At 40.7% G+C, this 72089-nt stretch overlaps 1 protein-coding gene across 1 annotated transcript; it reads left to right on the top strand.

Annotated features, from left to right (window-relative positions):
- Positions 1-16537: 16537 nt before the first annotated feature.
- Positions 16538-53687, top strand: E2F7 (E2F transcription factor 7). The gene is made up of 13 exons (XM_090275658.1): positions 16538-16721; positions 17421-17513; positions 25410-25685; positions 29219-29387; positions 33762-34052; positions 35442-35597; positions 37049-37183; positions 41671-41856; positions 42346-42418; positions 44173-44653; positions 46283-46541; positions 47994-48415; positions 52477-53687. Exons 2-13 carry the CDS (start codon positions 17421-17423, stop codon positions 52645-52647), a joined length of 2712 nt encoding a protein of 903 aa, XP_090131784.1. The 5' UTR covers positions 16538-16721; the 3' UTR covers positions 52648-53687.
- The last annotated feature ends 18402 nt before the right edge of the window (positions 53688-72089 follow it).

Here is a 72089-nt window from a genome sequence, read left to right as displayed (position 1 = left end):
AGACATATGTCTTCAGAGAGAAGACACGTTAGTACCACACAAAACTAGGTCCATGGAGTACGTACTCACAAACAGGGCCAAGCTGTTCTCGGAACAACTGCACAGCTGAACACCACACAAGACAGAATGATAAGCAGCATTCTGTGAGAGCTGGGAGGAGCTGACATACAGCCATCAGAGGGTAGGGATACAGGAGCTAAAAAGAAAAAGGTCACGTAAGTTTTGTTGAGAAAGTGGTTGTGGATGTGGACTCCATCAGATGAGAGGTATTTCAATGGGCAGAAAGTCGGCAGAGGGGCAAGAGTGCGCCATGAGCATGTCTTGTGAAACATATCTCTTTAGAGTTGAGGGAATGCATGAAGGGATGAAACAAAGGTTGGATGAAAACATCAACCAAACTATTATCCAGATGCAGTGATGTCAGAAAGGCCAAGCTCAACACTGAGCGACATGGGACGTGGCCCTGAGAAACAAAAGCTCCACATGTGCCAGCTCCAGCTGCGCTCCCAGTTGAATGCAGCCACATACGTGACCCCAGATATAATCACAGAGGAAAAGTACAGCTGAGCCCTGCCAAATTCAAATGAACATTGAGAAATAATAAAGTGTTGTGGTTTTAAGCCACTAGCTTCGGGTGTGGCTAGTTCTCTTAGGTATATGGCCAGGTCTGCAACTGCTTGCCCAGGTTCCTACCATCCTTGTGACTAATGTGAGAATGTAATTGTCATAATTCTGAATCTAAACCATCCTTCATAAAGGACCCATGAGTTTTTTTCTTCTTTGGGAAGGAGCACAGAGTTATGGGTATTGCATTTAAAAAGCAATCCAATGTCACTGTTAATTTTACTGTCCTATTTACAGTCACCTAGGTGTGCACTTTCTTTTGTTTCCCCCAAGTTATAAAATGTTTCCCTTCACTGTGATTTCAGCAATGCTTTGAATTACTGTCTAGATGTTCTAAACCTAACATTTTACATTCTTCCCATTAAGAAGCACATGATGACTAGCACTTTCAGGAGAGGCACTCACACTCTGGGCTTGTCTCTGGGGCTCAGACAGCCCACTCCACTAGCTATATATAATCCTCTTGCCTCCCACCATTCATCAGTGCAGACCCTTTGGAGGTATTGACTTATGACTATTTGTGAAAATCTAGACTACAATTTGAAAATACCATGGAAAGTTTGTTGAAATAACCTGTGCCTTGATTCAACGTTCCCAGACAATGGGAGCAAAAGGAGCCTGCCTGGTTCTTTGCTTATGCCATTCTCTTCTCTGTAAACTGCCCTCCCCTCCCTTTCACCTTGAGACAACTCAACCTTGGATAGCCACTTTCTCTCTCCGAGGCTCTCTCAAAAGGCAGAATCAAGTGTTCTTTCATCTGGTTCTCACGGTCTTTTAAATGTACTTCTATGATGTGGGGCTGCATTTTATTAAATTACCTCTCTACATGTCTTTCTTGCTGTGAGAACAGGTCCAGTTATCATCCTGACTCTTCGAATTTCAGTACCAGTGCACAGCAAATAGCAGACATGTGTTAATTCTAGGCAGAATTAAAATTAAAAGTGAAAACTAAAAATATCACCTGTTTAAGAAAATGGAAACAAACTTAAATGAAAGAAAATATTCTCATGATTAATTTTGGCAAGACCTTTTTAGAAAGAAATTATTTGTGAACATTATAAATAATTATAAATTAATTATAAAAGCAATGGCAGAGGATAAAAGAAAACAAATAAAAATGTAATAATTGTGATTAATTGTAGAAAATCATTAATTAATGCGATGATAAATATATTGCTTTTTTTAGTTTTCTAATATCCTCTGTTCTTCCTAGAACTTGAAAACTGGTTTATATTTGACCCTGGAAATGATTACTATACACCAAGTCTGTGTATTATCTAAGACTATATGGAATCCTTCTTCATCATTAATCTCAAGGCAAAATCTTAAATAGCAGGATAAAGGGGAAGAAGGGGGAAAAAAACATGACCAGTTAGGGCTTTACTCCTTTTACTTATCCTTACAGGCACAGAGGAAATAGTGATAAATTAGACAATGGCGAGTATTTTTATAAAATTCCAATTTGTATCTTCAGACAATTTAGGAACTATTACATTCGCTGAAACAAAAACAGATGGCAAGAAAAAGAGCAATCAGAGAAATTTTGGGGAAGGGAGTAGCTTTACCAATCATTTCAAAGTCTCCCTGGCTGTACCATCCAAATTAGCAGCCCTATTTCCAGGAATACAGTCTCCACTGGTCGTGCAGAACAGCAGTGTTAACTTACCTGAGGAGATCTGACCTTTTTGTCATCCATCTTTTCAATCAACTTTATTAAAGCATAATTTATATACAGCAAACTACACTTATTTTAAGATAACCATTAGAAGAGTTTTGAGAATTTATAACCATCACAATTTGTAACTACCACCACCACAATCGAGATACAGAACATTGCCTCACCCAGAAATGTTCACTGTCGTTCTCTGAGGTCAATGTCATCTCACTCCTGGCCATAGGAAACCATGTATCTGCTTTCTGTCCTAGTAGATTAGCTTTTAGAATTTACTTTTTAGAATTCTAAGTAAATGGAATCACAGAATGTGCACTCGTCCTTGATTGGCTTCTTTGATGCATATAATAGTTTAGAGATTCTCCCAAGTTCTGTGTTCCTTTCTGGGCAATATTCCATTCTATGGCCATACCACAGTTTGTTTGCTCAGTTACTTACTGATGGACTTTTGAGTTGTTTCTAATTTGGTACTTTTATGAATAAAGGTGCTATGAATTTCATGAATAAGGCTGTGATGACATATTTTCATTTATCTTAGGTGACTACCTATGCATGGAATTACTAGATAATATGATAAATGTATGCTTAACTTAAACTACAAAACTGTTTTTCCAAAGTGTGTATATCATTTTACATCCCTCTCAGCAACATATGAGTCACAGATACTCCACATTTTTGCCAACACTTGATATTGTTAATATTTTTCATATCTTTAGGCATTCCAGAGGGTGAGTAATGATGTAGCATTGTAGTTTTAGTTTGCATTTTTCCTGATGACTAATAATGCTGAGCATTTTCTTACGTGTTTATTGGCTATTTGTATATTTTTATTACCAAATATCTGTCCAGATGTTTTGCTTATTTAATATTCTGTTGTTTGCCTTCTTATTTTTCAATTTTGAGAATTCTTTATGTATTCTGGATACACGTACCTTCTTCATATGTATGCATTGAGAATAATTTCTCCTAATCTCTTGGCATTTCCTCATTGTTTCTTTCCAGGTTTTAATTTTGATGCGGTCTAAGTTATCCCTTTAAAAAATTTTTATGGTTTGTAGTAAGAAATTATTGCATATTTCAAGGTCACATAGACTGTCTCCTATACTTTCTTCTAGAAATTTTATAGTTCTGGCCTTTACATTTAGGTCTATGATCCATTTAAAAATAATTTTTGTATATAGTGTAAACTACATGCTAAGATTCATTTTATTCCATGTAGATATTCAGTTATTCCAATACCCTTTGTTGAAAATATTTGACCCATTGAGTCACCTTGAAATCTTTACCAAAAATCAATTGTGTGTGCATGTGTATTTCTAATCTCTCTATTCTAGCCCATTGAGCTATAGATCTATTTTATGCTAATATTCACTATCTCAAGTTCTGTAACTATGGCATCTTGAAATTAGTGTAATTTTTCTACCTTGATTCTTACTTTTCAAAATTGTATTGGATAGTCTAGATATTCTGTATTTCCATACAAATTTTATAATAAGTGTGCCAATATCTACAAAAAGAGTTACAGGATTTTTGATTGAGATGTTAAATCAATAGAACAATGAGGGAATTTTGAAATTTTAATAGTTCTTATTCCTCCATTTCATGAACATGATATATATACATATTTGTTTAAATCTTCTTTAATTTTCCTAAGAAATATATGGCAATGTCCTATTAAATATATTTTGTTAAATTAAATTTAATGTTAGGTATTTTATTTTTATGCTATGTAAATATTTGTTTCTTTTAATTTGATTTTTGATTGTTTGTTACTAGTCTAAAAATTAAATAGAAAAAATTCAATAGTTTTGCATACTGAACTTGTATCCTGTCATCTGGCTAAGTTCACTTATTAGTTCTAGAAGCTTTTTTTTTTTGCAGATTCACTAGGAATTGTTATATATACTATCGTATCTTTTGCAAATACTAGAAAGCTTTACTTCTTTCTTTCCAATTTATATGCCCGTTATTTGTTTATTTGTTTAACAGCTAGGATCTCTAGGAAAATGTTGAAAAGAATAGTGGAAGCATATATCCTTATCTGTTTCCAGTCTTAGAAGGAAGACAGCCAGTCTTTCACTATTAAAGATACTGTTAGTTGCAGGTTCTTAAGGCTCCCTTTATCTGATATGGCTCCTCCAGCATCTCTTTCTCTTTCTGAGGCTTTAGAACAGTGCTGTCCAAGAGAAATATAATGTGAGTCATATAGATTATTTTAAATTTTCTGGTAGCCACATTATTATAATGATATTAAGAATAATATTATTAATATAAGTATTATATTACTATTAATATAAATGTGAATTCTTAATATAATTAAAAGGTAATGGGTGAACTTCATTAATACGTGCATTTTTGAACCTAATATTTCCAAAAGTTATTTCAAAGATATAAAATTAATTTGGACACTTTATACTCTTTTTGTCAAAATCCGGGATATGTTTTATACTTACAGTATATCTCAAGTGCTACATCCTACTTTTCAAGTACTCAGTTGCCACATGTGGCCCCAATTGGACAGCTCAGGTCTATACTGTGGTAGAGCCATGAAGTGGAAAGGGGGCATGATCTTCGTATGGAGAGCAGCCACCCATTAACCAGGCACACCCATATTTGATTATTATGTGAGAGAAAAATAAACTTTTAGTGTCAACCTTCCACAGTTGAGGCCCATTTGTTACAGAAATTGATTCCTTGAAGTGTTGTGTTAAAAACAAAAACTACAGTAGACAGCATTAGTTTTGGAATCAGATAGCAGGTAGCACAACAGAGACATTGGAAACTGCAAATAAGAGACCTATGACATATGGTGGTAACGCTGTCACTTGTGCATGTCCGAAAGAACATGTACCTAATCATCCTGTGGCATTAGAATAAGTAGGTCGAAAGATCCAGAATGTCTGTAGATGCTGTATTAGTTAACCAGGCTCACTTACACAACAGCAATTTATTTCTCACAGTTCTAGAAGCTAGAAGTCCACGATCAAGGAGCCAGCAGGCTTGGTTTCTGATGAGACCTCTTGCCTTGGCTTTCAGACACCAACCTTCTTGCTGTGTCCTCACATGGCCTTTTCTGTGTGCACATGTACTCCTGGAATCTCTTCCTTTTCTTATATGCACACCAGTCCTGTTGGATTAGGGTTCCACCATTATTACCCTAAATTAACTCCTTGAAGGAGTTACATCGAGGGTTAGAGCTCCCACATACGAATTTTGGGGGACACAATTCAGTTCATAAGAGATGCAGAATGCTCCTCTCTGCACGGAACAAAGATCATAAAGAAATGTGTTCAGAAAGGAATTGGCTGATTTGCAAGCAGAAATAAAAGACAATGAAGAGAATTTAGAAATCAAGTTGGGTTTCGGACATTGCAAGTTTGGAAAGCTGACTGCTTCTAGACAGCAAGCAGTAGGAGAAAATAGCTGAATGCGCTGGGCAAAAGCACGCAATAAGTTGTTTTGGTTAAGTAGAGATTTGCAAGGTTGAAACACATTGCAGTAACTTAGCCTCTTCCCGCCAAGCCTACTGCTTCAAATGCCCTCAAGTTAGTCCCACCAAATTAAGAGAGAGAAATGTAAGGGCAAGAAGGGAAAGAAATAGAGCCAACTTAAGAATCATTTCTAGGAAAGAACTTTGGATATGGTTACCGGCACATGAAACTGACTAGAAATCAAGGGAATAATGTTTCCAAAGAGTGGTGATGTGGGCCTTGAAAAGCCTGCAACTGTAAAAAGTCCTCCCAGAGACTTCAAATATCTACCAGCAGGAAGCAGGCTGTGAAAGCTGTGCAAACTCCAAGGGAGCCCTGTTCTTTACTGCTGATACCAGACATTTCCAGAAAGGATTAATGGCCAAAGTACATCCCAGAGGGCTGAGCCAAGGACCACAGAAACAGTGAACAAGCCCGTTCTGTCCACTGAGCAGGGCCACCGTCTAAGGAAGCAATCTGCTCCACCTGCAGGCAGAGCCTTCCTAATCCTACCCCACTGGATCCCTCACTGCTGTGGGCTAGTTACTGCAATGGATCTCCCAATCCGCCCTTTCCCAATTAAGAGTTTCCTCTGTTGGTTATCCTGTTCTTAGTCCATATTTTTTTATGTTTTTGTAGGAGGGAGGTGGGCAGACACCACCTTAGGTCTCCAAACCAAAGGAACCCATTACCCAGAGGGCATGGACTTTATCCTGGATGTGGCACCTGGCTGGAACCTTAGGTTGTCTCTTTTAGGGAGAAGGCCACACAGGTATTTGGTGGCCAGAGGGAGGTCTGTGGCAAAAATGACTACTTGACCCAGAGTTCTTACTCCCTGTTCAATGCTAGGTTCTTTCTGGGATGGATATGCTCCAGCCAGAGCCAGTGATTATGACCACAGCCCCTTCGTATCTGGTGTGGCTGTGCAACTAATTGTTCTCTCAAGAGAATGTGAGTAGAAGTGATGTACGCCATGGGTCCACTGTCTGCTTCTCCTTCCACTAGCTAGAAGCAGAGGACTCAGAGGCCTGTCTAAAGAGTTGGCAGAGCCACAAATGGAAGGAGCCCAGGCTCTGGAGTTGCCCACACAGGAAAGGCCCCTGCCATCCAGCAGCACCATTATCAGACTGTTACATGAGCAAGAGATAAACTTCTGTTTTGTTAAGGCACTGCAAGTTCAAGGTTTCTTTGCTACAGAAGTTAACATTACCCTAATTAATATGCTCCTGAAAAAAGTGCAGGAGAGAGTTATGCAGCTCTCCGGACAAAAAGCATTAAGGCAGAGGGAAGAGTAAATGCGTGGCCTTCAGGCAGGGGAATAAGTGTGTCCAAGGATTAGCGAGAAGCCTAGCATAGCTGAAGCAAAGCAAACAAGTGGGAAAGTTGAAGATGATAAATACGATCACAACTGTAAAAAGAGGCTGAATCCTGAAGACCTTGTAGGATATGGTAAGGACTTCGGCTTTTACTTTGAATGAACGGGGAACACATTGGAGTATGGCGAGAAGGAGCACATGGTCTGACATTGTATTGTGGATCACTGTAGCTACTACATAAGAACAAATTACAGAGGAACAAGAAAATGAGAGACCGGTTTTGACACTAACACAATCCATGGCCCTGCCAGGTGGTTTAGTTGGCTGGAGCATCATCCCATACACAAAAAGGTTGTGGGTTTGATTCCTGGTCAGGGCACATACCTAGGTTGTGGGATTTGATCCCCAGTGGGGGCTCATATGGGAAGCAGCCAATTGATGTTTCTCTCTCATTTGCTCACACTCTCTCTCCCCCGCCCCTTCCTCTCTCTCTCAAATCAATAAGCATATCCTTGGGTGAGGACTTAAAATAAAAATAATCCACAAAGGAGATGAAAGTATAGAACTGAGAGGCTGCACTAGAGGTGGTAAGCAGTCTTTAGAGTCTAGATATATCTTTAAGGCAGTCAAAGCTCCTTGTCTAAAACTCAGGCATATATAATATTCATGCTCTGGCTGGCTCAAGTCAGAGACCTACGCATGCATCAAGAGCAGAAATTGGCTCCCAAAGTGCTTGATGTCCACTATAGTGAAAAGGACTCTGTCGATGTATAATAGTATTATTGCTTCCTTACAGGTATTAATAATTAATGTGTAAAAAGTAAATAAAACTAACCTAAAGTCTTATGAATGCTTACTTAGCCCATTAAAAACTTTTTGTTGAGATTTAATGCTATTAAAATATATTCATCTTCAAGGCATCTTTAATATTAACCATGAGATTGCCATTGGCCTGAGAGACAAGACTGCTTTGTGTCCTTTCACACAGCCTCTGTGATTGCTCCAAAACAAAGAAACAAAATTAGGCTACCATTTTAAATAAGAAAACTACCAAGAAGTTACTTACACAGCTGTAATAATATTCAGTGAAGCTGGCCTCATAAACTGTAGGGTGTTTTTTTTCTCTTAATTTCTAATTGTATATTTAACAAGAGATCATTAGAAAGTGGTGAGAGCAAAATTATTTTCTTACTAGTGTGAAAATTTTAATTCATCTCTTGCAAAAGCAAGAGATTGATTTTAGCCCTATAGTTAAAACATGGGGTATCCCCCAGCAGCAATGCTATCTGCTTTCCTCTCTTGATCATATCTTTCTGGTTATGTTTCAGCTGAGTTTATAATTTTTCACTCCTTTCGAGGAGTCACTGTAAAAAAGGTAAATTCTTTACATAACAGTATTGTTTTTCAACTAGCAACTGTGCTTGGTTTATGTTGGCATGCACTAAGGTGGACTTTTTAAAAAATTTTTAATTATTACAAAAAAAATCACAAGATTACAAAAAGTTTAAGAAAAGAATAAACAAATTACCCTAAGTGGATTCTCTAGTATTATGCCACTGTAATTGTAAACATCAATAAAATATTTAACAATCATGAGATAAACAAAGAAATCAGTAAAACTGAAACACAAATTTCCAGAGTGCATTTCAGCAAGATTAAGAAAATAGTAGAAGTGGCTGCATGGGAACATAATTAAACAATAATAAGTCCAATAAAGCAGGAAGGAGTCAAAAGGATGAGGTAGAATTTAACTTCATCAACTAAAATAATATTGAATAACTGAAACAGAGGAATTCAACACACGCACACACATACACGCATACACACTATATTAGGCCAGTTTACTGAGTACTTGTAGGCCGGAGAGAAGATAAATAAATGTGATAAAATATTAGATATTTTGCAAAAAAAAACACAACACACAAGAAATACGAAGATATTGGTACTTTACTTCCTTAAATGACATAAAGTAAAAGATAAAATAAAGGAAGCTCTGCTTTCATGGATAAAGACCTACAACTTTTGAAAATAACATTAAACCAAAGAAACAATTTTTTGGCACTCCTTTGGCCAAAACACAATCACTTTTGATGGGACTTTTATAACAGACATCTAGAGAAAAAACAAAAAAACCTTAAATTATGTCAATAAAATGTAAACCAAAAGAATATGTCCTAATTTGTAGGGTCTTGTGGGTCCCTGTGCTACTAGGTATCATTCTTTATATATGTGTATATCTGAATATAAGAACAAAACAAGTCTATGTTCCCCCATCTTAGAAGTGGCAGTTTACTTGATAGGTATATTCTATCTAGAGATTTATCCACTATAGATTGTATTCATACCTACTTAATCTTTGATGAGAATAAAAGTCCAGGAATCCCAAGCAAATACTAAGTTGATCACATAGGCCTCCATTTTCCACACTCCTTTCTGAATCTTTATCCTTTTACCAGGAGACTCTCCCCCTTCCTACCCCATAAGAAATGTAGTGTGACCCCTCATTCAAGCCTTCCTCCTTGAGGAAGGAACAACTCCTGACTCCAATTTTACCCAGTTGTGCTCACATCTGCCCCACTCAGCTAAGCCTGCCCTGAGCTCTTTCTTCTAAGGCCTTGTGGCTTTGGTATCCTCTTCTCTACAGCCACACTGATAAACTCATCTGAGTATACTGAGGCCATTAGTGAATGTCCAAGAAGTGGCCATCTTAAGGAGCAGAGAGACAACTAAAGGAGTAGAGTAGCATCTCGGGAAATAATTCATCTAAAGAGACTAAAAATTGACCCAATTACAGTCTCAGCCACTGGAGAGGTGAAGAATTATGAGTATAACATAGTGTCTGCTACACAGACTTGGCTCCCAGCCCAGGCCCCATGATAGAATAAGAAGTGAATACCACCAACAGAATGAGAGTGTTCTCTGACTTCCTATTTCAGCACAGAGAGGCACTGGCCTGATATGACCTTGCTGGTGGGGGGGGGGGAGTGGGAGGAGCATAAGAGGGGTCCCAAGGCCATCTCCCATACTCTGTGGCAGCAGCAACTTGCAGAACCAATAGCAGCAGAAACACCAGTCCCAGGGGCAGCCAAGATCAGGTCTGGCTTTACTTAATGGCAGACACAGTAGCTGGCACTCTTGAGGGAGGGCACAAAGGCATCCCAGAGCATTGTTGTCTTTCTGAGTGCCAACAGCTTTGTTGACAGGAGGTAGCCATGCTACATGGAGATACCTGATGTCACACATCACCAGTAAAAGCACAAAGAAACCAACATATTGCAATGGAGGCCTCGGGTGTCAGGAAAAATTGAAAGGACTTGTTTAAGAGTATGTGTTGCTGAGGATGCCCAGAAATCACTGGTGGGGGTTGGGAAGGGGGGTGTTGGGGCAGGGGTATATTTGAACAAGGCTAGAAAGTCAGTATGTTATGGAAAGTATCAGAGAGAAGCAATGTTTTATACTTCAAAGTTAATTCCATTTTCACCCCTAGGTATGGATTGAGGAAAAATGTCTTAATATTACATGGATGATGTTGGTTAAATTATTAATATTTTCAGGAACTATGTGCATTTTAACAGGGACTTCTTGTCGACAATACCTTAACCGTTGTACACAAACATTTTCCCATTTGTTTAGTCAATGACTGGGCTAATATATCTCCATTTGGGCTCAATACTCCACTTTTCTAGTTTTCCCAAGGTGGGAGGCCCTGCATAGTTGAGGTGACTCTGGGTTAGGAAAAGGTAATATTTGCAATATTTAAACTTAAGTTTCCAATCCCTGAGTTCCTAACCCAAAACTCTTCTTTCTACTGCACAATGAAAATATTTTCATTTGGTCCTACAAAGTATTATCATGAATAAATGCTATTAAAATAATGCTAAGATGTAGATATAAAAAGTTACATTCAGCCATTAAATTCTAAGCTTAGAAAAGTGAAAGTGACAGAGGTCAGTTTTTGGCCTGAATTTTTTTTATCATTCTCATTATGTGTATGGGTAAAGATGTAATGTAATGAGTACATATGTATTCAATTTCACAAATATGGAATTTAAAAATCAATTTTATTTTCAAATTAAAAAGTCAGTAATCATTTTACACATCCACACTAAGTGACAGGGGGTCAGTAGCAAAGACTTTTAAGGGGATATCCTCAGTATCCAATGAGTATTCAGATTGACAGAATTGACAGGCTATTCAAAGGTCTTCCAAATCAGCCCTACTACCACTGTAAAGAGAAAGCTTCAGCGTAGGTAAGCCAAACCTCTGTTCCAGGTCACCCAGCAAGTTCATAACCAAGCTTGGTCTTGAACTATGTCTCTTTGCTCCTCAAGTTACTTCCCTCCCTTCTGAGTAAGCCTCTGGAGATTAAGGAGAAGCTTTCCCCATTTTCTCCAGAATCTCTGTTCCAGGACAGTGGTTACTCTTCATTTTTTACTGTCCCAGCCACTGTGGTTCCTCAAAAACAAATGCCCAAACCTGCATAAAAGTGGCACCATGTAAAGGGTACCCATGACCCACTGTCCATTATCCCATTGTTCCAAGAAACACCCAACCCAACTCAAAATGCGATCCATCTGCTTTGGTCTGGAATGTTTATTAAAACACAATCCCCTCCCCACATCCTTACCTTCAGTATGCCCACACAAGAACAAGCATGCACACATACACACACGCACACCAAGTATGCTATCTTTTCTTTAGTGAGAACGCAAATGACACGATCATTAAGGAAACTGACCTTGCTCCATAGTACTAAGGATAAAAATGAGCATGTAAAGATAAAGAATGAACTTCCTTTGTTTCCTATGGGACATGGAATCATGGCTTAAGCACCTCCCTTTGAACAGCTGGACATCTGGATGTCATTAGAAATGGGAGCCATAACCACCCTTTGGTATTAATCTGCTCTTGTTGTTGTTGCTAAGGCCATTGACAGGGAACAGTCATGGACTCATTCATTCTCCATCTGACATTGGTTGGGATCAGTCAAGAATAAACTTTCTGCCTTCTCAAAAACGAAACGAAACAAACAAACAAACAAAGTCACAGACCCAGACAACAGTATGTTGATTACCAGAGGGAAATAGGGTTGGGGGAGGTAAAAGAGGATAAATGGGATAAATGGTGACGGAAGCAGATTAGACTCTGAGTGGTGAACACAATATAATTTACAGATGATGTATTATAGAATTGTACACTTGAAATCTGTATAACTTTATCAACCAATGTAACCCCAATAAATTCAATAGGAAAAACAATATAAGAACAAAATTTTTTAAAGTTCTTGCAAAAAACAAAACAATTTTTAATTTAAAAAAAAAAAAGTTCTGCCTTCTCTGAATTTGATAACAGTTGGAGAGACAAATGTGTCATATTCCCAGACTCAGGAATGACTGAAAACAAAGGCTATTTTAAATGGCAGCCCGCAGTTTAAGAACTGCTAAACTGATCCACTCAGAGACTTGAGGACTGCCAGGATGTGAAGCCAAGGTCCCTCTGTTCCCCACATGGTGAAAATTCAGTTTCTAATTCCCTTCTATGGCTGCATTTTTGTGAACAGATGATACGTCAGGATGACTATGCTTGCAGTAGTAGAAGAAAGGGAAAATATCTCAGGAAGCTTATCCATTAACTGGACAACTCAGACTGTCTGACACGAATTATATTTCACTACAGTGTATTCTTTCTGTAAAGTGACATAAATCTTGGAACTTGGAACCCTGGAAAGGTAAAAGGCTGTTTGCAAGTTTGAGAAGCTGTGGAGTAAGTCTTTTGCACAGAGGAATGTCAGACATCATTGGTATATATTATCCTGAGCACAACCTTTGTTGCTTATTCTTCTGTTATACGTCCATCACACACCCAACTCATTGGATTTCTCATCTACAGCCTCGCCTCCTTCCAAAAACCAGAGACATAGCCACACACCAGCAAGACCTAGTCTTTTGAAACCTCTGCTTCTATTACAGAGGGTAACATACCTGCCCAATTCTTCCTGTCCTCACTAATGGGACTTGAGGATCTCTTTCTAAAGACTGAGCCAGAAGCATCCAAAGAAATCAATGAGTAAGCATACAACTAGCATGATGCTAATGAGCAAGACACTAACCATTGAAAAAATACTTAATACCCAAGTCCAATTCCAGATCAAGTAAACTAGAAATCTATGGGTGTGGGATTCAGATATTGTTTTTTAAATTATTTATTTGTTTGTTTGCTTATATATTTTTAGAGAGAAGGGAAAGTAGAAAGAGAGGGAGAGAAACATCACTGTGTGGTTGCCTCTCACTCGCGCCCCCAACTGGGGAGCTGACGTGCAACCTAGTCATGTGCCCTGACTGGGAATCGAACCAGCGACACTTGGCTCGTAGGCCGACGCTCAATCCACTGAGCCACAGCAGCCAGGGCTCAGATATTGGTATTTTTTAAAAACTCCCAGGTGATTCTAAAGCCTAGACACGGCTGAGAACCAAGGGGCTAGCACAACACAGAGCCAGGGGGCCTGTTGCCATACAGGTGATAACATACTGTGCCCAAGCCAATGACCTTTCAAGCAGAGATTGCTGAGGTAGAACGGAGAAATAATTCTATTAGCATGAAACCAGGTATGACAGTTTTTAAAAATGGCCCCAAATTCTTCAACACTTCTCCTGTTGAGAGGTAAAATGTATGTCCTCTCTTTTTTCCTCATAAATACAGGTGAATCTTGACTGCTTCATCAGAAAAAAATTTTTACATATATATCAGGATTGATGTTACCTTAGCTCTGAGGCTACATAACAAAAGGCAACATAATTTACACCTCATGGACTGGGTCACTCTTGGAGCCCTGAGCCACCATGCACTAAGGAAGATCAGGCCACATGGAGAAGCCACATGCAAGAACTGATGCCTGACCTGAGTTCCACCATCAGTGCCAACTGAATAACTGAGAGATTGACAGGTTATTTAAAAATTCCAGGACTTGAAAGCATCAATATAAATAACAGTGTTGAAGTAATGTCTCTGAATTTGCCCATCAAATGTTCATTTTCCAGTTTTCCTCCAAATCTAACATTAATCTTACTTTAAACAATCAATGAAATTACAAGAGCCTGAAGCTACATACATATTGAGTTTTTCTTTTTTTGAATAGTGGCTGTATTTGAATTTAAATAGAAAAAAATATACTCTGAAAATGATAAGAAAAGGTCTGTAACATAAAACTGCCTGACCTCAAAGAAACAACCACTATTATTTTGAAATATCAGAAAAATGAATGAACTTTTAATAATTTTAATAGGGATCTAGAAGGCTGAATGGTGGTCCTCCACATAAAAAGGTATATCCACATCCTAATGTCACCTTATTTGGTAAAAGGGTCTTTGCAGATGTAATTAAGGATTCCAAGGTAAAATTATCCTGGATTATACAGGTAGAACCTAAATTCGTTAACAAGTGTCCTATAGGAGACACAGGAGAGATTTAACAGACAGAAGGAAGGAGGCAATGTGACTACTGATGCAGAGATCTCAGAGATCTGAGTGAGGCAGCCACGGGTCAAGAACTGCTTACAGCCACCAGAAGCTGGAAGAGGCAAAGAACAGATTCTCCTCTGACACCCCAGGAGTGTGGGGCTCGATTTCGGACTTCTGGCTTCCAGAATTGGGAGAGAATAAGTCTCGGTTGGTTTAAACCAACCAGTGTGTGCTAATTTGTGACAGCAGCCACACTGAATTAATAAAGTTGGGGGAAAAAAACAGAACAAAACATTATCTCATCAAAATTTTCTGTTTCTGTTATAAGTGCAAAATTTAATAAATTGCACTTTTATTCTTTACACTTATCTCCTTATGCTTCTACCTACAAGATAGATTCCAGCTCCAACTATCACTTCTAATATAAAATGTCAACTTTTAGTACTGTTTTTTTCTTTATGTTTAAGTTTCCCATACTTTTTTGTCTTTTTAACATATGACCTAGCAGTGATTTTTAGGCTGTTTTTATCAGCAATCTAAACAGTACAAAGTGAAGGACTAGACTGAGTTTTCTGAATTCTGCAGACAGTTCGTTTAAAATTATACACATTCAGGAAGTGAGGGGTGGAAAGTGGAGCACTTGGTAGAAAAAAGGTAATAAGGAGAATGATATCCTTTCTACAAAGTATATGGTTTGTATGGAAACGTCTGTAGACATGTTTTAAAGAAGGCTGTCTCAAATTCCAATTGCAAGGCACCCTACAAAATGACTTACCCTTACTCTTCAAAACTCTACAAGTCATCAAAAATGAGGAAAGTACCATATGACAACTTGTACAGCCAAGAGGAGCCTAAGGAGACACGAAGACTAAATGTAAAGTGGTACCCTGGAAGAGAAAAAGGGCATTAGGTAACAATTAAATCTGAATATGGGAATGACTTTAGTCAAGAATACTATATCACTACCAGTTCATTAATTTCAACAAAAGTACTATACAAACGTAAAATGTTCATAAATAGGCGGATCTGGTTGCCGGATATACGGGAATTCTGTCCTACCTTCTCAATTTTTCTGTAAATTCAGAACTGTTCTAACCAATAACGTCTGTTAAAACACATGCCCACACACGCGTCTCTAGCAATAGCTATATTTTAAATATGAAACTAAAGTTGAAGGAAGTGAAACATTTAATACGAATCAGTAATGTTGAGGAAATTTTCTCGACTCCCAGAATGCTAGTCCTTATTGCAAAGAATTCGTTAATAATGCTTTTTTTCCCCACTAATTATTGGCGATGTTCTGAAATGGGAACACCACCAAGAAACTTTTCCGGACTTGCAAGAAAAGGGGGAAAAAACAGCTGGCTCGGCTGGCAGTCTAGTTTGCAGGGCTAACCGGCGTGCCATCTGCTCGCAGCACAGCGGTAACCATGGTTCACGTGTCACACCGGCGTTCGGTGTTAGGAAGTGCCCCAACAAGCCTGGGCAACTTCGCTTCTGCGCAGGTTGCTGGGGTTAGGGGGTGGCGACAGCAGCATCCAAAGTGTATATCGTTTTTCCAAACTCCATCTGCTTTGCCCCCTCCCCGGCTGTGCCCGCGGTCTCCCCGCGCGAAAAGATTAGGGGACTTGAGCGGGTCTTTTATGCATAACAAAAGAGCCCTCCTCCCCCCCGCCCGCCCCCACCTTGGCTTCCCGCGGTCGCCGGGGCCAGCGTCCTCAGCTGGAATTGGCTCCCGGACCCGAGGTTTCCAGGTACCCGGAAGGGGGAGGGGGCCGAGGCGGCAACAATTAGGCGGGTGAGGGCAAAACGCGCGGCCTGGAGCGCCAAGACTCCGAGGGGCGGTGAGCACAAGCCATGAGGCCGCGTGATTGGCCAGTGCCGCCCTGCCGGCCACCGCTGATTGGTGGATTCTCAAATTCGCTATCAAGGCGCCAGAGGAGGTGTTTTAGCGGGGACCACGATCCTAGATCTCAGTCACAGTTAGTGTGTCGGAACGCTAGTGCTATCCGGACGCCGCGGGGTCCCCGTCTGCGCAGGACATTCAGAGTTGCGGTCTGCGCGCCTGGCTTTCCCCGCCCGATGTCGCCGCACGGCTACTGATCGCCTTGCCTCGCTGATCACGCGCGCGTGTGAGGTCGTGGAGGTCCAGGTAGAAGCAGAAAATCTTCGCAAAGCGGGAGTAAGTAGCGTGCGGCCCCAGCGCTGGCAGGCAGGCGGGAACTCGGGGGAAAGGGATCCCTCCCACCCGGCTACCAGCCTGCCACCCCTCCTCTCGTCGGCTGGCGGGGGAATCGAGGAATTTATGCCGCCAGACCAGCGCGCGTGGGGTGTCCTGGCTCCAGCCCTTACCCCCGCCCGGCATTAGAGGGGACTTACCTTTGCTCACGATTTGCGGGCTTCACTGTAAGAGTTTATCCTTGGGGTCTACTTGGTAGCCTGGAAAAGGGCTGCGCTAAGAACTGAATGGATCTGGTATAGCGATCAGGTTTCCTTCCCCCGGATTCAAACCTCAAAGCCGAATTCCTCCCAATTCTTTGCGCCAAAATTAACTGACCTAGGAGACCCTGTACTTTCTGACACATTGGCCCACACCCTTCTGACTTGGTAACTTTATTTTGTTCTATTGCTTTTCATTAAAAAAAATTATTATTTCGTTGATTTGTTTTCTTCCCAAGTTTTCAGTAATTAATTAGTGGGTGTTTATATTCGTTCTTGTGCGTTCTAGAGAGTTGCGGGGGTGGCTACATTCCTGGAAATTCCTAGGACGAATTTAGGGAGGGGAAGTTCATGTTCAGGAGCAAGTAATAAATAGATATTTTTGTTGGAGGTGAAAGCATCTAATTATAAAATTATTTTCTGATGTAATTGTGCATTACAGATGGAAGTAAATTGTTTAACACTAAAAGACCTGATCAACCCCAGGCAGCCGAGACTAGATTTTGCAATTGAAGATGGGGAAAATGCACAAAAGGTAAGTGTACTAAGGTCTAATACATTTAGGATGGTGATGGGTAATTCAGCTGTGTTTCAATATGCCACTTGTATTTGTCTTATAAACCTAATAATTATGATGAACATTATAGAAATTACACTTTTTTTTTTTTTGAAGGCATTTAGAACATTGAATTTCTCAGTCATTGTGCAGTGGAAAGAGGCTAGGTTAGATGTAGTGTTGGAACCAATTTATATGACTCATTTATATGCTGGACGCCGCAATCAAAAGTATGTAATACTTCTAGCCAAAATTGGAATTAGCTAATGCTGTGCACAAATATTAAGCCTCAGTTCCCAGGAAACTAGATTCTTTGCTATAAATGCTGGATTATTATTTTTATTTATTTATTTATTTATTTATTTATTTATTTATTTATTTAGTTTTAGAGAGGGGAAGGGAGGGAGAAAGGGAGAGAAACATCGATTGGTTGCCTCATGTACACACCCCCACTGGGGACCAAACCCAGAACCCAGGCATGTGCCTTGACCAGGAATCGAACCGTTGACCCCACAATGTGGGCCTATCCACCGAGCCACACCCCAGTCAGGGCTAAAGGCTGAATTATTAAAGTGCTATGAAGTGTTCTTCATACCCATTAATCAGCCCCTAGAGGCTGTTCCATTCACCTTATAGGGAGGTAAATGACTGAGCCCACCAACATACTCTTTGAATACTTATAGTACTCCTGCTGGTCTAGTTTTGCACTGAGTCATTACTCCTTTTTTGCACCCTTGTGATTTTTAAGACTATGATGATGTCTTCAAAAAACATTACTAAGTAAACTGGCCATAGCAATATCTAAACTATCACCGTACCCACATCAGCACAGTTAACACTCACCAACCAGTGCCCTACCAAAAAGCTGTAATAGCTTGGTAGTAGCAAACATCTAAGCATTTTTAGGCAAAGGCAAATAGATGTAATAAACCTGTCTGTAGAAAACTTGAATATAAATCTGAGCATAGCAACTTCCTGGGGCATTGAACCTGATCTAAATTTTAGATTTAGCATCAACAGTGAAACTGCCTAGTTGCAGAGAACCTGTTATATGGCTCTTTGAATAATATTTGACAACTGTGAATTTTAGATAGGTATGAAATTGAATGCTTTTGCATGTAAGAGGTTTTTTTTCCACCTAGTGTTCAATTTTTTTTTTTTGTTAGGATAACAAGTGCACCAAAGCATTATTGTTTTAAAGAGCACTTTTCAAAAAAAATTACCCCAGCTGTATGAGGGTGGACATGCCCAGTTTCAGAGTTTTGGCTTTGGGAGTTTCAGAGCAAAACTTTGTCTTTTATTATTTGGATGGGACACCCTTGGGAAAAAATGTGTATTTATAGGAAGCCTAAGTCAGTGCCCACTTTTTTCCTTCTGGGTCAATGACTTTTTATCAAGTGCCTTCAACAAGGGCACTCTACTCCAGTTAGCAACAGTAAGTGCTATGTCCAGTTGAGCTTTCACATTCTAATGGATTTGGGGGAAAAGTGCAAGTGACTCAAAAGAGAGTGGGAAAGTGGTTAAAATGTTTGAAATGGAACGTCTGAGTAGGTATTATTTCCCTCTCAAAGAGAAGGCAAGGGATGAGAAGTGTGCTTCTGCCCAGATACATGGAGGGGCTTTTATCTGTCTTTTCTGTTGCTGTGAAGGATTTCCAGGGATAGTGAGAATATGGGATTTGGAGTCAGGGCTGGGTTTGAGTTTCTTTTCTGCCATTTATTAGCTTATGTCACCTTAAACAGATACATTTATTCAGTCTTTCAATAAATATTTATGTCAAGGTTCTAGGGGTACAGTGATTTAATAAGTCCCAACCTTGTTAAGCCGATTTCTTTCTTCCATGAATTGCAGCTACTAAAGATCACCTCCCCTGTTGGGTTTCTGTTGAGCACTCAGCAACACATACTGTTCACACTGTGCTCAAACTGCCCGCAGTTATCTGAGAGACTTCCAGGGACTCACGTAAAACCAATTGTACTATGATTTGGTAAGTGCTGTAATAGGAGTGGCAACAAAGCGGCCCCCACAGAACAGAGGAGCAAGAAATAAATTCATGAGGAGTCTAGGCAGAGTTGGAAGGCTTCAGAGGAACTAACATTAGAGTTGAGGATGTCCAACCTAAAAGAAAATAAGAGTGACAGGGACATTTTAGGCAGGAGAAACAACACGAAGTGTGGCCATTTAAGAAACGTTCGAGAGGTTGAGCATGGCCACGGATTCGTGGTGCTGAGTTGTTCCTACTTGAAACCCTCAGAGGGATGCCTGCTCTGGTGTCCTGTGGGTCAGTTGGCATTTATCTTTCTTGACTGGTGAAGAATTCCTGTAAGTACTCTGTTATTCATGCATCTTTTTACTATTCTTGGAGAAACTGACTTTAAAAACATAAAGGAGTTTTCAACTTGATTACACAATTTCACTGTGCCCAGTTGTGGGATTATAAACAACTCTCCTAAACTGTTTACAGTGCATTTAGGCATGACAAAAGGAGAAAATGGACGATTTGGGACGAAGAGGTAAGCAGTAAGGACTGAGCTTTTGGGAGGGCTTTGTGAGGGAGATAACACTTGAGCTAGGGCTTGACGGAATGAAGGCTAAGACTTAGGCAAGTAGAGAAGAAAGGAACTAGTAAAGAAGTAGAAATGGGCAGTCTATAGAGGGGCAATGCCTAGACTTAGTGGGCACAAGATTTTTTTGATCATCATTCATCTCTTTGGGAGTGGTTAGAAAGAAGGTGAGTTCGCTTTGAAATATATATCTGTACCTGTGTGATTACAGGTAAATAAGTCAGCTGGTTGCCTGACTTTGGATTCACGGAAGGCGCTAGCCAGACACAAACGTGGGAATTATTGGAATACAGGTTGGTTTTAAAACCATGTGCATGAGGCATGAGAGTGGCAAGCGACACCAGAGAGCAGGTAGAGAAGAGGGGAGGGCTGAGGTTTGTAAGAGTGGAAAAAAGAGAAACGAATGAAGGAAACTGCAAGGAACAGAGAAGTAGAAGAGAGCCAAGGGAGAAAGACTGCTATCTTAGAAGGACTGACAGTTTTGTAGAGCAGAGGACAGTCAGCAGTCTTAACTGTTGCAGCGAGGTCAAGTAAGGTAGGTATTCTGCCATTGATTTGGCAGCTGAAAGGTGACCTGAGTGAGAAGCGGTGGTGGATCAGAACCCACTGTGATAATTTGAGGGATCCCTGGGATATGAGTAGGGGAAAGCCCTCAGTGTGGATTACTCATTCTAGAAAGTGCGCTCTGAAAGGAAGGAGAGTTTTTAGTCAGTATCTAGGGGAACTTCCTAACGGGTAGTCTGCAAGGAGACTTAAACAATAGATAGGGTTTCAACAGGCCAGGTTTGGCTGATGACATTAAAGACAAAGTGACGGTGTGAGGGACAGCTCAGATGTGATAAAGTGCAGGGTAGGTTTAAGAAAAGCAAGTGGACCATTGGGGCAAAATGTGGAATTTGCATGAGATAGAACTGTAAAGAGGTTAGCACAATATTGCCAAAGGCTTTGACAAGGCTGATGACTGTATTTTTTGAGGTTAACATGATCAAAGCTATGTCTGAAACAGAAGCAAGACTCAAACCAAGATATTTTAACCACCAAGCCCTTTCTGTGGCAGCAGACAACATAGTCGGAGCGCTGGTATAATTAATAATAATGATGAGCATTTGTATAGCACTTCACAGATTACAAACTGCTTTCACCTTCATTATCTGATCTGATCTGATTCTCACAGTATTTCCATGGCAGTGTGTATTACCTCTATTTACATACGGAAACTAGAGAACCGGAGTCCTGGGTACTCTCCAGGCTCCTAAGGAAGGAAGTGATTTCCAGGGTGTTGCACGTGGATTTCCTGGCAAGCAGATGTGGCATGGAGCTTAGTGTGTGTGCAGGAGGTTTATCGGGAGGTTGGAGGGATCAATGCCTGGGGAAGCGAAGGGAAGCGAAGCAAAGCGAAGCGAAGCGGAGGCAGCAGAAGTGGACAGTGGAAGAGGCAGATCTGCAACAGGGTTTCAGTGGAAGCCTGAGTTGACCCTACGGGGAGTTCTGGGATGACCCCTCAGAGTAGTCGTGAGTCAGGCAAGGCGGCCAGGCTCTTACATATCAGTGCTACCTCTACCAGACAGGCATGTTCACACCTGGGGAGGGACATGACCCCAGGTGAGTCAGCCCTGATCAGCCAAGGTCTTCCAGTTAAGGGCTTCCTGTTGGCATTACTTTCAGCAGCTGCGGAATGAATCACTCATTCCTAAGGAGGTCTGGTTGCATCTCAGTGGCTACCACTCCGCCTGAGCAGCCTTGCTGGAAAGCCTTGGAGGTGGAGACTTTAGTCCGAACACCTCATCTTATGGATCAGGAGGCTTGGTCCCAGACAGGATGAACAATTTGTTCAGTATGAAAAAGATACAGAGCTGAGACAAAAAACCAGGTTTCCAAATCCTTGTTTCAGTCCCCTTTCCACTGCCTTATACAGTGTCAGGGTTGCAGGAAAAACAGGTAGGTGGAGTAGGGTGTGACTAGATAGCAGTTGACTTTCTGCCCACCTCAGACCTCGTGAAACAATTTGCTAGGAGTTTCTTTTGATGTAGAAGGGTGATACCATCACAACCTACCGGTAACCTAATTCCTTCCTACTTTAATTACAGATAGTCCCAACTTAAGATGGTTCAGCTTACAATTACACAACTTTACAATGGTGTGAAAGCGATATGCATTTGGTAGAAAATGTACTTCGAGTCTTGAATTTTGCTCTTTTCCTGGACCAGTGACAGACAGTACGATGTTCTCTCTATGGTGCTGGGCAGTGGTAGCAAGCCACAGCTCCCAGCCAGCCACACAATCGCAGGGTAAACAACCCATACTCTACAGTGTACTGTGTTGCCAGTGTTTTGGGATATTGTATTTTGTGTTTTCACATCCCATCATGTCTACTAAGTGACTATGTGGGTCTCTTGCTTCTGGTGAGAAGAGGAAGGCAATTACAGATGCTTCTCAACTTAGGATGGGGTTACACACCCCTATAATGTGAGTGTTCAGAGCATATTTAAGGTAGGGTAGGCTAAGCTATGATTGACAGTACTTTAGGTCTGTTAAGTGCGTTTTCAACTTACAATATTTTTCAACTTACGATTGACTTATCAGGACATAACTTCATAAGTCAAGGTACACCTGTAATACTTAAACTATAGTGAGAATATGTCAAAGTATTGGAGGAAATGATCTATCTGGATTGCTCCCCGGTGGGGAAAAAGTAGGAGTGTATCTTTTCTGTGGCTACAGGTACCATGGAACATAGAGATGGGGGGGGGGGTGAATCTCTGCCTTAGCAAGCCTAAACCACACCCTCTACTGTAGGCCTATCTTTTTAAAAATTTTTTAAGAGTTTTTAAAATTTATTTTTAAAAAGAGGGGAAGGAAGGGAGAAAGAGAGGGAGAGAAACATCAATCAGCTGCCTGTTGCGTGCCCCCAACAGGGGACCTGGCCCACAACCCAGACATGTGTCCTGACTGGGAATCGAACCAGCAAACCTTTCAGTTCACAGACTGGCACTCAATCCACTGAACCACACCAGCCAGGGCTGTAGGGATACCTTTTTGAATAACTAGATAGTCACAGCACAGTGTTCTCTGAGTGCCTATAAAGGGCAGGGCATTGCGCCAAAAATTGTGAGGAATGAGACATGTGGAACTCACTCCCTGACCTCCAAAAGTACACAGTCTCGTTAATGAGACAAGACATACACCCAGGAAACAAACTGTATTAGCTCTGCATGTCAGAATGAATGGTAATAAAGAATGGGAAAGCAGGGAAAAGATAATAGCTAAGTTTTACTGCATGCTCACTTGATGCCAGGAACTATTCTCATAACCCTTGAGGTTGGTATTTTTATGAACTTCACTTTCAGTGAGAGAATTAAAGGCTGGTTGGAAAAGGAACTTGCCCGTCCTCACACTGCTAAGTAGCTGGCCCCAGAGCCTGCATGCAGAAGTGCTTCCCCATTCTGCCTATGGCAGAATGCTCTCCATTGATACTAGTGGGGCCTGCTGGGTACTATATATTGGAGCTGTGACAAAGATAACTGCCTCCCAACTGGCACCTAGGACAATCTTATTTCTAGATGCAGAATTTCAGAAACTCCTGCTTTCAGCTATTTCTTGCATACCAATTACTTATATACAGAATGCGGTTTTATGTAACCTCAAGCAAGTTATTTAACCTTCTCATTGCCTTAGTTTCTTCATCTGTAGACTGGAAATAATAATAGTACTAAGGTCACAGGATTAGATGAGGAGTTAATATACATAAAGTACATGAAACACAGTTTGGCAAATAGTAAATAGTAAACACTCAAAACTTTCCCTGAAGGGTTCCCTTGTAGAAGACTTCGTCAGAATTGCCTACCATGGGGAGATTATAAAGAGAAGTCAGTATATCCAGTGCCCCAGGCTGGATGTTCACTGCTGCTGTCCAGTAAGATGAGAAATTGTCACTCCCATCACCACCCTTTTCCTTCCTGTTACAGGAGGACAGAACCTGCCTGTGGCTAGCTGGCAGCTTCTGCTAATCCAAGGAACAAGAGTTGACATGCTCACACAAACTTCACTTTCGCCCAGTCTTCCCTCCTTCCCTCTTCACATGTTGAATGAAAGAGAGAGAGAGAGAGAGAGAGAGAGAGAGAGAGAGAGAGAGAGAGAGAGGGAGAGAGAGAGAGAGAAGGAAAGAAAGAAAGAAATTCTTCTTAAACCACTGTTCAGCCACAATCCAAGCGTGCAGTAGCTATAGAGTGATATGTGGACAGGAAATGAGTGACAAATATTTAACTCACCCACTTTCAGAATTATATAAGACACTATTGCCTGGAGGTGAATTCTGCTATAAGAAAAGCAGAATCTGTTTTTGAATGCCAAAAACTGGTTTTAGGGGAAAGAAATTTGTTTTAATCATGTACTTGGTAGTTCCAAATGTGGGTTCTCTGTACACAGTCCTGTTTTACAATGGACATAATGGGCCCATCATTATTCTTTTCTTAAAATTATCTAAGGCATTCTATTCAAAGTATGATCTGAGGGTAAGTTCTACTCCACAAACTATTACCAAGCTGCAAAAAATTAAGAACAGAACTTTAAAGTTAAGCACTTAGAAACCATTACAGCAATTTGATATTGCCCCCATGACATCTAAACCAGTGGTCAGTGGTCTCTCCTTATTGAACAAGCTATAGGTCATTTTGATTGGCAAACTCAAGGGGAGAGTCACATGGAATGGGGGTTGCATATGAATCCTGTGAAGTAAGACCACATATCAATATGTGGGAGTTAAAAAACTAAAAACTGGTCCTTCACCATGGGTGTTTTTAGAAGAACTGCTTTGAGGGAATAGCTTTAGACAGCTCTCCAGGTTTGCTTAAAATGTACATCTTGTTGGATGCACTTCCATTCATTGGTCCTACTAATTGCTGTATTAACACTGGTAAACATGGAACTAAAAAAACATAATTGCTCTTCACTGATTAGTGCAAACTTACACTGTTTTAAAAATATGGCACTTAAGAGCATATGGACTCAACTCACATTTGCCCTTCCCATCCCCAACTATTACAAGTATCCACCAGCGACAGATACACTCATGACTTCTTCCACAGAGATGCCATGAAAAATATGTGTAAAAGGGTAGCAGATTGTAATCAGTTTCTCACTGAAGCCTCCTTGAGTCCCACGAATCCTTCTGTCTGTTTTCATTAGTCCTCCCCTAACATTTTCCAGCTCTGATCATATGGTCAGTTACATTTTCATGGTGAAAACTAACTCTCCTCTTAGTTGATAACTGACCTTTCTCCTTCTTGCTAAAAACTCCCTTTTTTTAAAATAGGAAAATGTATTTGTTGATCGATCAAGGATGGCCCCGAAGACTCCAATAAAAAACGAACCAATTGACTTATCAAAGCAAAAAATCTTCACTCCAGAAAGAAATCCCATTACTCCAGTTAAGCTTGTTGACAGACAGCAGACGGAACCGTGGACGCCCACAGCTAACCTGAAGATGCTCATTAGTGCCGCCAGCCCAGATATAAGAGATTGGGAGAAGAAAAAGGGACTGTTCAGACCCATTGAGAACAAGGATGACGTGTTTACAGATTCTCTGCAGGTAAACGTGCTGTTCTCCCAGAGGCTTTTATAGAATTTAAATTTTTTACTTGATTATTCAAAAAATCGTAGAATTCTCCATTTTTTAGCTACTATTGACAAGCCAAAAGCAATATTAAACTTAATACCTTTTTTTATATAGCTAAAATGGAATTCTCACTGTTATTTTTCACAATGAATGCTTTCTTTTTATGATATTCCCTTGACCAGTACACATTTAAAAATAAGTTTTAAGCAATGATATTTAGTAATTTTGATTTAATGAGGGAACTTGTTTTTTAGATGCTGCTGTTTATTTAATTTTACTCCAATTATAAGGATAATATTAATCTAAATATTTTTGAGTTGGGAAATTTTATTATCCTCGTCTATGTTCAGTTTGTTGGTTTTGGGCTTTAAAGTTATCTTTAAATTACATGTCCTATAGCAAATCAGAACTATTGAATAAGCAACATATCTATACTTTTAAAAAAAATCAGTTGTCAATAATTTTCACTCTCCCATCAGGCAATTTCCCAGACTTGCTAAGGAAAGTTACCCACAGAGTTGAATGTTATTTCTCTTCCACTTTGCCTCATTTTGGTGGATTTTTTTATTCTGTGAAAATTACCAAAATAAATGAATTGGGACTAGAGAAAAGAAGATGCCCCAAACTACAGCTTGAAATTTATAGACCAAATTAACTGAATCTGCTTATACACTTTATTGCACTGGTAGAACTAACAGATTCTTTCGTGTAACTGAATACATATCAGATCCCACATTGAGAACCACTGCCCTAGAGAAACTCCCAAGTATGTTCACCAGGAGACACGAACAAGAGTATCATAGCAGTAGAGCTCCTGTTCTCACAATTGGGGAAACAACCCTAATCATTATAAACAGGAAATGGATGAATAAATTGCAGTTTATTTGTGCAATGGACTATCATACAGTAAAAAGGAGAGAACTGCCGCTACACACAAGAACCTGAATGAATCCTAGGATACACAGTATATCTTTACTTAACATTGTCAATAGGTTCTGCAACTTGAAGCAAAAATGAAGTTTAAAAACAGACAGTTTTACAATAGGCTAATTGATATAAACCAAGTTAAGTGTCTACATCATCTCACCAACATTATAGTAAAACAATGTTAAACTAATAATGTTATTTGAAGCGAGGACTTGTTGTATGTTGATTGAAAAATAAACAAGTCCCAGAAGACTAAAACCCAAACAGAACAAGTCTAAGCAACATATTATGTAGGAAGATACACGTATTTGAGAGAGAGAATTAAAAACGACAAGGAAATGATAAAGATAAATTCAAGAGAGAGGTTACTCTGTGGGGTATGTAAATGTAAATTAATAGTATTGTTCTGGTTTGGGAGTTGGTTGGAAGGTAGATTTGTGGGTATTAAGGACATTACATAAATAATAAGTGTATTTTATATGACCAGATATTCCATCAAAAGATAGTAAAGAACCAGTTTTTTACAAAGATATTCCTTCAGTAATGTTTAAGAATATAAAGTGATCCTGTGACCAGAAAGTTTGAGAACTACTTACTGTTCTATGGTGTACACCTAATAGTGGAATTAGGAGGTTATTGGATGTTCAAATACAAAATATTGCCAAATTGTTTTCCCAAGTGCTGTTTGCTTCCACCAGTAATGTGTAAACATGTATTGATCCACATCCTCTCTGACACCTGAAATTCTCAAATTAATTTCTGCCCATCCAGTGTGTGTACAATTGTATATTTTTGTGGTATTCATTTGGTTTTGGTTTTGTTTTTTTTGTTACTAATGAGGTTAAGCTTTCCATATCTTTACTGGCCACCATGTTTTTTCCTCTTCTTGAAGTACCTGTTCGTGTTCTTTGCTGATTTTTATTGATCTGTAGCATTTGTTGTATATTTGTGACACTAAACCTTTATCTGTTACAGGTGATACATTTCAGTTTGATGCCTATCTTTTCCCTTTATGTTACTTCTTTACAATCAATTGTCCTTGTATCATTTATTCAGTTCTTCCTCTTCCCTGGAGTTAGTGCTACCTCTGTCATATGTCAAAGTTCCATTAGTGTGTGCATTATTTCTGGGCTGTTTTCTGTTCCGTTGGCCAATTTGACCAATACCATATTGTAATAAGCCTTCATATCAGGTAAAGCAAGAACCTCAGTTTATTTTCCTTCATAGTATGTGAGCTGTGTTTGCTTTCCCCTTTTTATGTTCCTATGTACTTTAGATTGGATTTTAATTGTAGTTGCATTGCATGTAGACTAATTTGAGAATTAACCTGTTTATGATATTGAGTCTGCCTATCCATGAATATATGTTTCTCTAAGTTTTAAGTCTGTTTACTTAAAATTGAAAAATTGAAGTTTTAATATTTTATGCAAATAAATATTTGCTAAATTTGTTCCTAAAAACCTTATCTTTTCTTTTTGTGCTAATATAAATCATATCTTTTTAATTCATCTTCAGTTTCAATTGTATAGTAATGCAGCTGGCTTTAAAATAGAGTCTTGTCTTTTCAGCCACCTTGCTAATTCTTCTTACTATTTTTAATAATTTGTCAGAGTCTTGAGTTTTTTGTGTAAACAATCATGTGTTCTGCAGAATGAAAGTTTTGCTTATTTATTCCTTTCCAATACCTGTGTCTTAGTTTCTTTTTCTTATCCTCATGCACTGGCTAGTGTCTCTAATATGATGTAGAACAAGAGCATCCTTATCATTTTCCTGATTTTAAGGGAGTATGACCAAGGTTTTCTCTTTAATAGAGATATTTGCAGTTGGGTTTTTATGAGTACACTTTATTAAATTTCTCCATTCCCAGATTTCTAAGGGCATTTTTGAAAACTAGAAATGGATGTTAAATGTGTTAAATTATTTTTTTCTGAAGCTACTGATATAATCACATTGCCTTTCTCCTTGAATTTGTTTGTTGAAAAACCTTTTACTTTTTTGGGATTGAATTCAGCCCATTTCAAATGTGGGTTGATGAGACAAGGACAGTAGTTTTGCAATAAGAAAGAATAAGGAAGAATAAGATTTAGTTGCTCTTGTTCAGTTCCATCAACGCTTGGTCACTTGTAAACGTATAAAAACAGTGTAATGACACAGTGGAGGCCAGTGCATCTCAAATTTCTTGTCAGTAGAACTCACCCGAGATCTTATGAAAAGACAGATTCTGATAGATCCGGTCTGGGATGAGGCCTGAGATTCTGCATCTCTAACAAGCTCCTAGTGATGCTGATCTACAGTGCAACAACACACTATCATCAAGAGTGTAGCAACCTATAAATGACCGCTTTGTTCATTGTTTAAGCTTTTGACCAATAGAGTCAGCCTCAAATTGCAAAGGAGAAAAACTTCAGTCCAGAGAAGGCGATAGGTAGAATGCTAAGAAAATTCATTTAGGAAATGTATTTGATCTAAGATGGTTGGATTGAGATGTGCCCCCAACTTGCCAGTACTACCCATTGCTATTTCTCCATTAGGATGTTAACCGCAACGTCTCCCCGCTCCCTTCTGTTTGCCCTCTGTAGCTTCATGCTGTTGGGAACAGTGCTGTGGACAAATTTGAAAAGCGAAGGCCAAGCAGAAAACAGAAAAGTTTAGGACTCCTATGCCAGAAGTTTCTAGCTCGCTATCCAAGTTACCCCTTGTCAACTGAGAAAACCACCATCTCCCTAGACGAAGTTGCTGTCAGTCTTGGTATGTATCATCAGGTTACCTGGAGGTCCGTCTCTAGTTACAGTGGGAAGCTGATTTCCTCGGGCAGGCTTCAGGCTTCAGATTGCCTCTTTTATTAAGTAAGAAGCAGGCCTTCCAAAAGAGTGAGGACAAAGGAGCTTCCTTCTGCCATCATGATGCATAGGATTCTAGGGAGCCTTCTACGCCCTCAGAGTCCAATAAAAATTGGATTTTCTTAATCTTAAAAACAATTTTATAAGCCTCACATTAAAAGTCATATATTATATTTTAATTTCATCTTATTTCAAACAGACTCAAAATTTTTTTGAAATACCCTGCTGTTTATTTTTAATAATGTTTCTAAGGATTCAGAACTGGTATTATTTATAATATAAAACAAGATTTGAAAGCAAGAGCATTATGTTTGAAGTCCTGTGCTGTGATATTCACAGCAAGCCTGCCAAACTAGAAAAAACACATCTGTACATAACTCAAACAGCTAAACCTTATAACAAAGAGGAATACGTGTATTCACATGGATGGGTGTGTATAATGTGCAATGGTGTATGTTCTATAAATATGTACAGCAACTTCTGAGTAGAGACCTCTAGTGGCCCTGACTTGCAGTTGGTTTCAGGATGAACATGTTGTTGACAATCATTAAATAAGCAGAAATCACCAAGATTTGAAGGTGTGAAGAAGAAGAAGGCATTACAAACAGGTTTTACATACACAATTTTGATAGATTATATTTTTAGCTTGTTTACTAGTTCTATTTCTTCCCATAGCCCAGAGAAATATGCACCAGTAGGTGACTGTCTGTCTGAATTATTCAAACTGATGACTAAAAAGATTGAATTTGCTGGAAACTGAAATAATAAGGAGGCAATGGGTTGTGATAGGAAAACCAGACGATGGGCTTTGGGTCAGAGTCAAGTGGATTTGAAGCCCAGCTCTCCAATTTACAGGCTATTTAAAAAGTTAATTAACCCTTTCTCATAGGGACCATAGCACAACGTGGCAGAAACTTAGCAACGTTGGGATAATGACGTCAGTAACATGCCTAACTTGGGGCCTGGCATGGGTTGCTCATATTGTCACATGGAAGCCTCACGCAGTTCTTACCGGATGTAGCCCCCCTTCCCTAAGCCATCCTTTCAACCTCTGCACTTAGGAAGAGGAAGTAGAGTGCTTTGCCTGGGGACCATGTTGCAACCCAGACGTAGAACACAGTTTTTGGCACTGATGGGAGTGAGACAAGAAGGGGAAAGTGACCGAGCTAGCGAGAGGCTTGGTGTAGACGCATTTGAGGCATGGCATTCTGGAAACTCTTGGAGAGGATGAGGGTAAAATGAGAAATCATAGTGTCCTTCTCATCAGAGTTCATCAAGCCAGGACTTTGCACACATGTCAAAGCAGAGGACAAAATGTTAGATGTTGGAAGGCCATATTCCAGCACAGGAGAGTGGTCTCCTGCTCACGGGCTGCAGGCCATTCTGCGGATCCCCATGTTCTGACTGCCTGGAGCAGAACTCCAGAGACTTCTGCAACAGCTTCATAATGCCTCACCTCACCCAGGCCCCCCAAATGAACTCACCTTCTCCTTTCACATGAAGTCGAAAAATGAGGGCCCTTCCTGGGAGTTATTTCACTGGTGACCATCTCTTTGGGTTGAGTCTGAACTTGCTGCTATGTCCCAGGTCACAAGCTACATGTAGAGCCATATTTTAATCAAAAATGTGCAGAGCACTCAAATTGCACAGTTTCCCAGATTCTGGTCCCATGTAATAGACTTGACATGGATGTTTTAAGTAAAAAGTTAAAGAACTGGGAGTGACTTTAGTAAATGGAAAATAGCATAGACTAAGAAACTATTGTATGAGGCTGAGAGATGTCAGGGATTAAGGGAAGCCTGGTAAGAATTGGTAAGTCCTTGCGGGCATAACTAATTTCATGAATAGGATTAATAGGATTGCTTTGATACAAAAGGCCAAGAAGACTGAGTGCCAGGGCAAACCTTCCCGGCAGACCAAGACCCAGAGTAACTTACACATCTTGAGCCCTGTGAAATGGGACTTTCCAGTGCACCAGCCAGATGACAATTACTCAGTCCAGATAGAGAAGGTGAGTGATTCTTCAGGCAAGCAGCCACAGATCCTTTACCAACATCACATACCAAATGCCTGTGGTGCACATTAAATATCATCTTACTCTCCAGGTGGCCAGAATCTTCCCTTATTTTCCCTTCTTCGGATATCTAGCCACTAGGTGGAGACTCAACAGCTTCTATCCAACACAAAAGAACAAAACAGTGTGGCATATGGCTGGCCCTGGGGTGTCTCGGTTGCATTCACATGACATTTCTAATGGGAAGGTTTATAGAATGTTACACTCTAAACAAGATGTGTTAATAGATGAGAACAGACTGGAATGAGGAACCAGATGGGTCTGGACAAGAAGTTTCTCCTGCCCCCGCCACCACCTCCCAGCAGACATCTGGCACCGAAGCTGGAGCCTCTGAGTGGGGAGAGCCTGTCAGGGTCATGAGCTGAAATGTGCTGACTGACTGTGAAATGCCTCTTCATGCATGTGAGAGAACTTCCTCTCAGCTCCCGAGTTTGCATTGTAATTTGGTCTGTTTCTCCTGTTAAATTTTTGAAGGGCCAGAAGCTATACTCGCTGAGTCTGCCCTGATTATATAACAGCTCCTGGCAGGTGAACAAAAGGAGAGCAACTTTGTAGCAGGGCTGGTTTTCTAGGAGATGCCTGGAGGCTCTATTATGGATACAGTATTCCCTCACTTATTGTGGGTATTACATTCTAGACCGCCCCGCGATAGGTGAAAATCTGCGAAGCAGGTATTACGTTCTAGACCACCCTGTGATAGGTGAAAATCTGCAAAGTAGGAACTTTACATTTATTTTAGTGTTCATATATATTTTAAGGCTTTATAAACCCTTCCCACACACTTATAAACCGTTCCCAGTCCCTTATTAACCTTTTCCACATTTTTATAAACACTACTCATGTTCTTAAACATATTCTACACTCTTAAACTTATGTAACTTTAACAACATACATATGCAGTACCGCAAAATCCCTCAATATTGCAAAAAATCCACAATAAATAAATATAACATTTTTTAAAATCCCATGATACAGTGAGCCGCGATAAGTGAACCGTGATATAGAGAGGGAGTACTGTACTTTGATGAGAGCAATAGGGGCCAGTGCATTCCAACAACCTAAGGGCCTGTGCACATCAGTATGGGTCACAGATAGGCAACTTTTAAAATCGGTGTCTACTAATCTCTTATGCTATCAGGGATCTCAGGGGTCCCCAGTGCCATGCAGGAAGTATTTGCAAAATAATATATAAAGTAAACATCTATTGGAGATCCTTTATGTTTGTGGTTGCATTTAATCCTCATCACTTTAGGAGATTAATAAGGCCCAGACAGGTTCATTAACTTCCCAGGATCACGTCATTGATAAGTGATAGCACAGCGATACAAATCCAGGCAGTCTGACCCTAAAGTCCCCACACTGACCACAATAAATATTTTTGGTAAATTCAGTAGCGAGGTCATAATCTTAGCTATTTGGGGAGTGTTGGGAAGAGGGTAGGGAATTGATGAACTTGATGGTCCATCTGTACTGTATATGCAGTCTCTGTTTCACCATTGGGCTGTTTGGCAGGATATGGTGAATGAGAGCACAGGGAGAGTTGCTAACATCTGTGATGAACCAAAGAATACTCACATGTTCTAACTTTGCCTGTAGCTTCCTCCATCAACTTGAGAAAGGTGCCGAAGCTCTTCTTGACTCTTGAGTTTCCAGTGTAAAGTAGGACACAAAATATTTATCATGTTTTTTTTTCCCTATTGGACCATAAGAGAGTTAACAAGATAATTCTTTCACATCATTCAAACTCCAAGAAAGGATAGTATTGTCCAAACAAGGTGTCAGTTACTAGACACACTTTATAGTCTGCATCATTAGGAATATAAGTCAGAATCCATCATCCAGCGTTCATCAAGTGTCCATTAGGCATACTAGCACTTGTGTTGCTCAGTCTCACCAACTTTAACATGCTGGAATGTTTGTGTGGCTTGCCTAACAGGTCTAAAGAAAAGGCATGCTACTGTATGTAATACAGATGGAGCATCATTCATCTCTAGGTGGAGGTTTTATCCTAGATCTTACTGGGGGGGTTGGATCCCAAGAAAAGGAAAGGTAAACATTTCCATTACTTGCATCCTTCTGGGATAAATTTGGCACAGCCATACTTGCTGGGCATCATGCAAACTAGTTCACAGTCATGGTCCAGGCTTTCAAGGAATTTATACTCAAAACTGCCTGCATGGTGATGGTTGGCTTCTGTTTTTCAAACAGGCGTTGAAAGGAGACGCATCTATGACATTGTAAATGTGCTGGAATCACTGCATCTAGTCAGCCGGGTGGCCAAGAATCAGTACGGCTGGCATGGACGGCACAGCCTGCCAAAAACCCTGAGGAACCTCCAGAGACTGGGAGAGGAGCAGAAATATGAGGAGCAGATGGCATACCTCCAGCAGAAAGAGCTAGACCTGATGGATTTTAAATTTGGAGAACGTAAAAAAGATGGTTACCCAGATTCCCAAGATCAACAGTTATTGGATTTCTCTGAGCCCGACTATCCCTCTTGTGAGTTCACTGAGTAACAGCAGAGAGACAGTGATGGTCTCTTCTGAAGAGAGTCACTGCTGAGATGGGAAGTGCCAGATTGACAGCCTGGAGGGAGGTGTCCTCTCATTCCCTGTACTGAAGAAGGGGAGACAGATGGCTCCCCAACTGGGTGGCCCACTCAGCCTCACTGAAAGCCTGTCTAGTGGAAGGTCACCTGGTATTTGGTATTTGGACCATAGATCGCTAACAGAGCTCCCATTTCAGGTTGACAGTCCCACGTTGATTTCTGTTTGTGAGCCTTTGAGAGAAGTTGTCATTACCATAAATTCAATTTATTTTTCAAATTATATATTGAGGTAGATTACTTAGAAAAGAACCCCATTAGCAGAAAACGTTGATTAGAAAGATAGACAACCATTGCTTCGATTTGATGCAGACTTCTTCACTCACATCTATGTTGTTCTTCCCCCTCCAGACTCATTTATCCTCTTCCTGATTTAACCATTGATCTTCATCGTTCTTGCCTTACTTCCCCCGTTGCTAAGGTGATAAAGTGCAAGTATCACTCACATTTCACTTGCAAAGTTAAGAAATATGAGTGGAAAGGTGGGCCTGGTTTTCATTCAATTTGCTGCCTCATGCCTTTTAGTTCCACCCCATGAGCCACTTCTTAATAAGCAGAGGAGACAGCCATCTGTTGGGGTGGTTTGCCAGCCATCCACAGCCACACACATCTCAGCAGGGTGTCCTCCTTAGTCATAGTTTATTTCCTCACCTGTTTCTGAAAAGAAATGAGAGAGGTGGGCACCTACTGTTTAGAGTACATTCTAGATACAGACATACCTCAGAGCTATTGTGGGTTTGGTTCCAGACCATCACAATAAAGCGGGCCATAATCTTTGCTGGTCGAGGGTTCTTGCCTTCAGTTTGTTAAAAAAAGAAAGCAATATCTACAAAGGGCAACAAAGCGAAGTGCAGTAAAATGAGGGCTGCCTGTCTGTGGGCACAGAGAAATTCAAGTGGAGTCCTTGCCTTTGAGGGAGAGTTGATGTGCTGCAAACAGTTCCTCGTCCTCATCCTACCCTCTTCTACATTAATCCTGGCAAAAAGCTGCTCTAGGAAAACTAACCTCATGGAGTCTGTCCCATGAAGTATGAGTATAAAGCATTAAGAGTGGTTGACCACGCCCATTGCAGAGTGTATGCCTACTGAACTTTCATGAGCAACAAGAAAGTCCATCTTTTTCTTTATGAGCCATCTTTTGTGACGTGTGTCCAGAAGGCTTCTGTCTCCAACACAAGTGATCTGTTCATCTACTAGCAGAATTAGGTAATTCTGGTAAACTGTGAGTACAGTCTTGCTTGTGGTAAATTATCTCTTGATGCCTTTGTTTTGTTCCCTTTGTAGCATCTGCAAACAGAAAAGACAAGTCTCTGAGAATCATGAGCCAGAAGTTTGTCATGCTGTTCCTCGTCTCTAAAACCAAGATAGTTACCCTTGATGTGGCTGCCAAAATACTGATAGAAGAAAGCCAAGACATGCCAGACCACAGTAAATTTAAAAGTAAGCATCTTTACCTAAATCCACCTAGCACAAAAATGCAGGGACTTCATAGGTTCACGTCTTCTGCCTCTGAAAGTACAAGGTTTTTTTTTTTTTTTTTTTTTTTTTGGAGAGTTGCACTGCTTCCTGCATTCAAAGGTTCTTGGTGCTGTGAGAGGTAAGGTAGCCACATACTCGGATCCACACTGAAGCTGTCAGATGCCTTTTCCACTGCGGTGAGAGTGGACGGCGGCGGCAGGACGCCATCCCGCACACGCAGGCCAGGGAGGGTGTGAGGTGCTTTGCATTGCTCTTTCGTATCGCTGCATCCAAGACAGAATGTCTGAGTTTTGTTTCCCCTTTTTTCCTTGCCCCCTGCTTACTCTTCTGATGGGTGGAGATGAAAGTTTTCTACAGGTAAGAACAGAGGAATGGCCAGGAAAAGGGAAGGGAGGTGGGACACGGCTGCTGGACCAGAAGAGCGTTTCCGAGTTCCCCCTCAGTGCATGTTCCTCTCCATCACGCAGCAGTCCTGAGCCCGATGCCCTGGCCGCTGGTCACCCATTCAACCCTGGGAAGCCATGAGCTCAACGTACTCTAGCTTTTTGTTTGTTTGTTTCTGACTGGAATTATAGCACCCCCGTGGGAAAAATGACTGACTAAAATCTAGCTCTACCATGATCGGGAAGAAGATTGCATCTGGGATGCATGTTTGATGTTTCTAGATGATAATCAAAGCTCCTTTGCTTGATATTAGTCCTGAAGTCAAGTGGGTTTCCTACCTGCAAATTGATTTCTTAAGTAGAAATTACTTTGTGGGCATCATCCTGCCTGTTTAATGTGTTACCACCCCTTCTGGATTTCTCCTATAGTACATGCATTTTCAAATGTGTCTCCCAAAGCCTCTTAAGACTCAGGGATTGTGCATTCCACCCCTCCCCTACTGGGTGGCCAGAATGCCAGCATCTGAGGCAAAGAACAGCCTGTCTTTAGCACAATTTTACCTTATAACCTTGCGCCCTGAACGCCTTCTGTACCCATGACTGCAGTCTTTCAGGAAGCTCTGGGGAATCCCTGTCATTTCCACAGCCCAGCTGTCTGGTGCAGCTCCTGCTGGGAGAAACTCGGGCAAAGCTTTTGACATGCCACAGATCAGAATTACATTTACTAAGCCTCTAATTACAGCCTGTTTCCCACCCTCAGGGGTTTTGGCAATCATGGCACTCCCTGCTTGTCTGGTACAGGTGTGAAGTTGTAGAAATGGAAGGACACAATGACCTTGGTTTGTGTCTTCAGAGACATCAGATACATAAATCCTGGGTGATTTCATGACAGAGCCATTGGTCAATTCATTCCGCCCTGCTGCTTTTCCCCTGAGGTTTATGGCATCCAAGAAAAGTGACCTGTCACATAAACTAAAATGTAATGGGGTCACGGGCAGCGGAACCATAATTGTGTTTTATATCTTCAAGCAAAGGTACGACGCCTCTATGATATAGCCAATGTCCTGACCAGCTTGGCTCTGATCAAGAAGGTGCACGTGACAGAAGAGCGAGGCCGTAAACCAGCCTTCAAATGGATCGGGCCTGTGGACTTCAGTTCCAGTGGTGAGGCCTGGTTTTCTTAGGGACCTGTTTTATTTGTAATCCCCAACTCCTTTTTAAAACAACACATCTACTACAGAGTCAGATTGACCTCCATTTTCCATTGCCCCAGTCCCATTGAGAATTAGACTGGTGATGCCCCTCCTGGAACAATGAGTATTAGTCTACAAACAGTATGTGCTGGTTGGCTCACACAGGGAAACACTGAGAGCTTCAAATGTGGCGGTTTCTGTAACTATTGAATTACAGCTCTTCCACATTTTCTATTTTATTCAGAAGTTGTTTTTTTTTTCCTGGAGGTTTGGAACTAAGGATTAAAAATGACACATGAACTCAGTTATGTCTACATTAGTGGAATAAAATATTGAAATTTCAGATAATGTAAAAATTAAATCAATTACTGTCACAAAACTAATGTGTGGTTAAATGGCTTCTAAATATAGTATGGATGTAATGAACACCTTTTTTGTAATTTATTGAGAAGGTTATAAATGTCGTAATTTTACTAAACTAGAGCAAAAAAGTATTATCTTCTGCCAGTTTTACAGGTAATATCTGAGCAGTTGGGGACTGATCCTACTGTACCTACTGATCCTACTTTACATCTAACTAGGCTGCCTGGAAAAAAGCCATTAAAGTTATTTTTAAATTACCCTTCCTGCCACTTAACCCAGGCTTATAAAAGATATAGCTCTCTCCCTCATTATAGCACATTATTCACTTAGGATACAGATAAAATCACTTAACATCTAGTGTAACTAACTCAACCCAGCAAGTACTTACTGAATGAGGACTGTGCACAATTACATGAGAAGTCGATGCCTATGACGCAGTCCGTATCTACATGAAATATACAGCTTTGCCATTTTCTTTGCCTCTGCCTTTGGCTTTTCTTAATCCTTTCCCCTCTGAAGCCCTCTTTTTTGACATGAAAATATCCTATTCAACTTTCAAGATCTGTCACAAATGTCAGCTCTTCCATAAAGCTATCCCTGATCACCCTGAGCGAAGAGTGTCTCATCTGAACTATTGCAATTTAGTATTGCGCTGTTGTACTTGGTGATGCTGATGTCATGCTGTTGTCCCTGCTCTATGCATCTGAGGGCAGAAGTCTTTGTTCACCTTTGATTACCTATAGTACCCAGATCAGTGCCCTACTCACTTTAGCTGGTTAATGAGCTTCTGTTGAAGGTGTATAATTAGCACACACTTGAAAATTAGAAAATAATTAAGTACTACACATGGTGGTAGTGACTGTAAGAAATCAGAGAGGATATGGGTTAAGTTCTGATGGACTCTTTTGGAAGGATGGAGAGCTTTTTAGTTGAAGGAACTGATACTGAAGAACAAATCAACTTTGAGAGATCAGCCATCCCGATTTCAGTGGAGGGTATAGGGTAAAAAATGATGAAAAATGAAATGTAATCAGTTGGAATAACATGTTTGGAGGACCTCACATGTTAAGCCAAGAAATTTGTAATAGATGTAATAGGCTGAGGTGACAAGGGGTCTTTAGGTAAAGAGAATAAAAGAAGAGGGACCTGAAGGTGGTAGTATCATTGCAGAGAATGAGATAGTTGGGGAAATGAGCTGGAGTTGAGAAATCACATGCATGTATTTGCCTAACTAGTGAGTAAGCAACTGGGAGAGTTCTGACCTGAGGAGGCAAAGAGGGCTTGGAACCAAGTCGGGAACCAACATGAAGTTAACCTACCCTTCAGAAATGTGATCCTCTTTCTACATTGCCTAGTTTCTGCTGACAACCCATCAACATCAACCCAGCAGTCAAATTTGGAATGTCAAGTTACCTTTGATTCCTTAATTCACTCTCCTTCACTCCTTGATTAGTTAGCAATTTCTCACAGTTAAACTTCATAGGTGTCTCTTTCCTCTTCTCCCTTCCCACCACCGTGGCCTTTCTTCCTTTTAATAGCTTTATTGAAGTATCATGACATACAATAGACGGCACATGGTTAAAGTTACAATTTGATAAGTTTGCATTTTTGCACCTGTGCAGTAACCACCGCAGTCAAGATAATGAACCCGTCACCCTCCAGAGCCTCCTCCTGTCCTTCCGTAATTCCATCCTTCTTGCCCCCACCCTCTTCCCCAGGGGGAAACCCCTGATCTGCTCTTCCACTCTAGATTTATTTATATTTTCTAAAGATTTTTATCAGTGAGTCACATATAGTTGATGTTCATTATTCACAGATGCCATATTTGCAAATTTACCTACTAACTAAAATTGATTTGTAACTCCAAAGTTAATACTCATAGCATTTTCTCACTTGTTCACAGGAAAATAGTGGTGAAAAATTTGAGTTACCAACACACATTTCCAACTGAGGTCAAACAAGGCAATGTTCTGCCTTGTTTCAGCTCTCATACTACAAACAAGTGTCCTGTTAGTGGTCTTTTTAATGCTGTGCTTTCACATTTGTGTGTCATCACATTTGGTGATGTCACTGTTTAAAATGGTGCCCAAGTGTTGTACTGAATGAAGCACTTCCTAGTGTTTCTAAGTGATGTACCTTACGGGAAAAATACATACATATGTTAGAGGAGTTTCATTTGGGTATGAGTTCTAATGCTGTTGGCTGTGAGCTCAGGGCTGATGGATCAACAATATATATTAAATAAGGTGTCTTTAAACAGAAACACATAAAATAGGGTTATTTATTGATCAGTTGACAAAAATGTTGTAACCAAAGGCTCTCAGGAACCTAATCCTGTATTTCCTCTAGGAGCAATGGTTCAGTTATTTGCTAATTCGTTGTTCATGCTGACTTTATAGAACATAACAACCACAAATAGCAATAATAGACTATATACTCTATACTCTTTTTTTTAAAAAAAGATTTTACTTATTTATTTTTAGAAGAGAAGAGAGGCAGAGAACTATCAATGTATGGTTGCTTCTCACAAGCCCAGAACCGGGGACTTAGCCTGCACCCCAGGCACGTGCCCTGACTGGGACTCAAACTGGTTCACGGGCTGGCAGTCAGTCTGCTGAGCCACACCGGCCAGGGCTGTGTACTTTTTAACATGCTTCTTTCACTCAGCATAATTATTTTGAGATTAATCATGTTGTAGACAAGTACCAATAGGAATAAATGATTCCTTTTATTGCTGAGGAGTATTCTATTGTATGGATATATCATTCTTCACTCATTTACTTGTTAATGACCCTTTGGATTTTTTCCAATTTTTTGGCTGTTACAAATAAAGCTGAAGTGAATATTCATGTACATTTCTTTATATGGTAGATGTGGGCCTGTAGGTTCCCTATGTGAGAAGGTTTTTATCAAGAGATTCGATTTCTTTAATAGCTGTGGGGATATTCAGGTTCTCTGTTATTATAGTTTCTTTCTTCTACTTTGAGTTCCATGTGCTCCTCTTCTAGTTTCTCCAGGCAGGAAAATTGGACAATCATAGAGTTCACCTCACTTCCTATCTCTAAAGGATCATTGTCTTTCATGTCCTGATGTTCAATGTCTTAACGGCCATTGCCTTATATATTTTGTCCACTGTTTTGTATCAGGAAGGAGGAGAACTAGGATCTCTGTTACTGTCTTGACTCATCTTCTTCTTTTTGATTCTGTAATTTCTGATTTCCTAAAAAGAGCATATATTGGTTTTTTTGTTATAAGAAATAGGAAACTATAAAGATAATTTTATTTTGCAATTTCTGTGTGTTGTAGAGAGTATATGTGTAGCTGGACCTTTCAGTTTATTTAGTCAGTCTTATTAAAATGTGCATGCTTTGAGCTTTAAAAAAAAATAGCACAGATGAGCAGGTTAGGAATAACTATCTGAGCAACAGGGACTATTTCTGTAGAGAAATATAGGCCTGGTTCTACATAGAAATTCTATCCTGACTTCATATAGGTTCCTGTAAGCATAAAATGGGCCTCTAAGACCCAGCCTTTTATTATCCTTACTGTACCATTTCAACCATGAGGTTTCTGCTGACCTTATTCCTTTGGTCCCTTAGTAACAGAGCCTCCTTCTGCATAAAAAAGAAATAATACAGCAATAGAAAATAGAAATTCTTATATTCGTTGCCCTAGAGCTATGGCCTGAGAGGCTGATTTCAATTAACATTAAGATCTCAAAATACATATGTTGGGCTGAGGATAACTGGGTTTTCCTTTGATACTCTCTGCCCAGAGAAAGTATCTGAAATGTCAGGTTCATGTTAATTTCGGGTAAAGAACATCTTGCTCTACTTTTGTTGCAGTTTAGATAATTTTAGAATATATATGGATTCAGTCTCACTTTATAATCATCCACTAACTTTAAAAAAAGTGTGCATCGAAAGAAATTGGGATTTGAGACAAGGCTCATAAAATTCCTTTGACTGTCTGTTTTTAATTTACAAAGTAGATCTATTACAATCATAGGCTCTCAAAGCCGTATCTTAAAAAGGGTAAAATTATCCTGAATAATTATCCTGTATAACAACACTCCCAAATTTCTCCTTTATTTAGATGAAGAACTAGTGGATGTTTCTGCATCTGTCATACCAGAAATGAAAAGAGAAACATATAGCCAAATTCAAGTCTGTGCAAAACAGAAGCTGGCCCGACATGGTTCTTTCAACACAGTTCAGGCTTCTGAGAGGATTCACAGGAAAGTGAACTCAGAACCCAGCAGCCCTTCCAGAGGAGAACAAGGTATCTGCCTTCACTTAGTTTATGGAATTGTCAGACCTACATAATGGCAGCCTTACCCGTGCCCTGGCACTTTAAATTGAGCTGACTCTCTAGGCCATGCCTGTTTTTTTCTTTTACCTGAAGTGAAACAATTATTGGGGGTAAAAGAGTTGGTGACTTCATAGGGTATGAACATGGCCGCATTCCCTGAAATTGATCCTAGTCAGCCTTGATGACCAATTAGCTTGCCACGGTTGGCCTGTGTGATGCATCTCAAGAATTCATCCAACTTAGAAAGCAACACTTGTTATGTTTTTCTGTTACTAACTCATAATGAGACCTGAATTTACCATTAACAGCTAGCTTCTAAAAATTTCTGTTTGAATCAAAACCAGAATGGATTTAAGATAGTCTTACAATCCCTGAGCTGTGAATAATGAGTCCTGCTGTATATAATTGGTATGTATAAGTCTCTTGCTATATTTGTTAGACCTTCATTTTCCTTCATAGGATCAGGCAGCCTCTCCTTAGAAATTGGAAGCCTGGCAGCTGTTTACCGACAGAAAATAGAAGACAGTTCACAGTAAGTAGTCTTTTAAAAACTCCGGGTGTATTCTTTTCTATTTCTGAGTGTTAACGTTGACTAAATTGAAATGCCACCCATCAAAAGGTACATTTTAGCAATCTTGCTCATAAGTCAGCCATTTGTTTATTAAAAATTTTATAAGTCTTCCCTTGTTAAAAACACTGTGCATGATGTAGCATCAGGGACACAAAAGTACAAAAATTTTGTCCCCTAAGCTATGAAAGCTTAAAGGGAAAAAAACCAAATACACTGAAAAAAGACAAATCACTACTAGTGTGACACTGAGAAATAATGTATCACAGTCCCATGAGTCACTGTGTCATCCTGTGACTACCAGGTACTGTCCTGAAAGTTTTATGTGTATTAACTCATCTAATCATAAAAACAACCTTTTTTTTGGTTGGTACTGTAATCCCCATTTTACAGAAAGCACATACTAGCAGAGGAAATGCTAAAAAAGGAACAAGAGAAGCTTTTAATGACAAATGTGGGAAGGAACAGATTCTGAGCCAGGGTCAGGAAGTAGGGGGACAATAAGCTGATCAGCAATAAGGATTCATCCAAATAGGTAGTAGAGCATTTGCAGTCATTGTGGTCTGCGGTACAGGCCTGAGCCAGGTCAGCTGGAGGTGGAAATTACTGTAAGATGGTGTGTCAGCAAGATCTACCAAAGTAGAAAGAGGCATTACAGAGAATACCAGGGTCTCAGGTGATGATAATAATGCTGGAGACAGAGAGGTTGAAGGTGCATGGCTGCAGCTAGGGTAGTGGGTGATATACTCATTGTGGACAGAAGGAGTTTCCCAGAGCTGAATAATAGCAATCTGTCATTCAGGGGGGACTGTGGTTGGAGAGCTTTCCTCATCTCTACAGCCCAGTGCACTCCATTTGATTCCTAGCCGTGCAGTGGATGGTGAGATGTGGGCAATCTAGGTCTCAGCAGTTCCATCAGAAAGGTGCGAGAATCCCTGTCCTCTGTTGACAGGTTCCTAAAGGAGTCATAAAAGGATTTTCCCCTTCTACTTCCAAAACTATACTGAACTTATAAACATTTTTTTGAATATTTGGAATATTTTTGTATAAAAGGCTCAAGACATTGTTTATAATCTCTCATACTTATGGGCCTTAATTTTAAATGTGTGTTGCCTAAAAAATCCATAGTAATACTGAGCAGAATGGGACAAGAATGACAGGAAATAATAATTTTGTACTTAGTTCCTCACTCACTACCCACTTCCTTTATCTCACAATCGATTTGAGACAAACAAAATGTGTCATTTAGGTCAGTCTGGTCTGGTCTTTTATGCACCCAGGCTCTCTCACTGGGACTGACTGTGAGACCCATGGGTGACCTTGAGCAGGTTGCTTAACCTCTGAACTTCAGTTCTGCTCCCTCATAGAGTGGCTATCAATATTATAATAATTATGTGAATTATAATATTGTATGTAATTCATACAATTATGTAAATTATTATCCTATTATGCTAATTTTATAGTACCTATGTGCCTAGTAAGGGGTACATGCTGGGGAACTGATAACTATTAGATGTGGAAGAGGCAGGTGAGCAGCCAGTATTGGCTCGAACCTGAGATCCTCCCTGAGCGACTCCCACATCAGCTCCCCCATGCCTAACCATCCATCCTGGTTAGACCTGGTCATCTGCCTCTGCAGTTAGGTTAGCTAATGTGTGCCCAGGGAATACACTTTATGGTGACTCAGTGGTTGCATTTGTGTTTCTTTTCTATTACAGGGGGAAAGCCTTTGACAGTAAGAAAGAGATTCCTCCATCAAGCAGCCTGGACGCCCCTATGGACTCAGAATACTGTGTTAACCCTTTAGCCCACCCCGTATTTTCTGTGCCTCAAACAGACTTGCAGGCCTTCTCCATACAGAAGAGTCTGAATGGACAAGTGGGCGTCTCGCTCGCTTCTGCGGCCTCAGCCATGGAAAGCCTGAAGCCAGCCCTGTTGGCGGGCCAGCCCTTGCTGTATGTGCCCTCGACCTCTCTGTTCATGCTGTATGGGACCGTGCAGGAGGGGCCGGCTCCAGCGTCGGGGTCGGAGGGGGACAGCAGCAGCTCAGAAGTCTTGGCGGCTGCAGAGATATCACCCACCCCCACCCAGCAGAAGCGCCCCAGCGAGGCCAGGAAGCCCCAGGAGGAGGGAGAGCCAGCCACTAAAAGGCAAAGTATGGACTGCGAAGTTGGCCCTCTTTCTCTGGTCATGCCCAAGGTAAGGGAGTTTGGGGGGACATGTTTAGGGTCGTCCTATTAACCGATTGCTTCCTCCTAGGAAGGACACACATATTATTAATAAGCTGTTGAGTCTGGAATATGAGGTATTTTATGTGTCACTTGTAAAATTAAGCCCCAAACTAGCATTCCCAGAAAATCTTGCCATAAAGTAGTACTGTAAGAAAAGTGATTTTTATAAAAGTCATATTTTATACAAAGTGATGAAAACTTTAAAGAAAACAAACCTACCATAATGCCACCACATAGAGACAATCACTGTTAACACTTTTGTATATTTCTTCCCAGTCTTTCTGCTGTACTTTTGTTATAAATGCATTGAAATCACTGAAATAATCCAGGATACATCTGAGTTCCAGAGTCAAGAATGTGGATGCTATTTGACTTTCAGAGTCTGTGCTTAATCAGTTAAGTCAGTTACCATCTCTGCTCAGAGATCCTGTTTCCTATGCCACCCAATGAAAAGAACAAAAATATGAGCTGTCTACATCTCCCACATAGTAGCCACTCAGAATTTAATGAGACATGACCAGTGAAACTCTGAAAGCAGAAGCACTGTCATTACAGCGGTTTACAGTGGGTCAGCTAGGCACACTTCATGGAAATCAGTTCATTAATTAAGACCCTTTTCCTCTATTCCTTTCTCTTGCCAGAGTGAATGTTCCTGAGTTTGTATATAGCTTGGGTTGCAGAACAGAAGTGAAAGACCAACTGGTAGATGCCTTAGATCAGCAGCCCCCAACCTTTTTGGCACCAGGGACCAGTTTCATGGAAGACAATTTTTCCATGGACCAGGGGTGGGGAGATGGCTTTATAGCCTGCCACCAGATGCAGCTTAATTGTCAGTTGCCACTCACTGATAGGGTTTTGATATGAGTCTGCAAGCAATTGATTGATTTTGGTCTCTGTGCAGTTAAACCTCCCTGCTAATGATAATCTGTATTTGCAGCTGCTCCCCAGTGCTAGCATCACCACCTCAGCTCCACCTCAGATCATCAGGCACTAGATTCTCATAAGGAGCGTGCAACCTACATGCCTCCCAAGCACAGTTCATGGTAGGGTTTGAGCTTCTGTGAGAATCTAATGGCACTGCTGATCTGACAGGAGGTGGAGCTCAGGCAGTAAAGTGAGCAATGAGGAGCAGCTATCAATGCAGATGAAGCTTCACTCGCTCACCCTCCGCTCACCTCCAACTGTGGGCCCAGTCATAACAGGGCACAGACCGGTACTGGTTCGTGGCCCCAGGGATTGGGGGCCCCTGTCTTAGATAACCAAGACAGCTTTTGGCCTCCCCGCAGTTCTTATCAGGTCCCTAAAAGGCTGGTATCAGCACCCTTTCTGTGTTAGCAGCTCAGAAATTTATTTCACAATCTGAATATCACGGCCAGTTTTCCATTATTAAATCTCCATCATGTGTATACTTGAGATGTGACATTGATCTTCTGACCATTCCTATAAAAGTGACTGCAACAGCTGACATACACAAATCACTGTGGTTCACAGCTATGTTTGACTTTTTGTTTATATGTTAGCTATATTGATAAAGCTAGTATTAAGATTCGCTACTGGGATTTTGACTTGCTTTTCTCGTTCCTGGTTTGGTTCTTAGAAAGCCCCAGATTCCACAGACTTTGCCTTTCCCGACACACTGGGTAACAGGGGGCCTGTGTCCCTCGAAGACATGCTCTTGAATAGCCAACTCCCTGCTGCAAAGGAAGTTTGGGGAAAGGGTACAGCAAACAGCTTTGTTTCTTCTGAGTGGGGAAACCTTTCAAGAAATACAGAGATGGAAAAGCCTTCAAAAGAAAACGAAGACACCAAGGAGCCCTCGTTGCTGCAGTGTCTTTATGTGCAGTCGTCACCAGCTGGTAAGGGATGTCATCATGTCTTAAAAGTCCTTTTGGGTAATCGGACCAAAAACTGGATTTTTGAATCTTTGTCTGTGTCACCTGACAGAAGCAGCTCGTTGATGAGTTGCTGCTCACAGCCCAAGTCATTTCACTCCTAGCCCCCTCGTTTCCTCTTCGATGGAATGAAGCCAGAGGCTGCTTTCACAACCTCAAGGATCATGGGAAAATAATTGGGGCAGGTGATTTTTTTAAAAAATGCATGAAACTTTATTTGTTAAAAAAACACAACAAATTCAAAAGATGATTCTATTTTTATAATTCAGCTGAGTCTGGCCTTGGTTCAGTATGACAATATGAACAAGTTGGCCGCTACACACACTTAGTATGCTGATCTCGGTATTCCAGGGCTGGAGGAAAGGGTGGGGCGTTAAAACTACTTACTCTCTGTGTGAACTTAAGACGTGTGTTCAGCCATTCTCATTGGTAAAATGGTAATAATAATAACCTGCTTCATGGGGTGAGGGGTGTGAAAATTAAATTAAATTTAATAAGATAATACATCTAAAGCATTTAGAATAATAATGCCTGATTCTTAATAAGACTCAATAAATGCTCCTACTATTTTGAAATAAAGCTGAAATATAATAGATACTTAATTTTAAAGATATGCATGGTGTACATGAAGCTGCTCTTGATGCAAAGAAGTTATTGGTTGTTATTTACTCATCTAGATGTTTTTGAGAGTTTAAGCATAATATTCAGTGCTACAGTTACTTTGAACAAAAAACAGACTCAGCCCTGCTAAATGTGAATGACAGGAATTGTAGAATTTTCTGGGCCACATGGATTCCTTCTCAGTATGTTTACAAGTGCACAGAATATAGGGATTACAAAGGAAGCCAATTATATTGAAATACAGTTAGAAAAATATTTGTTTAATTATAGTAAAAGAAAAAGATATGAAACTTCAATATTCTTATCATTTCAAAGTTGTGATGAGCTTAATAGTCTATTCAGAATGCTGTCATAGCTGTAATGTTCTGTGAATATATCTGTGCTTTTTTTTCTAGTGACAAGGTCAAGGTACTATTAATACTATTGTGATTTGTTGCCTATGGTCTTAACTGAGAGAAACATAAATTTCAGCTAGAAGTTGTAGAAGTAAACATACAATTTTTCCCATTCAAGTTCACTTTCCTTCTCAACTTGGATTCAGTGGTGCTCACATTTTAAAACCCTCTCAGGAGACACAGGCATCCACCAAATTCTGACACGGGAATATGTGGGATTTCACTCAGAGCCACTGCTGGGAAGAGGCGATGTGGGGCTGGGAGAGCAGAGATGAGGGGTTGACCTGCTCAGGAGGGGATGATTGGTTGTGGGCTCCCATCTGCAAGGGCCGTGAGGAAGGTGAGCTTGCATGCTATCTCCATGTTGGGCTGACCTTCACCTGTTCTGCTTCCATTTCAGGATTAAACGGTCTTGGTGTGCTCTTACCAGGCAGTCCGGCCCCTCATGCTGCGGGACCATCTTCAGGTCAGCTGCCATCCCTCAGTGTCCCTTGCATGATCTTACCACCCTCAACACTGGGTCCATTTCCTGTTCTGTACTCTCCCATGATGGCCAGGCCAGTTTCCTCTGCTCCTGGCACTCTCCTACCCCCGGGACCTATGAATTTCAGCTTGCCAAGCCTCGGATCAACACCTCATCTTCTCATCAGCCCCGCAGCCGTGATTAATCCAAAATCCTCGACACTCCTTTCTGCCGACCCTCAGCTTCAGGGTCCTCACTCACTTAGTCAGAGTCCAGTGATGTCCAGATCGCACAACGTCATCCAGCCCGAATCCCCAGGTCATGAGGGACCTCCAGGCTCTGTGGTAAAATTACAGCAGGTGAGTCCTGAAGTTTCATTTCACTTTAGCACAAGAAGGCTCATTACTCTGTGACGGGTAGGCCTGAATTTAATTAGCCTTTGTTTTAGTCACCTGACTGTGGGACAGGGGCCCTAGATCAGGTGCTACCAGCTTCCATTATTGAACTGGAGTTACCTGCTTGTTTTATAAAGCACAAAGGCTGAAGGCAGGAGATCCGTGCTTTAAAGACAAAAATAACCATATGATATCACCTAATACAGGAAACTAAAGAACAACACAAACAAAAGAACTAAATAGGACAAAGAGCAGGATAGCAGTCAATAGGGGGGAGGTGGGGAGGGAGAGAAGGAGGATAAGTAAAGGAAGGGTTTAGTCAAAGAACGTGTATAAATGACTCATGGACACGGACAACGGGGAGGGATATGATTGTGGGAGAGGGGGTGGGCTGGGTGGGGGAGAGAAATGGGGGAAAAATGGGACAACTGTAATTGAAACACCCAAAATAAAAAATTTAAAAAAATAATAAAGACAAAAATATTTTTTAGTTATTTAAAATTAGAGGAATTTATTTCAGGCTTAGTTCAGGTAAATTTTTGATGAACGCTGAATATTCAGATTCTCCAAGCTTTCATTTCATTAGATTCAACAAGAGAAATTGAAGTCTTAATACTGACACAAAGATTTTTAGCGTTGGTCATTTCTTAAAATGCAGTGTTTAGGAGGCAGTGGATATATATATATATATATGCACATATACGAGGGGGGACCCAATAAAAACCAAAATCATCTTCTGGAGGGTGGGCTGCTTGTAGTATAGGCTTCCCCCACTAGGTGAGTGTTCTAGAAACCCATCTGTATCAGTGTACCAGCTGGTGTTGTTGTTAGAGGCTGCATTTGCCCATTTCATGATGGGTGACTTAAGAGCACACCTGCCCATGCTGCACTGAGTGTTCAGCAGCCATAGACCAAAATTGGTATGACCCCTGTACCTCACTTTCCCTATTCATCCAATCTCACCCTGAGCAACATTTTTTTGTTTGTTTCCCTGGATGGAAAAAATCCTCAAAGGGAAGTGTTTTGCCAGTGTGGAAGAGGTGAAACAAAAAACTGCAGAAGCACTAAAAGACATCAAAATGGATGAGCTCACAAACTGTTTTGAGCACGGGAAAAAATGTCTCAGTAGGTATATTGCATCAAATGGAGAGTACACTGAAGGTGACTGAAGTTTAAACATGCAATACACAATTTTTTATAAATAAATTCTGGGTTTTTTGGGTTCCTCCTTGTATATACATACACTCATGAAGTATATGTAAATGTACATATATAAATGTATATGATCAATATAAATTAATCAGTACTGTATTTTCCCCCAAAATCCCATTTGTACTGCAGTCAGTAAGTATTTGTTGGATTCCTATCATGCATTAGGCATTGTTCAGAGTGATTACTTTCTCTCCCAAAGAGTTATGTTGTGGGCAAAAATATTTTAGACATTGAAATAAACATGTTAGTTTTTAAACAAGATGATTATAGGACTTCTGGCCAAGATAGAGGTGTAGCAGACAGGCTTCACCTTCTCACACAACCATAAGAAGGATCACAACCAATATCAAAACAAAAACAACCAGAACTGCCAGAAAATCAAACTATATGCAAATCAGACAACCAAGAATTTGAAGAAATATTCATCCAGACAGGCAGGAGGGGTGGAGCCGGGGAGCCGAATTACCGGGTTGGAGAGGACGCGGCGTGGCAGTGGTGAGGCAGTGCGGCAGCAGGTGAAACAGGCAGACGGCCCCACAGTCACATGTGGTGGATAAAGGCCAGGAGGGACACCTGGGGAGCGATCCCAGCCCCAGGCCAGACCACACAGCCCAGGGTTCCAGCACAGGGAAAATAAAGCCTCATTGCTTCTGGCTGTGAAAACCAGTAGAGGTTGGGACAACAGAAGAAACTGCCTATCTCAGAAGAGTCCATTTAAAGGGCTCCCATGGTCCCAGAACATATTCAAGCCCACCCACGCTGGGAACCACCACCACCAGGGCAACAGCTGGAGAGGCTCCAGTTGCATAGAGGAAGTGGGTGAAGTGATTGGAAAAAGGGAGAATGCCAAATAAGAGACATTTTTCCCTCTCTGATCCCTCCCCACACACAGATCCACAAAGCAGAGAAACTGATCATGCCACACTGACAGATAAGTAAGGCTCTGCCCCTTATAATGTAACAGGTGCACCCAGACAGGGAGTCAAAGCAGCTCTACCTAATACATAGAAACAAACACAGGGAGGCTGCCAATTTGAGGAGATAAATAAAGCCCAAATGAAAACAGATCAAAACTCCAGAAAAAGAACTAAGTGAAACGGAGAAAGCCAACCTATACAAAAGCAAAGTTCAAAACACAAGTGATAAGGATGCTCAGGGAAATGACCGAGTACAGCAAACACATAAGGGAAGAAATGAAAGCTACACTGAGTGAAATAAAACCAATAGTGAAGGGAAAGAAGCCTGGATTCAAGTCAATTAGTTGGAACATGAGGAATAAATAAAAAGTCAACCAGTACAGAATGAAGAAACAAGAATTCAAAAAAATGAGAGAATAAGAAGACTCTGGGACATCTCCAAAAGTGCCAACATCTGACTCATAGGGATGCCAGAAGGAGAAGACAGAGTAAGAACTTGAAAAATTATTTGAAAAAATAATGAATGAAAACTTTCCTAATTTGGTGAGGGAAATAGATATACAAGTCTGGGAAGCACAGAGAGTCCCAAACAAGTTGAACCGAAAGAGGACCACACCAAGGCACGACGTAATTAAAATGGCGGGGATTAAAGAGAGAATCTTAAAAGCAGCAAGAGAAAAGCAGAGAGTTGCCTACAAAGGGGTGCCTATAAGACTAACAGCTGATTTCTCAGAAGAAACTTCAGGCAAGAAGGGACTGGCAAGAAATATTCAAGGTGATGAAAAGCAAGGACCTACAACCAAGATTACTCTATCCAGCAAAGCTATCATTTAGAATGGGAGAGCAGATAAAGTGCTTCCCAGACAAGGTAAAGCTAAAGGAGTTCATCATCACCAAGCCATTATTATATGAAATCTTTAAAGGACACATTTAAGAAAAAGAAGATCAAAACTATGAACAGTAAAATGACAACCAACTCACAACTATCAACAACTGAATCTAAAAAACTAAGCAAACAACCGGAACAGGAAAAGAATCATAGATATGAGACCATATGGAGGTTTATCAGCAGGGAGGGAGAAGGAAGAGAATGGGGGAAAGGGGATTAAAAAGCATAATTGGTAAGTACAGAATAGACAAGGGGGTATTAAGAACAGTATAGGAAATGGAGAAGCCAAAGAACTTATATTCATGACCCATGGACATGAACAGGGGAGAGGTATTGCTAGAGGCAAGGCAGGTACCAGGTGGAGGGGGGGGAAAGGGGGAAAAAAGTTGGGACAACTGTAATAGCATAATCAACATACTAAGAAAAAAACACAAGATGATTATAACATAACATATGCTTTTTGATCACCAGTTATGTGCCAGACATTGATCTAGGCAGTGAGTATATTACAGTGAACAGAATAATAGCCCCTGCCCCTTTAGGCACATTAAGGAGATAAATATTTAAAATTTAACAGAAGATAAATATTAGTATACAAAAAGAGCCAATACACATATGATTACTATTTGCCTAGAATGCTCTGAAGTGCTTTATAAATATTGTGCAATGTTTACAGCCATCTGAAGTCGGTACTTTTGTCATCCCCATTGTATGAATAAAGAAACTGAGGGACATCATGGTTATGTCCTTTTTCCCAGCTCCCACAGCTAGTTATGGCAAAGCCCAGACCTTGGCTCCGGGTGCCACACTTATAAACTCTGCTAGGCTGCCTCTCTGCACACAAAATCACTAAATTAGTTTATGATTGCGTAAGTGCTGAGAAGGAGATGAATTGGGTAAATGTGGTAGAAAAGCCCAGAGGAGGGAACAGCTGCCTAGTGGTCAAAATAACACAGGTCCGGGCTTCCAGGTCAGAGACTGAGAACAATTTATTTTTTCTTCCGCAGTCACCAGCTCCAGTGACCCCCAAGAGCACCCGACACACACAGCGGGAGACATTCTTCAAGACACCGGGCAGCCTCAGGGACCACGTCCTTAGGAGAAGAGAAAGCAAACAGTCGCAAAACAGCAGCTCAGCGCAGAGGAGACTCGAAATACCCAGCAGCGAGGCTGACTAACCTGACGCTTTGCCAGGTGTGGGTGGCATTGAACCACCTGAGTGTCCCTCTGTCGTGTGTCACGTCCTCACGCTGGAGCGGAAAGCAGAACACACACCGTAGCGCCTCCTTCCTCTCTTTCGTCCACCGATTCTAATGTTAACTTCCCATCACCATCATTTTCCTCAACTTAATTGTTATTAATTGTGCGTTTAATACCAGTTTTAGAGTCCAGATCTGTGCCTGGTGTCACAGTGAAAGCACTAACTGACTTGCGGTTTTGCTTCACGAATCACGTTATTGCTGAAGTAGATCTGAACAGGCTACTGGAGCCTCGTGGTTTTCCTAAAGGTGGCGCGTACCTAGCACTTACCTAGGGTGAGCGTTCTTGACGGAATTGCCACTCGCCCTGAGTAGCCCTGTCGTGAGAGCAGCTTCCTTCCTACAGTTTAAAAAGCTCCTGCTTCCTCAGGCTTCCTCAGGAAGACAGCTTCAGTTGTGAATCCTATGGTATTATTTATTTTGTCCCTCAAACGGGATATAGTGCAAAAAGTTTACAACTACAGCAAAACATGTTTTTCAGGGTATGACGACTTGAATGTTTGTACGTTTTTCCTATGATTTGCCCTGCACTTACTTTACAACCTAGCTATAATGTGGATACGTGTGTACCCATGACTGAACGTCAAGACCAAAATCACTGTGAATGAACTGTGCTATTAACCCTGTCTGGGCCTGAGAACTCAGATGGACTCCCGCAGCCTGAGAGCTGCTTCTCAGTAACTGTGGACCAACGGTCCTACCGTGGTCACTATCCTTCACTACAAACCCCTGTGGGTTTCTTTCATGTTGTTTTGTTTTTTATTTCAGTGTTAACTGTAGAGTTAACAGGTATGGATGCCTTCTAGCAATCACTGTTTATTGACTAAATCAGGATGGTGAAAAGTAATTGTATGGAAAATTGGAACCTGACTAGGACCTTTGGGTAGAATTCTGAAAAGTTAATATAGAAGTTGATAATAGGACAATAGGTGATTATTTCTTCCTTTATTTTTTTTTCTTCAGTCTGAAAGTGTAAGAGGAAAACAAACAATAGGTGATTATTTCTTCCTTTATTTTTTTTTCTTCAGTCTGAAAGTGTAAGAGGAAAACAAACACATTATGTTCTGTATCCAAGATTATTCAAACCAGAGTTGTTTTTCAGAGTACTTCAGAAAAATAAGAATGGCGAATGTAGGGTTTATTGTTCTCTAGCATGACTACAATTCCGGAAACTGTTAGGCAGTATCCCTTTGTTAAACCATATTACTTTAGGGTTTCAGTAAGTAGCCAAACTAGATCTTTGTATGCATAGATTTATTGATACTTACCTCACTCTTGTCTCTCCAGAATAAATGGCTTTCTCCCTCCCTTCCGTCCCTCTTCCTTCCTACTTTCCTTTCTGCCTTCCTTGCTTTATTCACCCCGCTCTTAAAAAATTTCTATCTTAGATTTTGAATCTTGGTATAGGGTTTTATTTTATTTTTATTTTTGGACCCAATAAAACATTATATGAATAAAAATGTTAATTTAAGAGACTCTAGGAGTCCTCATAAAGTAGCTTCCTATTAACTACTGGATACTATTAGCCTTGTTACCCCCACGAGATCTTTTGAAACTTGAGGTAGGTAGTCAGATTAAATCAGTTTGCTACTATATAAAAATATAATTAACACTAAACTTTTAAAGTTTACAAGACGACATTTTTTCTCTTTTACAATATTCTCTAGGTTAAACAGATAAAAATATTCAGGCATCAACAATTGCATAGTAATGATTACCTTGAACTAATATGATAAGTTTCCTATCAGAACCAATGAAAATATGCCCTTTTCAGGACACGTGGTATATAAATCTGCATAGGTAATGCATTTAAATATACCAGGCTTAAGACTTTCCCCCAAATATTTTCATGTGACAGGACTGCATTTAGATTAAAACACAAACTGATTTTCTCCCCCCCCGTCCCCAGATGTTCTTCACTTAACTTGACTATCCTTTTTTAAAAATTCATGATATGATCATATAAACCTCAGAGAACTCACAGTTCTTGAGGGGTGTTAGGAAGCATCCCCATAAATGAGAATATTATGCCTCTGTGATCATACTTAGCAATAGAAAACTAAGAACAGATTCCTTTTGTAGTCAGTACCCACTTCATGTGGCTGTGTGATATGTAAAACAACGCAATGGTCGTCTCTGTCACGATGATGGACCTGTTTCTTACAGAGCAACTGAGAGTGAAGCTGCTGAGCGAGACGTGGGTGATTGGGGAGGTGGCGTGGCAATGCCTCTCTTGAGTCTATCGTTGTGTCATTTAATAAAAGAAAAAAGTTGTTGGTGGTAATTCAGTTAAGGAAATGCAGCTCTGAGTTGGCACTGAGGAGTGTGTGTGCCCTGCACCGTCCAGGGTTTGTGAAACCCTTTCCTTCTGGTACGAGAGTTGGGGGTGTAACTTTTATACTTGAATCTCCCTACCAAGTTTACATTTCTCAATTCCTTTTGGTAAGGTGCTGTTTCTGTATTTAAATAACTTTCTCTTTCAGTGTAAAGCTGCTTTCTGCTTATCTGTTGCACTGCTAGTTTTATATAGGTATTAATTTTATTGTTGCTTAACTGCTTTTATTTTCACGTTTAGTTCTCTTTTTTCTAATGGCTATATTATCTATAGCTATTTACTTGTAACTTTACTGCATGTAAACCGATTCTTTTCCTCTTAGAAAAAATGTTAAATGTTATAAAACAGCAATAAAAATTAAGAGATGTTGGTTATGTTTGTTGGTAGATTTTTTGTGTGTGCCATTTTCAAGAAAACCATGAACAGTTGCAGGATAGCTGACAGGCCCTCATAAATCCAAGTCAGATCATTCTGAGACCTTCCAGTGCTTCCCAGATGCCAAAAATCCCTGTAGCAGAAGGACAGGGGAGCTTGGGAGGGTTGAGGGAAAACACTGTTAAGCATCTGAATTCTGAGTTAGAATCTCTGGCAGTTTGGAGCTTCCAAATGATCCTGATGCTATGCAATGGGAGAATCACAGGTGAATGCAGACCACCTCGCCAGCTTCTCATGATATCTACAAGGTTAAATGCTTCTCAGCCTAGTAAATGCCCACCTGTAGTTCAAAGCCAAATTCTATCGTTAACCCTCACTTTTAAAGAAACCTCCAAGCAGACTTAATCTGATTTACACTAGGTCATTATATCCCTAGAGTCAATTACGTTGCACTGGTGTTAGTCTCCCCTGGGAAGGTGTGAGGTTCTAGGGAGAACAGCTTTGAAATCTCAATAGCAAGCCCAGTGCGTGGTACCCATAGAAGCCCCCCAAATGGTGAACAGGAACTACAGGACCCACCATAGGACTTGCCCCTTTGCCAGGACTCACTTAGATTCAGCTTGGGCCTCCCTTATTTTACTGTGACCTCTTCTAACATGTCACTCCTTGCCCCAGTCCCTAGTACCACAAGACACATAAAATTAGGGTCAATTTGTTCAACACTGCACCAGGATTTGTATTTTATTAGAATATATTTAGTGGCATATTACATTATAACAGGATTTTGCTGTATTGCAGGCATTGGCCAATATCACATGCCCTGTCTAGGTTGGCTTTAACCGTGTAAACCGTGCATTAAACAGGACTCCTGGAGGAATCATGAAAGCAGCTTTGTTTTGTCTCCCAATGTCTCTTTAAGCCTGGTCAATGTGGGGAACCCACTTGCCCTTGTATGAACATTAGGTTAGGTGCTATGAACTTCTATGACTATAGAAATTCTATAGTCATTTCAAGCTACAAAGACACTCCTGATTCATTATGTGGAAGGAATGTTTAAAATTGCGACCTGGCACTCACAATAGAGGTGGGCATGGTCCTTTGTCTCTGCTGAGCACTTCTCCTCAGCCTGCTTGCTTACACTTCCAGTCCCAGCAAGGTCACAGATTCATGGGTGGGATTTAGAACAGCCCCAGGCTGGCTCTACCATCAGCCCACACCAGTGCCCTGTGTCTTGATTCTTGGAGAAAAGGGCCAGCCAGACTCAGCAGCCTCTTCCTCCCATCACTGCTAGAGTTGCTGACACCCCTACATCCCCTAGGTCCCCCAGGCCAGCGTCACACCAGAACACACCTCCACTGGCAGGAAAGGGTGAGAGGCAAGCAATACCCCACACTTCCCTTTAGCGGCTCTAAGGAGTTAGAGGTGAAGAACCACAGCATAACCCTCCAAAGAACTCCCCACCAAACCGATTTTTCTTTCCATTGGTTCAAACCTTTCAAGGACTTGAGGGGGAAGGGATTCAACAGCAGTAGAATGGTTTGCAACACTTCCTCTATCCATTCTTCCAAATGCAGCATTTACTATAATTTGGTGCTGCAGACACTCTCACCACATAACAACCTATTACAACAGTTACAAACTTACACTGTCTGAGATTTGTATTTTCCTAAATGACTGTTATGGTACTTAATAGTTTATCTTTATATAAGTAAATTTTGGTAGCTGTTAATTTGTTTTTAGTGTTAAAATCAGTTTGATTCAATATTCTTTTTTGACCTGAAAATGCTTGTGAAATTAAGCAATTATACCTAAAATAGTTTTCCTCATTTTATTCTCTCATATCTAAATCCTTTTTTGGAAATAGGCCACTGGTAGTCTTCAATATTTTTGGCTCTTATATACAAGCATCCAGTCTCCTCAACTGTGCCCTGAAAAACTCAGTAGTGGGTAATCCAAGTAAAACAAAATTAAACAGTTATTTTGTTTTAATACAGGATTTATTAGAGACTTAAATTCACAAGAGGAAATAAGTTTAACTGGTTTGATAGTGGGACAGCTTTTTTTTTCTTAGAGAATCTCACGAGCTTCTGCAGAAGGTACCATGATGAGCAATAAATTAATCCACTAGACAGCCCTCTAAAACTTTTTTAGTTTTCGCTGAAAAGGAATCAATATTAGCTTCTTAAGGGCAGAGACCATAAATGATTTATATCTATATTCACAATGCCCACCACAAAACGTGCATCCACCTAGTCAAACTTCGTCATTTATTCACTCAGTAAACACGTACTATGAAAACGGAAGTAATCCTGGTGGGAACGGCGACCGCGTTCTGCTTCTTTTCCTCTCTTCCACAATGGTAGAGAATTATAGAAGTGTAGTTCCCAAAGGAGCCTGCAAAGTCATCTTATTCACTCACCTATTTTACAGAGGGGACATCAAAGCAAGGGGGTTAAGTGACTCACCCTGGATCATCCAGCTGCTTAACCAGAAAGCTGAGACCAGGATCCCACCACACTCCCAGGATCCCAGTCCAGCACACTTGTCCCCAAGCCATGCCACTCATCAAGCTAAGGCAAAATCTTTTAACAAAATGTTGAAGGGGTTGTCTGCACAAACCTATCCAATACTCAGGATGTATGGATTTTATAGACCACAAAATTGGGTCTGCACGAAGGGGTGACTTCATTACACAGGCAGGCCTCTCTTTGCACAGCCAGCTGAAACTGTGCAAGGTAATCTTAGCGTTGAACTGGTTTGGGACGATGTGTATGAGATCGTCAGGTAGAACACAAGAAATGGGGGTGGGAGGGGGGCATTTGGGGAAGAGGGAATGGCTGGTGCAAAACTGCAATTGTTCTGTGACCTTTAAAATGTTGTATCAAAACACTAAAAATGCTTACTCTTGACTATAAATATTTAGGGAAATGAAAAAACAGTAAAACTAGTATTTATTTAGTATATAATTTAAAACATTAAAAACATTGATAATTAAAGTGCTTTATTTCTTTTTTTAAAACTTATAAGAACAGTTTAAGCAGGATTTATCTTCTCATTGTATAAATTAGATGATTCCTGATCATCATTTCTATGTTAGAGGTGAATTGTAATACTCTTTTTTAAGTTTGGGACAGCTTCCAAATTTTATCCTTTCAATTCCAGAAAACAGCTCCAAAAGTTAATTTAAAGTTTTTGCAGACTTCACTTCCTCTGGGGCACAATCACTTCCCTCACTTATGTTAATTAATTCGCCTTCATTAAGTTCCTCTACTTGCTTATCTAGAGTCTCTCAAATGGTGGCCATATTGACATCCCCACGATGACTATTTCTTCCTCACTCTGTTTATGTTCAAGTGCTGGTCACCTGCAGTGTGATCACTTTTTGTTTCTTTGCTACACTTCATCTTTGCTGGCTAATACTCTCTTTCAGGTACAGTTACCTTTGAACGTGGGGTTTCGGGGTGCGAACCCCCCTTGCAGTCGGAAAACCAAGTATAACTTAAGTTGGTTCCCCACACAGGCGGATTCACAACCGCGATTGAAAATAAAGTATTCATCTTATTTAAATGCCATGTGTTTTATCATTGGGAAACACAATACCACATAACTATATGCTTTGCTGTCAGCAAGAAAAAACTGTGCACAAACAAGCTTTGAAAGGAGTGACGTCGTTGGCCATTGGTCACGATTGGCACCTGTTTTTCTTGTAGTGATTTGTGGACTGAAGCAGCAAAGTTTCTACCTTTCTGCAATTGCAATTAATATGTGAGGAGAGACCCCAAAAAGCCAGAATTATCTTCTGGAGAGCAGGCCCCTTGTAGTACAGGTTTCCCTCACTAGGTAAGTGTTCTAGGAACCCATCTGTATCAATGTACCAACTGGCGTTGTTGTGAGAGGCTGTGTTCAGCTTCAGTGACCTTTTTTTTTTTGAAGACTCTTTTAACATATTTGCCCCTTTTATGATGGGTTATTTACAAGCACATCTGCCCACACTGCTCTGAGTGTTCAGCAGTTTTTGACCAAAAAAAGTCATAACCCCCATGCCCCACCCTCCCTATTCACCAGATCTTGCCCTGAGCAACTTTTTTTGTTTGTTTGTTTCCCTGGATGAAAAAATCCTCCAAGGGAAATGTTTTGCTGATGTGGAAGAGGTGAAACAAACAAATGAAAAAGGCAGCAGCACTAAAAGGCATCAAAATGTACAAGTTCACAAACTGTTTTGAGCAGTAGAAAAAATGCCTCTGTAGGCGTATTGCATCAAATGGAGAGTACGCTGAAGGTGACTGAAGTTTAAACATGTAGGAATAAGTACACAATTTTTTATAAATAAATTCTGCTCTTCTGGGGTTCCCCTTGTATCATATCATAGTAACTGAAATTTCGACCACATATTATGGGGACTGGTGTTAATTAACTAAACTGTGGTAACTGACATGCATGCTTCCCAGAACTGTGCAAAGCAAGGACTGCTTGTGTATATTCTGTGCTTGAAATGAAGTCCTATGTTAAGCCTCTATTCAACATTGTGGCATAAATTAATTTCAGTTAATTCAGAATAATATCAGTCAACTAAGCCTGCTTCTGCTCCACCACATACTTCCTGCCACTCTCAAGATGCAGTACTTTTTGCAGCAAGTACCTAAAAACATAATTCAAACAAACTTAAACAATCAGAGGCCTTGGTGGCTTACTAGAAGCACAGAGGTAGGACAACTACTCAAGCTCATTTTCACTTCAATCGTCTTGTTCTGCCTCACTCCATGTCAGCTTTATCCACAGACTGTGGCTTCACACAGGCCAAGATCAAAGAGAAAAACTAATTATTTGAAAGTTCTTTCAGAGGAGTAAGAAAAAGGGAACCTTCTCAGAGTTCCCCAGAAAATTTCCTCTCAGTTCCTATTGGTCCAAATTGTGTCACATGTCCATTTCTAGACCAGCTACTGGCAAAGGATATAGGATTACATTTCTTCCATTTACACTGATTCCTGGAACTGAAGCACATGGACTCTGTAAGAGAGCGGTTGATGCCTGAACAAATGTTGGGTTCTGTCAGGACAGGAAAAGCAGGAAATAGAAGCCAGCTAGCAATAACAACTTGACTACAGCCCTGTCCCTCTCCCTGCTGTCAAGTGACATCAGGGCAGGGGAAGGACAAACTGACTCAGTCCTTATCTGTTCAAATTGACATCTGCTGAGATGTATGTTCTTCCTTCTGTCCTTTGTTTCCTATTTGCTTTTCTGAAAACCACTGTGAGTTCCCTGGACACCAATCCTGCTCCCCTGGCCTCCCCTGCTGGGCCTTCCCCATCCAACCACAGAGTCTGAGTCTGCTGGTTTTAAGGCCCCCATTCACCACACCATGCACAGTCCCAAATTAGTTTTCTAGAATGATGATCTTTCAAATGCTTTGCACACAATGCAGGGGCCCAGGAAAGTCTGTGAGTCTCTCTCTCTCTCTCTCTCTCTCTCTCTCTCTCTCAGGAAAGTCTGTGAGTCTCTCTCTCTCTCTCTCTCTCTCTCAGGAAAGTCTGTGAGTCTCTCTCTCTCTCTCTCTCTCTCTCTCTCTCTCTCTCTCAGGAAAGTCTGTGAGTCTCTCTCTCTCTCTCTCTCTCTCTCTCAGGAAAGTCTGTGAGTCTCTCTCTCTCTCTCTCTCAGGAAAGTCTGTGAGTCTCTCTCTCTCTCTCTCTCTCTCTCTCTCTCTCTCTCAGGAAAGTCTGTGAGTCTCTCTCTCTCTCTCTCCTCTCTCTCTCTCTCTCTCTCTCTCTCTCAGGAAAGTCTGTGAGTCTCTCTCTCTCTCTCTCTCTCTCTCTCAGGAAAGTCTGTGAGTCTCTCTCTCTCTCTCTCTCTCTCTCTCTCTCTCTCTCTCTCTCTCTCTCACTCTCTCTCTCCTCTCCCCCCCCAAAATGGTTTCAGGTAAAATGGAACCAGGCCCTAACACTGAAACCAGGCCCTAACAAGTTTTCTTTCCTCTCTTTATATATTTTTGTTCGTTTGTTTGTTTTAGTGTTTTTCAGCAGATCACACTAGGTCACCTTATAGTGCTCCCAAGACCACCAGACCTAGTCAGATCAAACTGGTCCCAGAAGCTTGAGCAGGTGCAGTTAGCAGGCAAATGACCCTAACTGACCTCCAGAGCATGGCGGAAACAATATTCATGGAACACAAACAACAGAGGTGCCACTGTAGCCATTCAAAGCCCTTTAAAAAGCAAGAGGCCTACTGATAAGGATGATTGGTGACTAGACCAAATATAGACACGATCAAACTCTGCCAGATTGAAATTACTTTCTCCCCCCACCCTCAGCCTCTTTCAAATTTCTCACCTTCGATGGCCTAGTTTCAAGACCATCAAATCAGATTATTCCCCTGAATTAGAGTACATGAATATTCATAGTCCCTCCTTAATCTTATTTTTCATATTTGCTTCAAATCTATTACAGGAGGCAAATTTGGGCTTTCTCTTCATTTCCTCATTGGGCTGCCTCATGAATACTGCTTTTCTCTGCAAAAAACCTGTTGTCTCAGAATCTAGCTTCTATGTACACAACAGGCAAAAGACCCACCAACTTTGATTGGCAACAGGACTGGGCCACAGTCCCATTTCCTGTTAAGTCTGCCTCGTTGGCATTGCCATTGTAAGGCTTCAACTTGATATGCAAGAGCAATTCGCTTTTTAACACGGCAAGGCCACCTGATAGTGTTCCCATAATTTTGAGAGCATAAATATTAAACTCCTGTCTTATACACATGCAAACATATAAAGGTGTTTATCATTTCACTTTTGTAACAACTAAAGCTATAAACAAACTATAAGTACACCATGGATAGATTGTGATCTGTTCATATCACATACTAGCATTCAATACTTTAAACATGCACATATCTAAAATATATAATGCTGAATGGAAAATGTAGGTTGTCAAAAAATATATATACCTTTTATATTATGTATATTTTAAAGCAATTTTGTAATAAATATATAATAGAATAGACACAAAGAATACACACTAGCATCAGAATAGGGTGACTTCTAGAAAGTTAAGGGTTTAACAAGTGAATAACATGGGATTGGTGAGGGTGCTTCAACTGCATCTATAATGTTTTAATTGTTTTTTAACAAAGGGATCTGAGGTCAGTATGGCAAATGTTAAATTAACAGTTGGTAATTCTGGGATATAAGTACTCATGTCTTTTTATATTAATCTCTGTACTATTCTCTATGTTGGAAATACTTTGTAATTTTAAAATTAAAATTTTAATATAATAATTTTAGAAAACAATTATACTCTGCTTATGATAAATCAATGGTTCCTAGATTTGGGGGTTTCATGGGTGTGGGAAGTTGCAATATCGGTCAGAATATCTGCTGCCTCTGCCTGGAGGAAGTTTGTACATCCTCACCTTGGTGAACTCACCAAAGGTCATGGACTTACTTTTTCCAATGAGACGTAGATGAAGTAACGCATGTTCCTTTGCAGCAGAAGTTTTTAAGAGACTGCTCATGGTGCCCCAGGTCTGCTTTTTCCTCTTTCGAGAAACCAGACGTCCCAAAGAGGGGATGCCCTGACACTCCCTTAAGTAAGGAGCAGAGAAATAGCCAAACTACAATGACTACGTGGATGAGCAGAAATAAAACTCATTTTCCAGTCACTGAGATCTGGGGGTGTTTACCACCTCAGCCTAATTTAGGCTACCCTAACCGACACAATTTTAAATCATAACAAATGAAGGACCAATATAGTATGGGTTTTCAAAGTTGCTATTAGCACCTTTCTTTTTTTCCTTAAGTGCAGAAAACATTATAGCAAAATAAAAATTATTTCAATGCAATAAATTCAACAGGTTGAAAACTTAATTATGTCCCCTTAACTACTACTGCCACAGCCCAATTTGGCACCAGACTTATGAAAAGCTTCATCATAAACTGGCTTTGGGGAGAAACTAGTAATTTCAACCTGGGGTGTAAAAGAGTATTCAAGGGATAGGTATATATTAAAATAACTTTGAGGGAACCAACTTTCTTTGTATCTTCAAATTCTATTTGTATTCATTTGTAAAACTGATAAGTTTAGTAATCACTAAAACAGATAAACTTGATAACCTTGGTGATCTCTGGCCAACTTTATGCTAGTGTAACTGTAATGTGCTGTTTTAGTTCTTTGTTCCTATCTCCCCCTTTGTAAAGTCCTTTCACCCATTAAAAAAGAAGAGCTGACCTCTTACATAATTGAAGGTTACACAGGTATACTGTTTGGTTATAGAACTGTACAAGATGTCCATCCTGGGGACAATTTTAAACACTAGTATCTGTGCTGAGAAAGTAAATGATTCTAATGACTGAATACCAAAGTCTTCTGTATGATGTAGCTTCCATTTCTTTGCTTTCACTACCATTGAAGCAAAACTAAGCAGTTGTTCACTGATCATTAAACATATATATTAAAAGAATAACTAGGTCATATTTGGCAAGTAACTCAGAAACAATTCAATGAATTGAGTTATGCTGCCTATAAAATTTCTTCCAATCCCATTAATTATTTCTGTGAATGAAGTTTCCTGAGACTTACAACTAGAAAAAAATTGATTTAGACAATATCAATGTGTACCTTCCTCTCTTTGTAGCCATAATAAATATTCATCATAGATACTTGAACTAATATTTTAAAAAGCTCTATCTCACTAAGAGGTATATGTCCAAATAAGGCTCTACATTTTTAATGTTTAAGAATTATTGATTAATATTTGTGTTTTTTAATCAATTGTATCCTAAAAAAGTATGGATAACTACAGCCTTAGAGTCACATAAACATTTTGTAATTTTTTAATTACAAATGTTTTTAAATTTAAAATTCTTATTTATATATTTATTTTGTTACAGAGAAATATACATATATAAAATGCAATATGTATAATGATATATAACTAAAATATATATGTATAAAATATTAGGATATGTCTAATGGGGAAGTGGAATTCAAATGTAAGTTTAAAAATGAAAATAAATTATGTAAAAATTACTTATTTAAAAGAGCATTCTCATGTAATTAAAAATACCTGATAGTATATATTAAATCTTTTAGAATCCATTTGGATTCCATTGCATACATTTAAAGGAGTGACATAGCAGTTTTAGGAGATTATATTTTCTAAAATTATTTAAACTTAAAATTGAAATTTTTATATGCCGACTTAAACATGTACCAGAAATTTTCAAATTATTCTAAAGGACGCGAGCAAAACCATCTGCAGAGCACTCGTCAATTCCCAGAGACAGATCCTCTCACGCCCATGCCTCATCCTTCAGCTCCCAGAAGGCTCCCAGCACTGTCCACACGGTGGCAGTAGTGTCTATGCAGAAGGTTGAGTTTCGAAATCTAGAGGGCTGCTAAATCATTCCCATATTTCTTTTACAATCAACATGCTAAATAAATAGTCTACATATTGAATTAGAACAATAAATGTCCACTGTGACTTACCACTGCTGAATTTCAAATTATTTCATTAAATTTTCCAGTCACGTAACAAATAAGCTATATAGCTATAAATATTAGCGCTATATAAATCTCTTCACTCACCTGGGAATGACCCAGACATTAAATTCATTTTTTACACCCTTCTCTGCTTTTCTATGCTGCTTACACAGTCTCTGCCAACACCACCCTCAGCTTCAGTTGCTAAGCAACTAAAAGAGCTTTATTGTTCTTGAACACTAAATATTAACTGCCCTCAATTTCTCTAATGAGAACGTGGCTGCAGCACAATTTACCTCCTTTTCCTGAAAAACAGAGCAGGATGCATATGACTTATGCTTATATAGTAAGGCAAATCACATCCCAATAGATAAATGCAAGAAGAGAAAATCCAAAATTCTCAAGCAACTCAACAGAATACCTAAACACAGAGTTCACTTTGCCTTATTAAAAAGATCATGATATTATTGAGCACCTATTATATGCTAGGTACTTCACATATATGCTAGGTGCTTCACATTTATTATATCTTTCAATATTGAAAATGTTATTTCTCTTAATACGCACCCTATATTTGAAGGTTTTCATACCATAGGACAGATCAACTTTTTAAGATTCCATTGGGTTCAAGGTATGCTATTTTTTTCTTTAGAAAGGGTTATTGACAAAAGGGAAATGGGAAGAGAAAACTTGAATAGATAACCATTCATCAATGATTTCTAGGCACATTTTCTAAATTTTAAATTTTACTTTAATTTTCCAGACGAGAAAGCTGAGACCAATAGCAGTTAAACAATATGCCCTTATAGCAAACGGCAGATTCAGATTCTGTCAGAGTCTGATACCACCATGGCACATTGCCTCTTGCTCACATTGGGTTCAGAATGCTGTAAGAATTGCCAACTTAGCTCATTCATTTATGAAAAGGTATTCTTTTGAGAATTTCCCCAGCAGAGCTCTGGGAGGCTCTCCTCTATGCATGAATGGAATGTTTGCAGTTGGGCTGGCTCAAGTTCACACCTGGCTCGCCATTCGCCATTCGCATAACCTGAGAAAGTTATCTCCTCACTTTGGGCCTCAGTGTCTCCTTCATAAAAATAAAACTAATCAATATTTACCTCATGAGATGATTTGAAAATTAATGTGTATATCAGGCAGGATATGTTAAACGGCTGTAACAAGGGGACACCTAAATGTATAATGGCTCAAATGTTATACACATTTTCTTCCCACTCACACTGTAGTCTTAGGCAGACGTGGCACAATGACAGCACCTCTCTCCTTCAGGGGTATCAGGTGATAGCAGTTTTGCTGTCTTCAACAAATGGCTTTCAAGGTCACCCTGGCATGATCTCCATCCAGATAGGCTAAAAGTGGAAATAAGTGAGAGAAGCATGTTTAAAGGCTTTTTTTTTTTTAATTTCTTTTTTTAATTGTCCCAATTTTCACCCCATTGTTCTCCACTGCTCCATCCCTGCCCCTACTCCCACAGTCAATTCCTGCCCTGTTGTCCATGACCAGGGGTCATTTATACTAGTTCCTTGACTAGACCCTTTCTTTCTTCCTCCCCGCACCCGCTCCCACCCCCCACGTCTTCCCCTCTGTTCTCCTCTCTGGGCACTGTCAGTCTGTTCCTTGTTTCTGTACCTCTGGTTCTATTTTGCTCATTTGTTTTTTGTTCATTAGGCTCCCATTATAGCTGAGATCTTCTGGTATTTGTCTTTTTCCTCGTGGCTTATTTCACTAAGCATAATACTCCCCAGTTCCATCCATGCTGTCCTGAAAGGTAGGAGTCAGACCTGGAGGCTGGGCATCACTTCCCCTAACATTCTATCAGCTTGGACTCAGATATATAGATACAGCCATCTGCAGGGGGCTGGAAGATGTAATGTGGCTGAATTCCCAAGGAAAGTACCTAGAACTTGGAGAACACTTAATAATTTCCACCAAGAATCATGTTTCTGTTATCATTTATTATCACACACAGTAAGAGCTCAGTAAGTGTTAGTTTCTCCCCTGCCTCCCTCCTTCCTTCCTTGCTTTTCTTTATCTTTCCATCATCCATTCTTCTATGTAGAAAATGTCTTGAGTCAGATATAAATATTGATTACACTATAACAATTCTTCAATTGACATTAAAAGTGTAAAATAGAGCCTTGGCTGGTGTGGCTCAGTGGATTGAGTACTGGCCTGTGAACCAAAGGCTCACAGGCATGTACCTGGGTTGCGGGCCAGGTCCCCAGTTGGGGGCATGTGAGAGACAACCACACATTAATGTTTCTCTCCCTCTCTTTCCCCCTCCCTTCCACTCTCTCTAAAAATAAAATAAATAAAATCTAAAAAAAAAAATTGTAAAATAGAGATGAGATGGTTTTTATAGCAAAAATCTTCCTGTCAAGTAGGAATTCAAGTCTACTCAACCATTAGCTATTTTAATTATGATTTCCTCTTTTCTCATTGTCAATGGCTACAAAATATTTGATTTACTAAACCACAGAATTTAAAAAAATCAAAATCATACTGCATTTTCCACATTTCACTTCATAAATATTCTTGAATATTATAAGTAAACACAGTTGAAAAAGCCTCTCAAGGTCTGTTTGTCAAATTTCCTCAGTTTAGAGGTAAGAAAAATAAAGTGTAAAGTGAAGTGATGCACCCAAAATCACACAGCTAGTCAATGGAGAGAGAAACAGAAAGACAATACCCATATGCATTTGAAATTTGTCAGTGAGAGAAATGAAATGAAATGGAAAGTTCAACAGAACACAAGACAATGTTATTTCTACTGAGGGAAGGATCTGACCATATTTGGTGGCTGCTTTCTTGTTACCTGCATGCTACCTTGCTAGATATGATACACTACTTCACATATACACTTCCTTTTCTATAGTAAATAATACAATCATTCTCTCGGCTCACTGGCCACAAGATTTATTACCATTATAAACCTTAACTAAAAAGTCACTTGTTGTTTCATTTAAGGCAACTAGAAAGACAAAGTACTCAGGAAGGTTGTATTTGACCCAGAAAAGCAAAAAGCCTTCAACCCCCTTGAGTCCCACAGCATTGAATGGGAAACTTTTGGTAAAGGGTGAAGACCCATTCACTGATGTATTGGGTGGAGGGTCAGGTGCCCTTCACCAGAATGTAGGGTTTCCCTTCATCATGGCAGGGTTTCCAAAGCCTGTTCTGTGCTCTGCTATACATCCAATACCCAGTACAGTGCTTTGTTCATATCAGGTGCTAAATATGCATTTTTGGAATAAATAGTCTGTCCTATTTTTGTGGTCCGGTGTTTCTGCTGAGTTTCATTTTGCAAAGGAATACACTACAACAACAACAATTTTTGTTTTCTCTCTCAGATACACACACACTCACACACATACACATTCCCAGCTGCTATAATATAGGAGTTGTGCTGTGGCTTTATCTAGAACCCAGAATTGCTTCTCTGCCTTTTTGACAGGGAAATGTGTGAAGTCTTAAAAAGAATAATAATCATAATTAATTAAGAGATGTCACAGAAGGGAGGATCAAAGGAATTACATCTAAGATAAAAACCTATAGTTTCTCTAAATTTTCATTATTTACTCCGTTCAAAATACTGCAAGGAAACATTTCCTTGAATGTTTAGAAACCAAAAGTATTGATAATGAGAGAAGAGGACTGACCAATACTTGGGCCACCCAGCGTTTCTATAACCTAAACTTAAGCATTCTTATATGCCACCAACTTTTCCATTCCTCCTCTTTTTCCAACTATTATGAACCTCTTGGCTGGACATTTTGTAAGTCTTTAAGGGGAATGTAGCTGCAAACTCTGACAATGACCCAAAGCCCCCTTTACTTCCAGGCTAATCTTGATCTCCCTTGTTTCTCTCTATTATTTGTTTAGTGATTTTATTTCTACAAGAATTGAGCAGCAGAAATTCTGCCATTATAGGATAAAGGTAGGAACACTTGAGGGTATAAATATAAAATGATGCCTCCATGAAGCTATTAACAATCATAACCAAAGAATCTCCAGGTATAATGTTTGAGAGACAGAATGCACAGTCTGTTGTGAGCCTGAATGAGTAATCCTTACTTGTCTCTCTAATGCCAGTAAATGATATAATCCTTACTGAAGTTGAAAAGAAAGCTTCTGGGTAAGTCAAGGACTTAGCCAGGCGATCCATACATAAAGTTGAAGTTGTCACATTTCGGATCGCAATTCTGATTTGAATTTTCCTGCACTCCTAAGCTAAGCAGACTGTCTCACATAGACAAACTCAGAAGAGACGTTTTACTAGGAGAATTCTGGGCTGACACGTAAAGTCTGTGCCTTGTTCATCTTCTCTGTTGGCCAGGAAGCCTGTTCCCACAGAAAGCTTAATAGCAGCCAGAGGCTGCCTGGCAGGCGTAGAGTCTGCTGAAGGAAAGCTAGGTACCTAATTCAAGCAGGACAAGAATCTCGCGTCCTCTCTTTCCTCAAACATTCCACTAACCCTATTCTACCTTCCCACTCAGTGGATGATACACCATAATTCATTGAAGAAGAGTAGCCATTAGGTGGGAAACACATGATCCTCCTGTCATGGACACAGGTACCCCCTACCCTGGCTCCTTATCACCCAGCTAGTGAAGGCCAAGGGATTAGTCTTTCTTGTCTCCTCCAGCTCTTGTGTATCAATAATCTCTCCCTGTCTATTCCCTCTCCTCAGAAACGAACATGTTTTGGCATCTCCTTTGTCACACACACACATACACAAAACATCTCCATTGTCCACATGTGCCTGCCATGTCTGGCTATTTTTTCATCAGTGCTCTGATGGGTAGTTTCAAAAATACATTTTTGAAAAATTGTGCAAGAATTTCTGTGGGAGGACTTCCTGGGATGAGTGCTGCCAGGTGAGGTGAGTACCTGTGGGCCTTTGACGGGCCCTGCACACCGTTCTCCCCGAGGGGCCTTTCCCCTTCTCTCCAGGAGATCCACTGGGACCTCTGCTTCCTCACGCCGTCCCCAGGGCTTGTCGCCACCAGACCAGAGCCTGTCAGTCTGATGGTGACAGTGGTCTCTCCCCACTGTTGACAGTGTGTGTGTCCCCATTGAGGAGGTCAGTCACCTCTGACATGTAGTGGTGTGCGCACTGCCTCTTGTTGGCAGTGCATGTGCGTGCTCCCTGTGCCTGTAGGAAACACAGACTTTTGAGACGTTGCTGTGTCACAGGGATGCTAACTAAGCCAGTCTGTGGCCAGGGGTTGGGAGGCATGCTCTCCAGCTTGTGGTTTGTCTCTTCGGATTTCTGTATTTTTCTTGTTTTTGTTTTGGGCACAGAAAGAGCCAGCCATTGCCTGACTGGCTTCTGTCCCTGGGGTCACACTTGGCACAGTGGTCTCTACCCCGAGATTATGCACACACTTCCCAAAAGGGCTTCTTCTTTTTTTGTATCTGATCTCTAATCCATCTGGGATTTCCCTTTCAAATAACAAAAATATGTGAGTAAACACAAAAAGGCACCTATTACAAGATTCCATTGATAGGAAACATGCAGAACAGGTAAAGGAGCAGAGACAGAAAGTGGACCAGGGGCTACCAGGGCAGGAGGAGTGGGAGTGAGCATGTTTGGTGCAAGGTTCCCTTTAGGTGTGACGAACACCAGCAACTAGATAGCGGTTGTGCTTGCACAGCATCAAGAATGTACATCATCCTCAGGAATGGCACAATTTACAATATAAACAATAGCTTTTATTGGTTACTTAAAATGAATCACACCACTGAAAAATGAATAAGAAGAGAAAAAAGAAAAGAAGATAAACCCCCCCAAATGCCCAAACAATAATTTTTTTAAAAAACACTGAATCATGTCATGAAGAAAAAAAAAATACACATCAATAAAAGAAAAAGGTCAAAGAATGTAGGTAAAACAAATTCTTCTCATGAGAGAGGGAGAGCAGTTTTAACACATAGCTCTAGAGCTGGCCCTGATGCATTTTCCAGAGGCAGCTCCTCCTCTGTGGCGGGAACCAAGGCAGGTTTGAGGGAGGGCTCTTCAGGCAGAGGCGGCGGAGCCTCGGTCAGGCAGGAGATGCTGCACGGGCCAGCCCCGGCTCCAGAGCTTCAGCTGGTGCAGTCGGCTGCTGGCGGTGTCGTGGCCTCTGGAGGTGGACACCCCGCCAAGTCTGGGGTGGCCTCCTGGTCTGCCCTTGCATGGAGCTCCTCAGGATGTGTGACAGGTGTTGATGCAGGAGCCAGCTCTGCCTCCTGGGCTGGTGCTGGAGTTGCAAGAGGAGAAAAGATCACCCACGTGCCTACATTTCCATGGGCCCCCAAAGACAGAACACAGCCAGAGCCTTCCAAAGAGGCTGCAGCCCAGATCCCACCCCAAGACATCCTCCCTGCGTCCCCCTCCCCCAGCAGTCCAGCACACGGGAGGTCTGAGGCTGGTCTTCACTCCTGGCCAGCCTCTGTGGGCGCTCACTGTGTCTGGCACCCACCCCTCTGCATAAACTCTGCTGCACCTCCACCCTGCATCCTACCTCCTCACCTCCCTTACCTGCTCACCCTTGGGCTCTGACTCATTGGGCTCCAGGTCACCTGGCCCAGTTCCATCAATGTGGGTACCGTGCTCCATTGTAGGAGTCAGAAATCATCAGCTTCCTGTGGTGCCTGGACGGCTTTTGGGAAGGGTGTCCCTCTCTGGCTGTGCATGAGCCCTGGCTCCCCAGACCCCCGGGAGGCCACAGTCACTTCTGGCCCACTCTGGTCTTCGGTGGTGTGGTGCACCTGCCACTCGCTGGTGGAAACAGGCCCTGGGTCTTTGCTGACTAGCTTCTGTGCCTCCATGACTGTGACCAGTAGCTGGTCAGAAGGCCTCAAGCCCTGCCCGGCCCTAATCAGTTCTGCCCCCTGGACCTTCTTCTGCTCCTGGGTCTGGACCAGCCCTGTGTCTGCACAGACCTCACCCAGGAGAAATGAGATTCACCTCCAGGACTCAGGATAAGTCTCAGGCAGAGGGTGCCACCCATACTCCATGTCCACCCAGCCAGCCTTGACCTGGAGTGTGAACTTGACCAGCCCACCAGGCTTCTCACCTGTTCCTGCTCTGGGGCAGGCCCTCCCCACATGCACAGGGAGGGGACATAGGGGTAGGATCTGAGCTGTGAACTGGTCTGAACAAAACCACCCTGGGTCTCCCT

This window comes from Furipterus horrens, unplaced genomic scaffold (genome assembly GCF_987537825.1).
Source record: "Furipterus horrens unplaced genomic scaffold, mFurHor1.1.pri manual_scaffold_4, whole genome shotgun sequence".
In the NCBI taxonomy this organism is placed as follows: domain Eukaryota; kingdom Metazoa; phylum Chordata; class Mammalia; order Chiroptera; family Furipteridae; genus Furipterus; species Furipterus horrens.
This window is presented reverse-complemented; position numbering and strand designations above follow the sequence as displayed.

Bases quoted from the DNA above. Each gene is read 5' to 3' on its own strand.
- E2F7 (XM_090275658.1), top strand. From the start codon at position 17,421: ATGGAAGTAAATTGTTTAACACTAAAAGACCTGATCAACCCCAGGCAG. The intron at 17,514-25,409 runs GTAAGTGTACTA...TTTTTAAAATAG, and splicing joins ATGGGGAAAATGCACAAAAG to GAAAATGTATTTGTTGATCG. The intron at 46,542-47,993 runs GTAAGGGATGTC...CTTCCATTTCAG, and splicing joins TGTGCAGTCGTCACCAGCTG to GATTAAACGGTCTTGGTGTG.